The 72,089-nt window shown below is 27.5% G+C and overlaps 1 protein-coding gene across 9 annotated transcripts; it reads left to right on the forward strand.

Annotated features, from left to right (window-relative positions):
- The first annotated feature begins 4,550 nt into the window (after positions 1-4,550).
- LOC147802117 (dual specificity testis-specific protein kinase 2-like) lies at positions 4,551-59,596 on the forward strand. Of its 9 annotated transcripts, XM_087154028.1 has the most exons (9): positions 4,554-5,072; positions 5,954-6,064; positions 19,409-19,524; positions 27,697-27,789; positions 44,117-44,266; positions 48,471-48,553; positions 52,721-52,830; positions 56,202-56,251; positions 56,480-59,596. In XM_087154028.1, exons 3-7 carry the CDS (start codon positions 19,498-19,500, stop codon positions 52,734-52,736), a joined length of 369 nt encoding a protein of 122 aa, XP_087010154.1. In that variant the 5' UTR covers positions 4,554-5,072; positions 5,954-6,064; positions 19,409-19,497; the 3' UTR covers positions 52,737-52,830; positions 56,202-56,251; positions 56,480-59,596. The 9 variants fall into 9 exon arrangements, 8 of the variants coding, with proteins under 8 accessions (XP_087010153.1, XP_087010150.1, XP_087010154.1 ...); XM_087154027.1 differs by having other exon boundaries at positions 4,551-4,693; positions 56,202-59,596; XM_087154024.1 differs by having other exon boundaries at positions 4,552-4,671; positions 56,202-59,596.
- The last annotated feature ends 12,493 nt before the right edge of the window (positions 59,597-72,089 follow it).

Below are 72,089 nucleotides of genomic sequence, written 5' to 3' on the forward strand. Positions count from 1 at the left end.
TACAGTATATGAGTAACAATTTCTTAATTTCTTATTCAGCATTCGTAATATTTCATTAGCTTATATTATGTTATTAAAATATCAGTATTAAGTAAAAAAAAAATTATTTGCGTTGCAATGTAGCTTCTTATGTTTCCCTGGTCTTTTTTTTTAAACGGAACCATATTATCACATAGTGTGGGCCCCCCAGTTTGCCTATAACTATTTCTTTTGGTATTGTAGTATGGTATATTGTAATATGATATCTGGACGAGTTTAAAAATTATAGGTTAATATTAAGGAGAGAAACTAAGGGAGCAAAATGGGATTGATTCAATGATTAAAAAGATTTCTTTAAATTTATTTGTTTTAAAATAATAAAATTATGGATATTTTTTTAAAACAGCTTTTTTTAATAGTTTAATTTTTGCAAATATATTTTAAAAATGTGAATATTTCTTAAATGCTCGAATCTTATTTACCAATAAGTATTTTGATATTTGCTGAAGTATTTTTGTTGTAAAGAGATTTCAAAGAACTTCCTGTTGTTTTTGAGTCTTTCTTCAAATATAAAACAGAGCGATGCAGTTCTCTTTCATTACAGTGGCTAAGAGATTAAAAAGCAAAAGTTGAATAAATAGGTTATATGTTTAAAAAAAAAACTTATTTAACGTAAAAGTAGTAATGGAATAGGTACATTATAAACGTTCCTAAAAGAACGTATAATTTATGGTTGAGTTTTAGATTAGCTGCAGAAATATGCATTTTTAAAAAAAAGCAATCTTAAAGAACGATTAAGACTTATTGGATTTCGAAGTAAAGTTCATTTAAAAGTATGCGATGCGTAGCGAACGAAATAAAAAAGCTAATACCCTGAATAATTTTAGATTCAATGATAAGATTTTCACGTACTAGAACTCAATCTTAATAGTACTTAGTAGCTTAACATTAAGCGTAACTATTTGATTAGTGTAAACGATATAGATTTACAATTTATTTTTTGACACAGTAAGTAAGTAACGAATGCAAATCTTGAAAATTCAATTGAGGTTTTCCACAAGACCCTATTTGAAGAAATTTCTCATAAACCATTTATTAGACTTTTATTTCATTATTATGTGATCTAACACTCTGCAATGTAGGGATGGAATTTTAATGTCTCTATTTTGTATTTTTTTTTTTTATAAGATTCAAAAGTTCACTTTTTAAGAAGAAACAACAATCCCATATTCTTTTTTTCCCCTTCATTTTTTGTAATTTTTGATCTGAAAAGTATATTCAAAAGACTATCCTTTCTTAATCAATTTTCAGACAGTTTTAAAATTTTTTTTCATACTTCAAAACCTTTTGATAGAATATATTAATCAACTGTTTTTTTTTTCTTACGTTTTTATCTAAGTAAGTTTGAAAAAGTTCTTTTCAATTTATTTATGAGGCAACTAAAAATTTTAAACTTGCATAGATACTATGTAGCAGACGACGAAAGAAAATTAATTATTCTTGTAAAAGATTAACGAATAAAATCTACAGTTCTAAAAAATATTAAATATATTATCTTAACTTTCCACGCTCGTGTTATGAATAAAGTGTTGGAATTTTTTTGGATTACTGTTTGTTTTATGTATGTGGACGAAATATTGATGAAATTATTAAAATCGGTATTTCTAAATGGACATTTTCTAGAAACATTTTTTTCTCGCAGTGGAATCGTAACGACACAGTTCAAGATCACTTCGGTCAGTAAGTGGATTTGTGACCACTCTGATCAGCCTGCGTAGACACCAAGGGTGTGCGTTATCGGGCTAACGAAGCAGCGGTGGCAGACCCTCTGCAAGGGTGTAACTCAAAGCCACTCTTGAGCAAAAATCTGCACGTTATTATTATTTTTTTAATTTTTCCCATTTAAAATCAATTTGGCACCTTCGAGATTTTAGTTGGCATGACAGATGAAGATACGGAAATATCCCCTATAAGATTAAAAACATTTGTCAAATAGAGAGACAGATAACACAATACAGAGAAGATGGAGCATGGTGGCTCAGGGGATTCCGCACCCGGTTTGCACCAACTACGGTGCTGATGTAAAATATCCTGAGTGGTAGACGGATCATGGGTTAGAGTCCCCTTGTCGTCAGGCTAACCATGGGAGGTTTTCGGGGTTTTCCTCTCTAAGGCAAATGCAGGTTAGTAAAAATAAAAAATCCTCCACGAAGACAAATATCTCTCAATACTAGTCATAGGAGTTCCCTTGTCTTCTGAACTTGATTAAAAATTTGAAAACTACTGAGTTAGTTACATTACATTACAGCACATTGGTAGTCAAGAACGCAAAAAAATTGGAGTAACTGCTCTACGACTGTTTTAAAATACAATAAAATACAGAGAAGGTCCTCTGTGGTAGACGAATCACGGGATAGAGTCCCCTTGTCGTCAGGCTAACCATGGGAGGTTTTCGTGGTTATCCTCTCTAAGGCAAATGCGGGTTAGTTCCATTAAAAAGTCCTCCACGAAAACAAATATCTCTCAATACTAGTCATAGGAGTTCCCTTGTCTTCTGAACTTGATTAAAAATTAGAAAACTACTGAGTTAATTACATTACATTACAGCACACATTGGTAGTCAAGAACCCAAAAAAATTGGGGTAACTGCTCTACGACTGTTTTAAAATACAATAAAATACAGAGAAGGTCCTCTGTGGTAGACGAATCATGGGATAGAGTCCCCTTGTCGTCAGGCTAACCATGGGAGGTTTTCGTGGTTTTCCTCTTTAAGGCAAATGCGGGTTAGTTCCATTAAAAAGTCCTCCACGAAGACAAATATCTCTCAATACTAGTCATAGGAGTTCCCTTGTCTTCTGAACTTGATTAAAAATTAGAAAACTACTGAGTTAGTTACATTACATTACAGCACATTGGTTGTCAAGAACCCAAAAAAATTGGGGTAACTGCTCTACGACTGTTTTAAAATACAATAAAATACAGAGAAGGTCCTCTGTGGTAGACGAATCATGGGTTAGAGTCCCCTTGCCGTCAGGCTGACCATGGGAGGTTTTCGCGGTTTTCCTCTCCATTCAACTCTAATGCTGGTTAGTTTCTTAAAAAGAGTCCGCCTCGGAGACAAAATTTCTCCCAATATTAGATCCATGAGTTCCCTTGTCTTCTAGATTGGGTAAAAAATTACATAGCTAAGGAGTTGAACGTTCATACACGTAAACAAGCCAAAAAATTTTATTGGCTGTTCAACAACGGCTATAATATAGAGAAGGGTGGCTGAGAGGATAGAGCACTTGCCTCCCAAGAAGGTGACACGGGTTCGACCCCAATGATAGCTGGTCCATCCGAATTCCGCACCTGGCTCGCACCGACAATAAATATCCTCAGTGGTAGACAGGTCACGGGCTAAACTATTCGCTTGCAGTCAGGCTAACCGTGGAAGGTGCTCTTCTCCATACAAAGCAAATACCGGCTATTTGCTTCAAAAAGTCCTTCACGATGGCAAATTTCTCCCCAATAATTGATTCAGGAGTTCCCTTGTCTTTCGGATTGGGTTCAAAATTACAAGGCTACGGTATTGAACATTAGTGGTCGTAAACCCTAAAATGGGGTCCGCTGTTCAACGACGGTTATAAAATAAATTACAGCGAAGGACATAGCGAAGAAAAAAACCAGGGTGAAAGCGGGAGTCGAAGCCGCAACTTCCTCTCCTAGAATCAAATGATTTATTCTAATTTCTGATCTTTTTTTAAGTTGTTTACCTAATAGTCTGCTGAGCACCGTTATCTTACCTTTTATAAAATTTGCATTCCAGAATAAAAATAAAAAATCTAAGTCATGTAGTGATCGGTTTCCAGCAGATCACCGATGTCAAGCTTCACTGGCTGCTGCCAGTGTGCGGGTGGAGGACCACTTGGTTCTGTCTGCGTAGGGTCCGAGGGTGTGCGATATTAGTCCTCGTTAAACTGTTCTGCCGTAAAGTGCTCGACTACACGTACAGGTCGTCAGGCTACCGAAGCTGGGGTGCCATCCCGTCTGCAGAGGATCAAAATTGTGATGGCATGTCTTCGGATCATCCTCAGGGATGCTTCCCAGACCGTCACCAATAGCCCATTGTGCAGCTCTACTGCGTAAATGAACTACAACAACAACAATATATCAAAATCATTAGTTCATTTATGCAGTAGAGCTGCACAATGGGCTATTGGTGACGGTCTGGGAAGCACCCCTGAGGATGATCCGAAGATATGCCATCCCCATTTTGATTCTCTGCAGAGGGGAAGGCACCCTCGCTTCGGTAGCCCAACGACCTGCACGTGAAGTCGAGCACTTCACGGTAGCACAGTTTAACGAGGACCAATACCGCACACCCTCGGTTTCTGCGCAAACTGATCCAAGTGGTCACCCACCCGCACACTGACCACTGCCAGTGATGCTTGACTTCGGTGATCTGCTGGGAACCGTGTCTTAACCATCAGTCCACTGCGTGACTGATTCCACAACCAAAAAAAAAATTTAAAAACGTCATAGAAAACAAGCAAGCTAAAAGCGTGAAAATATTTTCGCACAATCTTTCGGAATTGATTTTAAGTCAACAATTTTTTTATTTGCAGCATTTGAATTTGCTTTTAGCATTGATTGATTATAATAACCAAAACAGTATTTTTAAATTAAAAAATTTGACAAAAATAAGAAAAGGTTTTTGAAACTTAGCTAAATTGTAATAGCCCTGCTGATATTGACTTGTCTGAAAGTTCTTGTGCTTGTTTCTTGTGATTGCATTGTTGATCATGAATTTTTAATGCGCTAATGAATTTAATTTATGTGAATATTCGTGAAATTATGTAAAGATGTCAATTCAGCCTAGCATAATTAGTTTTTAAGAAAAGGAGCTTTTTTATATATTATTATTTCGGTCGTTTCAAGTAGCAGTTTAAATTATACAGGGGTATATTCGTAATCTAATCTGTGACGCCAACTAAATTCGCCAAGACCCAGGTTATCCAGGAAACACATCGAGAAATAAAATTATCTGCAGGGATGGGGCATATATGGATATCATCAAATCAAAATAGTATTTTGAGTTTTGCTTTATTTAGGTTGATAGTCCAATTGTTATTTTTGAGCTAGTTTTAGTTTAAATTTATTATAACTGCTCTCTATTATTTTGAAGTTTTATTTGGAGGGAAATTACCGAATTGTGTAGGATATTATAAATGGTGTAAGTTTGGTGTGCTAAATATTTCTTATGTTGTTCTGTAACGATGTAAACAAGAAATTTACTCAATCCCGAAAGATAACAAAACTGAAATAATTCATTTGCTAGTCTAAGACAGTGCTAAACATTCAAGGAACCAGTTCATTTGTTTATTTTCTTTCTAGATAAATTTGTGTGTATTCTGTAATACTTAGCTTTGTTAATCTGAAATGTTCTGATGTTTTTAATCATTATTACTTCTCAGAATTCCAATTGCTATTTTTAATTGAAATATTATCTTTATTTCATTGTTCTGTAACTTTTATATCAAGATACTAAGTAATTGTTCATTCTAGACCTTAAAAAGGGCAGGGCACTAGAAACTGGAAAGAGCCACTAAAAAAGGGCGCCCATCATAAAAAAAAGCATTATTTTCAAATATTTGCTTTACGTTTAGGACACTCAAACTATACAAAGTTTTTAATTTTATCACTAAATAAATTTTTTAGCAGTAATTAGTTTAAATTAAAAAAATTATTCCTTAATTTAATTGGTACATTCTATAAGTTGATTTTAATGTTCTATAAGTTGGTTCATTCTATAAATTGGTTCATTCTATAAGTTGATTATAAAATTTTTAAGTGCATAAAAAAATAGCTATATTATTCGAGAGTTGGTATTAAATTTACATTTTTGTAAAATCTTCAGATTGTTTTTCTTTTCATGTTGATAACTATGCTTATTCATGCACTCAATTTAAAATATTTTTTCTTTCTTATCTAGAAGATGAAAATGTTGGACATCTCTTTTTGGAAGCTGAAGATTGCAAACATGAAAGAATTAATGGTGGTATCATTGGTAGTCAAAAACAAGAAGCTATCAGCTGATCTAATGGTTAGTTAATAATTATAACAATAAACTTAATTTTTTCATTCAGTTTCTATACTTTGATTATATTACAGAAATGATTGTGCTCTGGAAAAAGTACAAATTTTTCACTAGTATTTGAAAGTTTGACAAATAATTTTATAACAAACATTAAAGTTATATTGCATAGTTCATTATTTCTTTTGACTAAAGTAAAATTTTGAAATTTCTCAAATATGGCTGATCTCTGATAAATAATTATTCTTATTATTTTAATAAACACGGATTCAATACTGATGAAAGCTAAATATAATTTTGAATGTTTTTCTTAAAAAAAAAAGAAAAAATAGGCAAATTTGTTTTAATGAAATAATTTAATGAATAAATTAAAAATGAAATTTTATAGTTTTTATTGTATCACTTATACAAACAACAAATTTCATAAATTTGAATTTTATTCTCATGATATTGAGGATCTTTTTCATTTAATACAGTTTATCCTATCACATTGAGAAAAAAAAATTTCTTCAAAATGCACCAATTTTAATTTAAATGATTTACTTTACTACATTACACTCCTTTTTACATTACTTTTTTGAAGTAACATTGATTTTATGCTTTATTTATCATTTTAATGCAGCATTATATCATATACTAAAGTATTTATAGACTTTGGAAGTACAGTACAGAACCCGTTATCCGGAAATCAAAAAACCGGAAAACCAAAAAACCGGAACGAAATTCGATAAATTTTCCCGCAATTTTTAAAAAAATTTTTTTTATTTCCTCATAAGATTTTAGGATTTTTCTTTCTTTTTTGAAAGATGTTTACCTTACCATCATTTCAGAAATAATCATTAGTGCATTACCTCATCGTTTTTTCTTATTTTTAAGATTATTTCCAAATATTTTTTTCTTTTTAGTTGGGTTTAACACTAAAAAAACGGCTTTTTGTAGCGATTCAGAAAACCGGAAAAATCAGTTATCCGGAATAGCGATAGTCCCAATCGTTCCGGATAATCGGTTCTCTACTGTATTTATTCTGAAACTAATTTATAAGTTTTAAGTTTATTAGTAAAAATTATATTATTCCTAGAACAATAATAATGACAAATCTTGTTTTCATGCCTTAAAAGGAACAAAAAGTTCTAATTGCCTTGATTTTGGTGTAATTACCCATTGCAAGAGAAAATACCTGTGTAAAATACCATACCCACTGGGTATTTACCCGACCCGCATTTATAATTGCCATCTCAATAAATCGAACCTCATCTTCACTTTAAAAGTTTTTGTTGAAGATTTTTCTTTCAAAGTTTTTACTACAAAATCCAAAGATTTACCCCTTGTTATAAATTTAAGAAAAAATCATTAGTTACAAATTTTATGTATAAAAAACTATAAATGAGTTAATTTGAAAGAAATAATGTACTTTTTTTTTACTGAAACAAGACAAAAAAATGTTTGGTGTTTTCTTACATTATTGAATTTATTTGAGACATTATTGGCTTTCGTATAAAACTTTTTAGGTCCATATTTTTAAGTACTAGTTCCCTAAACACTCATTATTTTAGTTCAAATTTACTTACTGCCTTGTTATTAAGGTTGGTAAATTTAAGCAAGGAAGAATTAAAAACATTATTACAATCAAAAGAATCACTAAAGAGGAAACTTGGACTGAAAACATTAAAACACATTCGATTGCTGGAGCTAGAGAAAAAAAGATTTAACATTATGAAAAAAACAATTCGATTTTTATTTCTGCAAGCAATCATACAGATCTTTTTGTACATCTTAAGCACAATTTAAGAGTGTTTTTTTTCTCCTTTTTCCTTAAATATTAAGTTGAAATTCCTAATGTGTACTTTTTAGCGTTATGTTTGGCAAGTGTTACAAAATGGCAAATTCAGAAAAAATTTTATACCACTTTTAATTGTGTAAGAATACTATTTTTAAATCCTTATTTTCATATAAAAAATGTTTTGTCATGGAAAAATTTCTTCATAAGAAACATTATTTTTATAAGGATAGGCTAAGTAAGAACCAAATTGGAGTGAAGGTTTAGAAAAATACGTAAAGGTGTACAAACTAGAGTGCATTGTGAATGTGCAAAAATAGTGTCTTAGGATGCAAGGCACATTATTTTTTAAAAGTTAAACCCTGTTCTAAATTTATAAATTCCAGAAATGTTTCAAACAAATTTCAAAGGAAAACATCAGGCAAGACTTTTAGCACTTTTAGCTTACATTGTAGCATTTATGATCAGTATAAGAAAAAATGTACCCTAAGCATTAACATCTTAGTTTTATTCATTATTTCTCATAATAGAAAAAGTAATCAACTATACAGTAAGCAACTATACTGACATTTGCATGATTTCAAAATTTTGTGCAATTTTTTTTATTTTAATAGAAGGAAATACATAAGATGACTATACTCTTATGTATTATTCGGCGTAAAATAACATAATTTTCAGATATTTCTCGGTGAAGTTATTATTATTATTTTTTTAAAAAGTGAAAAATTTGTGCCAGATTCTTGCTCTTTTTCTGATTTTCTGAAGTCATTTTTTAAATTTTACTTCATTTTTTTTCCTTCTTGGGGAGATTGCTTAGAAAAAACCACTCACAAGAATTTACAGTAGGTAGTTAAAAGCAATTACATAGGAAAATATTTACATAATTAAAAAATAACTAAGCCAATAATTCTCTTTCTTGTGCATTTTAAAATTTATAATAACTACTGAGTTGATTAATTGATAAAGAATGAGTTCATGTGCCTACAATATGAATTTTAACATGTGGGTAATTTATTAATTTATTTTTTTAACATAATAGACCTGCTAAATGTAACAAAGGTTCTGGTTTTCAGTTTTGCTACTTTAATTAATTCATTTACTATTTATCTTCATTACTACTTACTTTTACCTACCTTACATTACCTTTTATATTTTTAACATTTTATAACGTAAACACTTTTTGAATGGTTATCGTTTGTTAAAGGTTTAAAACCATCCTATCATTAGTTTTACTTAGTGTTAAATTCTTCTAGTCTATTTCTTATTACAGGAATACGAAAAGTGTTATGAGCATTGTTGTAAGTAGGGTGTCAGCACTGTGAAATGCATATTTATCAACAAGCTTAATTTAATAGAATATTAGAATATAAAGTCATATCTGTAAAATAGGCTACAGCAGATAAGATACTGTAAAATTTATGTTTCAAAATTAGTTGCTTATAAGTTATATTTTCTTACATTATTTAGATTTTATATTTTTTTCAAAAACATAAATATTTAATATGCATAAAATGAATCTTTATTAACTAGTTTAAGTGATTAAGTAATTTCAGGCCAGATCTGTGTACTGTAAAATTTATGTTTCAAAATTAGTTGCTTATAAGTTATATTTTCTTACATTATTTAGATTTTATATTTTTTTCAAAAACATAAATATTTAATATGCATAAAATGAATATTTAATAGCTAGCTTAAATAATTTCAGGCCAGATCTGTGTACTGTAAAATTTATATTTCAAAATTAGTTGCTTATAAGTTATATTTTTCTACATTATTTAGATATTATATTTTTTTCTATAACACAGCAATTAAAATGTACTGTTAGTTACTAAATTTGCTGCATATATAACAGTCTTAACTTTTTTTTATGTGTATTTTTTCAATCCTTTTTTTTCTCATTCATTTATTTTTTCTGTTTCTTCTTTTTAACTATCCCATGCTTTTGGATTTTATAACTTGGCAAATACCCTGGGTATTTACCCAGGTGAATACTTAAAATTCATAAATGCCTGGGTATTTATGAATTTTATTGAAAATTCTATTATCATGTTCTTTTGGGTGTTAAAAAATAATATATATATTTAAGGTACAATTAAGTTCTACTAAGTTGTTACTAATTAACTTCTAACAATTAAGTTGTTCGAAGTTAATTAGTTCTTAACTAAGAAGAAAAATTCCTTCATAAATTATTGGAATCATTGTATTTTAGTTTTTATTTGAGAGTGACATTTTGATTCATAATTCCCAATGTTTCATATCTTAGAAATATATTTTTAAAATATAAAATATTTTTTAGATTTTAAGTATTTTAATTTAGAAAATCATGCAAAAATTTCACTGCATATGAATACTATGCAATCTAACTCTGATCTATATTAAGTTGTAAAAAAAAAGTATAACTAAAAAAACTGTTTTTTAATAAACAGCTTGAAAGCGTTTTTCTATAACTTAAACAGAAAATTCAAGAATTCAATGAATTAGGAAATAAGCATTTAATGATGCATTTTTTTAAAATATAAAATATTTTTCAGATTTTAAGTATTTTATTTTAGAAAATCATGCAAAAATTTCACTGCATATGAATACTATGCAATCTAACTCTGATCTATATTAGGTTGTAAAAAAAAAAGTATAACTAAAAAAACTGTTTTTTAATAAACAGCTTGAAAGCGTTTTTCTATAACTTGAACAGAAAATTCAAGAATTCAATGAATTAGAAAATAAGCATTTAATGATGCATTTTTTTAAAATAAAATATTTATTTAAAAAGTAGCGTTAAAATTGCTCAAAAAAAGGTCATTAATATACCCCTTTCGGAAAAAGAGATACTTATACAAATTTTACCGTATGAAAATAATTCTAACAAAGTGAATATTTGTAATAGTAATGAAAATTAAATCTATGAACACAGATAAATTTACCATTGTCTAAATTGTCTTGTATTTTAAAGATTTGTTTTGCTCATACTTGACAAAATATAAAAATTAAATTGTTTACTTTAATATTTTTTGAAAAAATTATTTTTATTTTTAATTTCATTAAAATATCAAGGAATTTTTTAAAAAATCATCTTTATTTTTTATAATAATATGTAGAAAAAAATATTTGTGCAAAATATCAATTGATTTTAAAATTACATTAAAAAAAGCATTTATTTTAAATAAAATAGTTATATAGTTATTTTTTTACAAAAAATTTTCGATGGAAATTTCCTGTTTTAGTTTAGTCATTTAATATAAATATTGTATTTATGGAATTAATAGAAATGAACACAGTTAAGAAAGTTTAAACTCATCCCCTATGCATATAAATTTCTTCTATTTTATCCAGTTAATACCATTTTCTTAAAAAAAATGATTTTTTCTTGAAAAGCGCTCAGCCTTCACATAAATCACTTAACATAAAGTCTACTTTGTGATACTGCGCAATACCTTTTTACATTGCTTTTTATTGTGACAATTCAGCTCCTCTGCTAGGTATTTATAGTTTTTTGAAATATTTTTCCTGGAATTAATATAGTTTAGTGTTCATTTTTTGAAATTAAAAATGTTATGTTATTGCCAGAACTATAAGCAAGGCAAATGATGATTAGATATTTTAAAAATGACAAAAAGTTATAAAAGCCTTGATTTAGGGTACTACCCCAAGGCAGAGGTAAATACCCATTTATAAATACCATACTTACTGGGTATTTATCTGACCACATCTATACCCATGAAGTGTTTGGCTAAATTTGAATTGAAAAAACTCTTAATAAATATAAAATAATAACTATGAAATATGTATACTTTTAATTGCTGCAATTTTTGTAGTCTTTATCAAATTTTCTTATTTTTCTTCATTCTCAGTGACAGTATATATTATTTAAAAACCCATTTTAAGTTTGAATTTTTTTTTTTGCTTATAAAAATAAATAATTATAATAAAGTTTGCATAAAACACTGAAAAGTTAAAAAATTTTATACCTTATTATTTTGAACTTTTTTTAAAAAATTTTTCATGCAACAAATTTGTCCTAAAAAATTTTAAGCAGAGGAACTTTTTAGAGGAAAGCCTCAGAAAAAAAGTTTAGCTTTTAGGTACATTCAATCACCTAATTATTCTTTAGTTAGATGAGAACAATCACAAATTTATCTTAAAAATAATAAAAATAGAAATCAAGGTTTATGTGTCATATAAACTAAAAAAGTAAAAAAATGTTATTAGTTTTACGCATGCTATTTTCTCTTTGCTTAATCAGATGAAAGTATACTGAAAAATAAAAATCTGCAATGCCTTTTTTGGTAGAATATAGATTTTAACAATACTTGATTATTCTAAAATTCTCAGTAATTCCCATTAAACTTTGTTCAGCAGTTTAAGCTTCTGAAAATGTGTTGAAGAACCTAATTTTTTTTATTGATTTTCTGAAAAATGTATTTTCTCCTACAGAATTTAAAAGAATAAATTTTATTTGGGTAACGAAATAGCAGGGTCTTATAATAATTCTTGTTAACGGCATTGAAACAGATTAGTTGCTTAAAATATTTGTGCAAATATTTTAAAAGCAAAATACACAAATACAAAATTGAAAAAGTCATTATAATGATGAATTATATAGCTATTATAGAATTATAAAGTTTCTAAAAAGATTCAAAATTTAGATTTTTTGTCATCTATATTTTTATATATTTCTTTTTATTCTTCTCAACAAAATCTTCTGAAATTAAATCAATTTCTTATTTAATAACAAATCCTTTTAATTATTTACTTTGACTTATATAGTGACTTATTCATATGGATTTTGTTTATTAATATGAATTTGAAACAATTAGATTTTTTAAAAAGAAAGCTCTTCTGACTCGTGTCTATATAAATAAGAAATATATTGTATCACAGAGTTCTCCCTATGAATAAAAAAGGGTTGGGCACTTCCTCTCTGAAAAAAGCTTTTTGAGTTTTGAAAGGGCACTCACATCAAAAATTAAAATTGGCAATATTATGTAATAAGTGAATTTTATCCAATTAAATTACCTCATACTATCATAAATTGTCTCATACTGTCTTATAAGTATATTATCTAAAAGTAATTCTCTCTCATTATCAAAATCTGAGAAGAGATTGTTGTTATAAAAATAATTAAAGGCATGCTAACAGACAATCTCTGTGCATATTTTTTTTTTCAATTCAAAGGTAAACTAACAAAAAATGATTATTTGATAAACAGCTTGAGAGCGTTTTTTAATAATTTTAACTATAAATTTTAAGGAAATAAACTTTAAAATGTGCATTTTTTGAAAAAAAATATTTAGAAATTAGTTTTAAAATTTAAAATTACTTAAAAAATTTATTAATATGCTCCTCCCCGACCTCTCCCTAAAAAGATACTTATATTATAGCATATTGACCAGTTGAGAATAGTCCAAACAAAGTAAATGTTTGTAAAAGTAAACTGGATTTAACCTATAAGCACATAATTTTACCAATGTGTAATTGTTATTTAAACAATGAATTAATTTTTTTCAAAATGGAATCTGAATAAAAAGTTTATATTTTTAAAAGAGAGTGTCTTATTTTTATTAAAAGTGTAAAGAGGGTACATTTATTGGGATCAAAGGGTTAGCTGGAAGGGTTGCCCTTCACAAAAGAGTTAAAGAGAACACTGGTATTAAAATATACTGTTAATGAATTTCTTCTAACAAAATGACTAAATGTTGCATTTTTAGAATGTTTTTCAATGCCCTTGAAAAATTATAATTATTGGAGATAAGATTTTGTTTTTTTTCGATCAATAATATAAAAAATGTTGCTTAGTTTAGTGTGTCTTAAAGAGAATTTTCAAGCTCTTCAACACTTATGTATCTTTGAATTATTAGTTACATTATATCATTAGTATTGTTAAAAGTTTCATATTGTTGTATTAATTTTAAAAAAAAATTTAAATTGCCTTTTTTTCAAACTTATGAAGTTTTTAATAGTGTTCTATAAGCTGAACCTTGATTATTTGCATTCTATTTATCCTTTTACTGTTATTTCCAAATAATGTAATATAAACAATTGATAACTGTTTTGAAGTTTATAGCTTCTTGGTAAAGCTCAACATTATTTAATAATTTTGACATATTTTTATTGAATCCATTTTGATGTTCATATTTGATCCTATTACTGTTACATTATTTGGGAAAATTAGTTTATGCTTTTCCCTACCATTATCAGATTATTACTTTAAATTAGAAGTCATTCAAATATTATATAAGCATATTTTTGGCAATTTCAAACACCTCCCTTATCAGCAAAATTACCTTTTTTTCCATGTGTCAGGATATTGCATCACCCTCTGGTTTTTACTTTCTTTACAGTACTAATTTAATTTAAGGATGAAATTCTAATTAAAGATATTAACTTTCTTTTAAACAAGTATTATATACAACTAATAAAAGCTAATATAAAAATTATAAAAACACTCCCCTTTCTTTCGCCGTTTTTTTTTTACTATAAAAATAGTTCAAGGTCAGTTAAATGGGAGTCTGATTTAAATTTGGAGAAAGACCCTTATCCTTATCTACCCCTCTCCTGTGATTGGATATCAAAATAAAAGTAGGGTGTGGGAAAACCAACAGGGAAAAGGAGATCTTCAACGAAACCATGTCTAATATTACTCTTGTTTTAACCATGCACTATTTTTAATATGTGTGGTTTTTGCAACTTTTTATTTAATTTGCTTGCGTGTGAAAATTGAAGTTTTATTCCTATTTGAAAATCTGGTAATTTCTGATGTATTTAATTTATTAGTCATAAGTATGAAATGGTAAAAAAATTTGCACCAATGTAATTTTCAAAAAGCTCCAATGAGTAAATTCTTGAAGGTGAAAAGGGAATACATAATTTTTCCCTCTGACTTTTTCTTGTTGGATTATCTTTCACTTTGATATTTAGAAAGCCAGAATTTTTAGCAGACAATTTTCGTTTCTGTACATGGCTTTAGTTACCGTTCGGTATGCAGTATTTTTTTCAAAGTTTAAATATAATCATTGTGTTTACTTCATTTAACTTTTTTATCATTTATGAATTTGGATTTAATATAAAGATTGGATATTAAGCAATTCTTCCTTTTCTTTGGGAATTAAGGTGGGAAATAAGTAGAATTAAAAATAACTTTAATTTTAAAGAATTTTTATTGATGTTTTTGTCATGATTAGCATTTTCTCGGTTTCTGTAAACATATAAAATATTGATAATGAAACTGCAAAATACATCTAATTGAATTGATTCATGCAGTTAAGTTGGGAGTTATTGCTTTGAGTTTAATTCACTTATAATTGAGACTGTTCCTTCATAAATTTTTTATCGTCATAATTTCTTAAATTCATAGTTGATTGCTCAATTTGTATATAGTTTAAAATTACTCCAATTTTCTTAAGTATTTTTAATTGACAAAAAATTGCATCATATTATAACTTCCGAATTGTTATTTTTTTATGTATATATATTTTGCTTTAATTGTAAGTACTATTTTACATTTGATTGATAATTCATATTCACTTATTTTCAAGATAGGGTAAAAGTATAAAGCAAACAAAAGCAAATTTTACAACTATGGCACACGAAAATGCCTAATGTAAAACGTTTTATAGATTGTGCATGTTTTACAAGGAAATGCCCCAAAGGCAAAATATTACTCTTTAAACTTTCAGTTCATTTACCTTTAAATTAAGAAAAACTTTGTAGCTCATCTGCAGTTGTGGTGTAGCATTTAGACTTTCCCTTTTCTGTTGAATTGTTCGGGTTTTAATAGAATATTTATTATCTTTAACTTTCTTTTCTAAAATGAACTATTTAACATGTTTAATCAATTTTTAAATTATTTTAAAAACAAAAAATATCAGTACCTGTTTAATTTTATCTTATTAAAATACACAGTCCAGTCACATTAATGTGACCACCTGTCAAAAGCCAGAATAACCACCTTTGGCTGAGCGGACCGCTACGAAACGTGCAGGAAGAAAGTCAATTAGGTTTCTGAAAGTGTTCACTGGGATGTTGAGCCATGCCGACTCCAGTGCCGTGACCAGCTGCGCTAGATTACGCGATTGAGGATCTATGGCCCGAACAACCCGATCGAGGTGGTCCCACAGATTCTGGATTGGGTTCAAATCCGGTGAGTTTGCTGGCCAGGGGAGTACGGTAAATTCATCCTGGTGCTCTTCGAACCACGCACATGCACTGCGAGCTGTATGACACCTCGCATTGTCCTGGTGGTAGATGCCATCATTCTGAGGAAAAATCATTTGCATGTAGGGGTGGACATGGTCCGCAAGGACAGATATGTACTTATACTGATCCATCGTGCCTTCTACAATGATGAGTGCATCCAGTGAATGCCAGGAAAACATTCCCCAAACCATAACGCTCCCTCTTCCAGCCTGCAGCCTTCCGGCAATTGTTGCTAGGTGTTTGCTTTCAGACGTTTTACGCCGTATACGCCAACGTCCATCTGTCCCATGGAGCATAAAATGTGATTCATCGGAAAAAGCCAAATGTTGTCACTCTGTGGACGTCTAGTTGCGGTACTGGCGTGCAAATTCCAGCCTTTGTCACCGATGAACAGCAGACAGCATAGGTGCATTAACCAGGCGTCTGCTGCGGAGACCCATGCGCAGCAACGTTCGCTGAACAGTTGTTGAGGATACACTTTTGGTAGCCCCTTGGTTCATCTGGACGGTCAGTTGCTCAACAGTTGCACGTCTATTCGTCTGAACGCATTTCCGCAGCCTTCGTTTGCCTCTGCCATCTTTGGCCCGTGGTGCACCACATGTGCCCCGCCGTTTGTTTCGTATAGTGCCATTTTGCCATGCACGGTATACTTTTATCACGGCGGCACGCGAACAGTTCACAAAATCAGTCGTTTCCGAAATGCTTCCACCCTTGGCCTGAAAGCCAATAATCATGCCCTTTTGGACGTCGGATAAATCGCTACATTTCTGCATTGCGTCAACGACTGAAATGCTTTTCGATGCCCTAGGACATCCAATATATACACTACACTGTAATGTGCTGCCACCTGCACTCTGTGAGTGGTTATTTCACGTTGACGTCGAAAGTAGGTGGTGGTCACATTAATGTGACTGGACTGTGTATATGGATTAATTAAAAAATGCATAATTTAAGTTAAAAAAATTTTGTTATTTTTTTTAAATTACAAAATTAAGTTAAAAAATTTTGTAATTTAAAATTCACATTAAAATGTTATAATTAGTTAAAAAATAATGGAAATATTTTGATTTAAAAAAAAACAAAAAGAAAAATGTATTAATTTTTGTCTTAAAAATTAAATTTTTAAAAAGAATTAATTTTGATTTTAAAAAAATTATAATCTATAAATTGAATAAAACTTATTAAATAGTTATTAACCTTTTCAGATAAAGAAATTTGAACTCCTGACCTCACTGGTAGAAGGTAAACAGCCTAACTATTACACCACGAAAAAAAAAATTAACTAAACTTAGTTTTCATATAAACTAAAATATGCGTTTGAAAATAATGAAGTTGTATTTCTTGAAACTGAAATGAAATCAATTATAATAGTTAAATAAAAATAAAGAAAATTTAAAAAAACTTGTTTTAAGGAAAAGTTTTCAGCACTTTTTCAAAATTGCCTCAAAGCAATACATACCATCTCCCTTCCCACAAATCGTGATGTCATTTTCGACCAATAGCGTGTCCTGGCTATTCTGAAATTTAATTGCACGTTTAATTTGCACCCTATCTTAACCACATGCTCCTTAATTTAGAGCTTAATTTTGTTTTAATAGGAATTTTTGAGATGTGTTCCACCCTTGTTAGATACAAACTTGTTTGCATGCAATCGCTTGTGAGAACTAAACAATAATATTTGCTTACTTTTTCTGGGTTACACTAAAAATCCCAATTGAAATTGCAAGCATTCTCTTTAAATAGAATTAAATTAATTTTGTTCGGTATATTATGAACTGATAACATATCTATAAGACTGCTTTAAAACTCTACTACGCTTTTTAGTTTGTCTCAGAAAGATATTTTTGAGCAATTATATAGTTTTTTTGCAAATTCAAGAATGGTATTTATTATAAGGATATTTTTTTTGTTGTATAATTTAAATATTTTTAGATTTTGTCAGTTTTATTTTCTAAGTATTTCTTTTGTGCATGTGGATAAGCAATTCAATACTGCTATTTGCATTACTTTGTTGTTTTTGTTTTCTTTTATTACTTTGAAATATTTCTTGTAGTTTGTGTTACTAAAAACTTTTAATTTTATTTCAAAAATTCATTTATTCCTTGGATGCTGTTGAAAATTTTTATTTTATACTGTAAGTAAACTTATTTATTTAATCTTGTACATTTCCACAATAATTTGTTTATAATAAATATTTCTATCAAGTGGAATATTTTTTCTAACTTTTATCTAAAATTTAACAAGAGTTAACTTAGAAGTTGGAATTGCTAACGTGTGTTATGAAGACTTTTATTTATCTTTCAGGTTTTGAAGAGGTTATTAATTTGTTATTTCTTAAATTAAAAGTTCATGTATTTTTCTTAATATGGTCACATACATTTTCCTTAATATTGTCATATATTTTTCTTAATATGGTTATTAAAAAATTATATAGTATTTTGATGAATATAGAACCATAGTTTTTGATACATATAATTTTCTCAATATTCTTAAAATAAGATCCTTAATACGTTGACCTCTAATAATGTTTTTAGATTTGCTATTTCTTTTTCTTCTCACTAAGAATGTCCTTTTTATATTGACACTTTAATATTTGAAGATATATATATTTACCAGTAAGATGTAAAGTTTGACATTTTTCAAAAGTTTCTTATTTTCTATGTTTGCAGTAAATTTTAGTTGAATGTTAAATAACTGGTAGATTCTTAAGCTGTTATTCAAGGAAACAATTAAAATATTTTTTAAAATTTCTCTTAAATACTTTTTAGAAAGGGGTTTACTAACAGAGAGCTTGATGACATTTTTTAATTCTGTTACGTTTGAATATTTTAAATAGTGTGAATATCATGTGTATGTTTCAGTAAAATATTTCACTAAGTTTGTAAACTTGCAGTGACTCATGCTAGTAAATGATATTAAGTAAAATATGGAACTAAAAAAAAAAAGAAAAAATACATGTTACAAATTAAAAATTGTATGCAAGTTTCAATTAGAGTGCACAATTGTGTACAGTTACATTAAAACATCTTTAATGCAAAGTACCATGCAGAAAACATTACAAAAACAAACGTTGCAAAAGTGTGAAATATTTAAATCAGCCTATGAGAAAGGGCTTAAAAAGTACTTAAGAAAAATCAGTGTGACAAATTTTTTACTGCTCTTTTTATTTTTTTAAATTCAGTTATATGTGTTTTCAAATTTTTTTTATACCTATTTGTAATGTTTTTTTATGTAATTTTTCTGTAATGTGCTTTTAACCAAATATAATACTTCATCATAGTTTTGATGCCTGTGTATTATTTTCATGGTTTTTAATTTGTTTTGATTTTTTGAATCTCTCTTATACTTATCAATCTTTATATCATAATATTAATTACTTGTAGGACCCATCTTCACTATGCTGCTTCTTGCAGTAATTCACCTTTAATGAAATTTTTTGCTGGAAAAAGATGATCAACTTGCCTGGGAGAGGATGAAGAATACTCTGAATGCCTCTACAGTAAGTTCTAAATAATATAAAGCTTGTAAATTTCTTTACCACATATGCAGATAACCCAAGTGTTGTGCAGATTTAGTTTGGATAGTTTATTAATTTTTATTTTGGAAAATAAGGGCTCTTAAAAGTACTTTATTTTGGTACAAGGTTCTTAAAAATATTCTATTTTTCAGCATCACTATAGTTGATGGGAACAATTTTTTCAGTTCAAATTTTTTAAAACAAAAAGTTGATCTTTTATCACCTAGAATTAGACTATCGTAGAGCATTTAAGAGAGACAGGAAAGGGTGTGTCTGAGAGGGCTACAGGCAAGAGGGGAGGCATATTTCATTCATATACTGGTTCTTTCATTAATATATTCTGCATTTTGTCCAGAATCTATCCCAAACTTTTTGTTATAAATGTCGATTAGAATAAAATTCTAACTTAGATTTTGATAATCATTTTATTTAGTTAACATTGCGACTTAAAATGTTTCTTCTTCTTCTTTTAAAATTTCTATTCAACTTTTGGTTACTTTAAAATTAGTTCTTTGTTTTTCATGAGATTGTTTAGTAATATTATGTTAAGTTAATTCCTAATGACAGTTTTGGCTGGAAATAATTTTGTGTAATCCTCATTATAAAAGTCGAGGTACCATAAACGTTACCTGATAAGGTGATATTGTAGGATAAGAGAATGCCATTAATAATAAAAGAATACTGTTTTGTTCTAACTGTTAATTTACAATAAAAATAAAATATCAAATCATAATAATAGTAGAGAGTAATATTAAGAATGATAGAGGATAATAAAAAATATTACAAGTAAATGTCTATAAATGATTAAAAATTAAATAATATATCAGTATTTATTAATTAAGTAACCATATCAATTTTCTGCCTAAGGAATGTGTTGATACCCTTAAAAATGGTTTTAGAACCTTTCATTTATAAGTTTCACTGAAAACTAATAAAAAACATTGGTTTGAAAATTATAAATCTTTTGAACATAATTGTGTTTTTGTTCTATAAAAATTTTCATAAAAATATTCATTTCAATAAATTTAAAAAAAAAAGTTAAGCAAAATGAAAAAAAGTGAATGATTTAAGGTGCTTAAATACCAACATTGTCTGTTTTTACTTGAAATAAGACTTAATTTGCCACGATCTATTAAGAAAACTACTATCATGCATAATATTAATTCTTTTAATATATACCCTTATAATTGAAACATTTTATATCTGTAAAAGAAAGAATATTTTGGGTGTAAATGAGTATTTAGCGAGATTGGCCCGCAACTAAATATGTGATGCATGTCTAGCTTAGTTGCCAACTGTTCCAATTAAATCGTGTTTGTTCTGATTTTTTAGCTTTACTCTGAAACTACGGGTTTAGGCCAAAATGTTCTAATTTTTTGTCATTCTAGTACCTTTTCACTCTTTATACCTTATTTTCTTTCAACCCAGGGCAGGTCTAAAAACGAGAAGCAGGGCATGTGATTTTTCCGGGGATATCACAGAATTCTGTTAGACCATTGGTTAGTAGACTTCGCGAATCAAAACTTTATAATCCGACGAGATTTTGAAACTATTGCTAAATCACATTGGCGAGACATTTATGATTCTTCTGCTAATTTGATTTCACTGATTTTCGCCATTTTGAATATTAGGAACTCCATCGGAATCTGCTAATATCACGATTCTTATTCGCACGATTTTAATATCAGTCATCAATTTTGGTACTTAGCTGATTTAAAAGTTATGCATCATGATTCCTATTTACGCGATTTAAAAATTCAATATTGTAATTTGTATTTTCGCGTTTTTAAAATCCAATATCAGGATTCATATTCACTGGATTTTAAAATTTCACTGGAATAAAAATAGTATTATAATTCATGTAAGAAGTAAGATTTTTCTTGAATTAATTACTATAAATATGTGATATTCTTTATTAGTAAGAAATTTAATTAAAACTGTTTGCTCAAAAAAATTTTTCCAGCATGAAACATTTATAAATTTATATTTTTATATCAATAGTTTAGTTTTTGATATTTTGTTTTCACTTTGTGTCATAATTTCCCACGATTAACTTTGTGTTCTTCTTTTTGTTTTTAACAAGTAGGCAGCTATTTTCTAGAAACGACAATATAAAAACTTGTTGTAATAATTTTTTCTCAACTTTCTCTATTTTTTTAAATATATGAAGAAAAAATATTGCAATTCTTGATTTCCCCATTTAATTTTATAATTCAATTTCAAGGAATTTATTAAAGATGGAATACTGATTAGTTTCATAGATATCGTTAACCCTTAACAGTCTGAAAATGTTTTTGTTTTTTTTTAAATCCGATCTGGGTCTGCAAAAATTGCCCAGTCCCACTTTGACGAGCCCTGTTAGTTAATACAATTCTATCAGTACTTACATTATAATAAAATTGCCTTTTATTGTTTTTTTAATTGATTATTTTTCTTTTTCAAGAAAGGTAAATAATTGGCACTGTCACTGGTGGTATATATGCATATTCAATGATAAACAATCCTATTATTTTTAAGGTCCTTTATTTTTGCTTTCTTAAAAGAGTGGGAATCCTGTATTAAGTACACTTGAATATTTTTTTTTTTTTTTTTTTGAAATTCATTCAATTACTTTTATAAAATTGTACTACATTATTACATACAAAAACTTTATATATTAAATTCCATGTAGTATAGCCCTTGTTGCTGAACTTTATTCAGCCCATCATTTGCTCTTTTTAATAACATATACAAGAGTAACTGTAATCTGGTACAAAACAATTTTTTAATTGATTATATAAAATTCATCATTCAATTTACTTCTGCAAATGTTTTCATGTTTTGCAATATAATGTGGGTTCACTCTTTGCATCTTTTTCCACCCATGTACCCTATATGTCATTCTCAATCAATTAGGAATTCATATCATAATTAACTAAATGTTGATAATTTTTACATTAAAATCGTTGATTGAAGTATACAAATCAATGACTAACAATGAAGAACTTTTAAAACAAAAATTTAGTTAAAGTTTTAAATTGCCATTGCATGAGAAAATGTAAATACTGCTTTCTCACTTAAATGCTTTTAAAACACAAAAAAAAAATAATTGACTTTTTTTTCTTATCAATAAATAATTTATTAAAAAAACATAGAAAATATTTTAAATGATATTTTTTTGAGAAGTTATTGAAAATTTTTAAGAAAATAAATAATATTGCTAGGAAAATATGTAAATGACAGTTCATTTCAATTTCTGAAAATTTGTCGTATATTTTGTGCCTACAACCAGTAAACATTTTCATCCAAGCAATCCATAAATGATAATCTTATCTCTATCATTTTCTTCTACACTATCCACAACAACTAAACACACAGTAAAATATACTTTTGCTTTATTGTCTAAACAATTTATTATAAAAAAAATAAGAATGTTTTTGAATCTGTATTACTAAATACTTGATTACAAATTGCTATCTTAAATAATCGCAATCACTGATCACATATTTTTTCTTAAAAATGAAAAAAATATTTTTGAATTTATTACAATATATTCTTGAATACCAATTCCTATTATTATTATTATTTCTTCAATAAAATGTGTACTTTTGATGAAAGTAAAGCATAATGTTTATAAATTAAAATCATTTTCCAAGTGAGTACCTAAATTAAAGAGCACTTTACACTACATTAATTTATACATTTTATAAGGTATTAATCATTAACTTTTGTAGAGAAGAAAAGCAAACTCTTTCTTTTTGAAGTAACAAACTTTTTCTGTTCTACCTTATTTTATGACTCATTTTAGTTAATTTTTACGTGAAAGATTTTAACTAAATTTCCTTATGTGCCCAAAATAAAAAGGATAACCCTAAATAGCTTTTGATTTAATATTATCAGATCTTCACCTTTTAGGACTCAATCCTAATGGTTCAAGGGAGTGACCTCAATTATGCTGATTAATTAATGCAGGCAATATTTTAAATCACACACATGAATGTATTTTCTTTGTATAAACATACTTTGTTGATAGTTTCGAATTTCAATCCCCCAGAATATAGGATCTAACGGTATTGTGGAAAATATATTCTGGATAGCCTTGTCAAGAGACACGTCCAAAGTTTGAACCCCTTACTGTTAATTTTACCTTTTGCCTATTTCACCATCAGTCTGAGAACTTTTTAAGCAAATTGAAAAGTTTTTGCTTATAATTATTAAAAAAATTTTTTTTAAGGATTCTATCCAAAATACAACTTTTAGTATATATTACTTTTTTTTATTTAATAGTAATAGTCAAAAAACTATTGGACTGTAAGGTATGTAAGTTTTTAAATCATTTTAAAGAATGCAGTCTTATATTTCGAAATGCAAAATTTTAGCAAAATTGTTCGATTAATTTTTGAGAAAGATATATTTTTAAAATTTAATTTCTCTAGAAATTATTCGACTAATTTTGCAAAAATTTTTTATTTCTCCAGGCAAAAATACAGTCTTTAAAAAAATTTTGAAATTATATACTGCACAATTCAAATTTTTTTACTACAAAATAAAATAATAAAAAATAGTAAGTACTCACTAAAAATATTTTTTGCATGGAAATATCTTTGGCTAAACTAAGTTAATAATTATAAGTAAAATTCGTTAATTCGTTTAAACATTTTTCGAGATATGGCAAAATACGTTAAAAGTAAAATTAACGCTAAAGGGTTCAAACTATTGAAACCATATTTCCGAAACTGCTGCTACTCCTGTTTTTTCAGTGTCAGAAATTCAAATCCTTCAAAAAGTTTATTCAGAGAAAGTTTGATTTTGTAATTTTAAATGTCGTCTGTACTAATTAATTAGCAATATTTGATATCATCCCCTCAAACAGGTGCGGATTAAGCATATGTGGGGCCCTAGGCCATTCAAATTTTTGCGAACTATGTAAAAAATGAAAATAACATAAGCGGCAGCAACTAACTTTCAACCACTCTCTTACTTTCTCCTCTTTGATAATTTAAAATTATGTAAATTTATTTACCATGAAATTAGAAATAGTTATCGACACGTAATTAAATAAATAAATAAAGGCTATTAAATTCTTTATTTTTTTTTTTACATGGGATTCATTTGGATAAAGTAAATTTAAATTTATGTTCAAAAAATTTTCTATTATTTTTAAAAAATCCGTGAGCTTGTGCCAAATATGTATTTGTGCAAAATAGACTTTTTCAAGCTCTTACCTAACTAAACTATGAGGACCATATTTTTGGAATTTTGTGCTACTCCCATATTTTGATTGTCAAAAATCCAAATAAAAAAAATCTCAAAAAAAGAGAGCGAATACTTAGTATAGTATTGTGTTTAATTTATATTTTTCTTACTTCACAAATGATTTAGCCTCTTTACGTTTGTTAGAAATTCTAATAAGAAATAAAACTTTTTACAGGGGCTAGAATAACCTGACTTGCCATGCTGAACAGTTTCCCTTTCTCCGCCAAACTGTCTCAACGTCAAAAGGATGGTAAACGTCCAGTGTCTTCTAGAATATGAGATTTAGAACCCTCACAAGACTCCGCCTTCCCTGCCCTGCCCCCAGAACTGGTGACTTTTCGAATTTTATTTATTTTCTTTTTTAAAACTCCCAATAGCTGAAGTAATTTTTTTTTCAATTCATCAAGCTGAATCAAAAAATAGATTTGATTTCTTAAATTACTTACATTTTAATTTTTTAGATAAATTAAACATAAACAACTTTTAATAAAACTAGATCTACTTTCGCTCTAAACACTTCATATATTTATCTAGCTATTTTTATATTTCTAAGCATCAGAATTTTTTTCCTTATCATATACATTTAATTGTTTTATAAAGAATCTGGCAATGCTTGATTGGCACCTCTGGTACTGATTAAAAACCCGTAAGTTTAATATATGTTGTCTGCAGTGTGAATTTCGTCAAGAAATTAAACTTTTTTTTTTCCATTTATAAATAGCATGTTTTTAAAAATGATTTCTCGTCTAAATTCATTTATTTTTCATTTGGCAAAATTGGTACTCTGTCTTTAGATTTCATTTAAGTTTTGATTTGAATTAAAAAATAATAGCTGCTATAATTTGTTTAGTAATTAGTTTGTAGTCATTAAATCGTATTAAACTTTTTTTAATAATATTAAGAATTTTAATTGCATTATTGTTAAGTAATATTGAATATTATTTGTACATTTTAGAGTTCATATCCTTAAACGTGATAAGAATTCAAAATAAAAAATCTTATTGAAGTAAAATTTATAATATTTAATATATATCTTTTAAACAAAATCTGATTTTTATGTACCCTGATAAAATTCTCCGATGTTTCGTTCAGGGCTGCTACAATCCTAAACACAAAATTACCTGGTATAGTTTTTTGCATAGCAAATTAATTAGTTGTTTGCTAAAACTACTTTGGCAGAGAGACCTAAACTAAAAATTTTGTTAATAAAAAATAAAGTTCTTTATATAGCATTTATATATCATAAGTCGGGTTGATTTTGGTTAATTAGTTTAAAATGGTTTGCATTAATTAAATAATATTAATCATTTTATTGTAACTGGTATTAAAAATTTTAGTGTAGTTTTATTGTTAAATGGTATTTAGTATTTATACATCTTATTAGAATTTTAATCATTAAACACAAAAAGAATTTAAAAAAAATTCTGATTGGAATAAAATATTACTCTGTTGAATCTGTATCTCTTAAACAAAACATGATTTTAGCACTGATAAAATGCTGCACTGTGTAAGTTAATTATTTTTTTTTTTGTTGCTGTTGTTGCTAAAATTACTAATGCAGAAAAATCTTAAATACTAATTTTGTTAATTTGTATAACAGAACAGAAAATCTTAACAGATAGTTTATGTTTTCTCAGAATTACAAAGAAGCTTCAAAAACCCTTTTTTTTTTCAAAATAGATTAAAATAAATGTAAAATTTGCCTCATTTATTTAAATTTTTTCTGAAACTCGAAAAAAATGTTTTTGTTCATTATATATTTGATTACTTGATTATTTATTTCATTATTTATTTGATTACTTGATTATTTATTTCATTATTTATTTGATTATTTATTTCGTTATTTATTTGATTTACTGATTAAACAAAATATTTTTAGTCATAAAAATTTAATTTTTGAATGATCAAAATGTAAAAATAAAAATTTGAAATGTAAAATGTCAAAGTGAAGTGTACATTGATGTAAACTTCCATGCAATTGTAAAATTAGACTGAATATTTTTGTTCAAATTTGTAAAATATGGTTTTTAAGTAACTTTTAAATTTTCTCTTTTATAACATATTTTATTTTCATTATTTCAAAAAAGGTGCCAATAAGTTTAAAATTATACATTTTTGCCTATTTTGATATAACCTTTTGCTGTGTATATTTTCAATTAGCCAGTATTAGGCTTAAACAAATATAACATATCTTCATGGTACTAGTGTAGACAAATGGTGGTATGGGTAATGTGGACAATGATTCTGTTCAACTTCTCAACAAGCCTATGCCAAGACATTCTTCCCTTAGTCAAGGTTCTCCAATTTATTATCTTTAAAACTTGTAGGTCCTTTTCAAGGCAGTCTAAAAATCTTAGGTTTGGCCATCCTCTTTTTCTTGTACCTGTTGGCCTGGCACTCAAAACTTTTTTGGTTGTCCTGCCATCCTCCATTCTTATAATGTGGCCTGCCCATTTAATCCTTTGAATTTTTATAAATTTAATGACATCAGGTTCTTTATATGCTTTGTAAAGTTCTGTGTTTGATCTTCTAAACCAGGTATTGTTTTTACTTATTCCACCAAAAATGCTTCGCAGTATTTTTCTCTCAAATCTAGCTATCATATTTTCATCTCCAAGGGTCATTGTCCAGGTCTCACACGCGTATGTAAGCACTGATTGTATAAGACATTTATAGAGTAACACTTATGTTTTTCTTTTTATTAGGATTTACATAAGATATTTTCTTAGACCATAAAAACACTTATTGGCCATCATGATTCTCGTGTGTATTTCTTGTGTAGTGTCGTTTTTGTTATTAATCTTAGACCCCAAATAGGTGAAACTATAGCCCTCAGCTTTACTCTCCTATAAAATATTTCACCTTAAAAAGTTCATTAATAATGTTTGAGTTGTAAACTAAAAATGTTTATGTTTTCAGAACAATTTGGACACTCCTCTGAGAACATTGATACTTCTTCTGGCGTTCCCTTTTTATGATCATGATTCTGAAATGGTGTATGTTGCTGGAAAGGTCAAATATTTTCTTTTTCTTTCTTTTAATGTCTCAAACAAAATAATGCTTTTTAATGAATAATATGCTATTTTTATAACTATTAAGAGTTTGAAACATCTCAGGGTTCTTAGTTGCCCTGATATTCTTGATATTTCTGATCATATATAGTCCTGATTTTTATCTTTTTTGTCATGATGTTCCTGATTTTTGTGTGTTCAGAACATTTCATGTATATAATTACTGAACTGTCCATAAGAGAGTTTGGGAATGGTTAAATTAATTATTTTGGGAATGGTTAAATTAATTTTGAAAAAAATTGAATTTTCAATCCAAAATCTTTTAAAATGCACACAATTCGATGGTTCAAATTTATGACCCACTAACTTATATACACTATTAAATCATACAACCTTACCTGCAGGATACTTTGTTACAAATTATTTAGGAATGCAGTCACTTTAAGAAAAGATTATCAATAAATCTTACGTAGTATAAATTTTTTATGGTGAAGAATTCACGGTTCATACACTTATTTATGAAATTACAATAACAAACTTTAAAGCGTTGATTTTTGTAGTTTTAAAAGCTATATTGATTTATCTCTTTCATCTAATTTAAAAAATAATTAATGCCTATCATGTCGTAACATTTTTAAATGGGAAATTGAGGTATTATCCACTAAACTACTTTTGTACAAAAGTGTTAATACATTCACTGTTCAAGATAATTGTATCAAGAGATTTGTATCAAGAAACCCTACTTTAAACTTATTTGATTAATACGTTGACTGCCGCATCACCCATATTCAGGTAACAACATAGTTTCTGATCAGACCATGTCACTCGTATTGGGATGATGCTTATTTAACTCCTTGTGAAGGATATTCGTATGTATTTGAAAAGATATTTCACAGGACGTAACAAAACTATTGAATTTTTATAAAAGTAGTACAAAAGTGATTTATTAAGAAAATTATTGTGAACCTCATGAAAGCGTTCTTGTTCACTTCGATTTGACTCGCTAAGAAATAAGTTTTCCATTTTCTTTTCGAAAGTTTAACTAGTTAGAGTAAAGATTTTAAGTTATACTCCTCGTTGATCCGAACTGATCATGTGAAGTGGCGAGATAAGAAGCAACTGACACAAATAAACAGACATGATACCATGGAAACAATCGGAGTGATATATTATTCTTGAAATCTCCAGAGACTCACATTATTAAAATATTATTGAAAGTACTTAGCAGAATACGCTTCGTACCACGGTACTCGCGGCGTGAAGGCGATTTCACTGTAAATGCGTGTGGCAGTCTACGTTTTAAGGAAGTCTTGAACTGTATTACAAAATTTAATTAAACATTGATATGAGGAAATGTTAACTGATTGATACTGATTATTTCAATGTAAGAGCACTGTAAAATTTTATATGTATTGATCTCTAACTATTATGAATTCTTCAGTACTCCATTAATAGAATTATAGTGGATACTGTTAAACTATCTGACTAAACAAACTTTTGAAACTAAAAATAGTATATTTTGTAATTCTTTTGCGAAAAAATTCACTTTTAATATACTTAAGTAAAGCAAAATTTGTCTTTTTTTTTCTTTTTAAAAATATGGTATATCAATACTTTGCAAAAGAAATGTTCTAAATTGTTTTCTTTGACTGTCACAAAAACAGGACAACTGTTAGTTCACGATTTTGATTATTCTTATCCTGCACTCTTTATGCTAGTTATGAAAATGGTTCAAAATGTCAATACGGAGAAGAGTCACAGTTAATGGAAATATAAAGCATTTGTAATCTAATTTTTTAATATTTGAAAAATTAGTATAAGATTGCATTATCTAAGTATGCTGAACTTCGCAAATTTTAAGAACTATTCTTTGATTTTTTATAATTTTCTTGTAGGTAGAAAAATCTGGCCAAATTAAAGGCTTTTTAAAAAAAGTTTAAGATTCTTTTTTTTTTCTTTTTGAATATTTAAACTTTTTTTTGTAAAACATTGACATTTCTTTAGAGCAAGATAATCTCTCTCTCTTTATAAATATGTCTACACACAGTGCGCAAAATAAAAAACGAACCACACTGAATAATTTTTGATTTGATGATCAGATCTTCACATTCTAGGGGTTAATCTTAATGGTTAAAAAAGTGATCTCAATTATGCCAATTAATTTGTGCAAATGATGTTTAAAATTATTAAATTAGACTAGACTTTTTTTACTGCTGTTACTAGACTTTTTTTACTGCTGTTACATTCTGATACCTTGTGTTTTTATTGATTACAAAGTAATATAAATAAAATGAATTTTTATAATCAGAGTTAATTAAAGTTGGATAAAAAAATTTCTTTTTATATATTTAAGAAAATACTATTATTTTAAGGAAAATTATGTAGGGCTAGTTTTTTTTCTTTTTTTAATAATGTTATGCTAAAATATTTTTGGAATTGATACTGATTTATTAAAGGAAATTCATTTAGCTTATTACCTAAAATTTATTTGATTACATTGTTTAAATTTTATTATTTTCAGATTTTTATTTAATGTAAAGAATTGATCATAAACTTAAACTTCTGAGAGTATAAATAACTAAATTCAAAAATTCTGTATTTATCTCTACAAGTAAATTTTATTAGTAATTATGGTATGAATGAATGCATAACACACAAGGGAAAATAGCTTCTGAATGGCATTTAAAAGTTAATGATTTTTTTAAGTAATATATATATACAGGATTATTCATAATTCGCTCCGCCTGTAAACGCCATTTTTCTTTACTACAACTGGCTTCAGTGGTGCATGTTACTGCCATCTACCGGCAACTGCTTAAATTAAAACTTGGATACTTTCGGAGTAATTTCATATGTTCTCTTTTGCCATATTCGTCTCCGTTTTTTTACTATAACACTTCGAAACCCCCAGAGGGAATTATAAATAACCCTGTATATTACTAACATATATTTGTTAATAAAACTTTTTTCGAAATAATTGAATGCTGGACATTTTTAACTCCTTATAAATATATAATTTTTGTACTCTTAAAATCACTAATTGTCACAATAGCAGATTTATATTAATATGTTAGCTTGTTAAAGCTTTTAACTGTATTCATAATTCCATATTTTTAAAAAAAATGGTTTCTGATATGGAATTTACTCAAAAGTTTGGAAAATATCTGCTATAAAGAATGATATTATACAATTGAAATGTTTTACATCTTTATCAAAATAATTGAAAATATGCATCCCATTCTACCTATACATAATAAAAACTGAATTAATAGTTTTAGTGATTCAAATAATTTAAGTACAATATAAATGATTTCTGCATGAGATATGCCCATATTTTTAAAGTGACTTAAGTATCTGATATTTCAGATATCTTTTATGTATTTTTGCATAAATATCATTTTTGAATATAATAGAAATCTTCAACAATGCAGATTCTTTTATGTTTTTTTAAAATTATTATATTTTTTTATAATATATATTATGTGTATATTTGATAAATTAGTAAACCCAAACCAATTTAAATAATTACCATTTTATAAGAATTTAGTTTTAAAACTGATGCTGTTCATCTTTGGCAATTTGAATATTGTTTTATTATTTAGTTTGTCAAATAAGCTTGCTATAAGCAAATCAGTAATCACAATATTGTAATTTTCTGTGTATGAAGCTTATATTTAACATTCCAATAAAATATAGAAATTTCCTGAATTTTAATATTTACATTGAAAAATGTATAGATGTCAAATTCAAAGTTTTTTTTAAAAAAAAGTTTCTGTGGGTGAAAATATTTCTTTAAATAATATAAATCAAATATTTATTTACAAGTATGAGATATAAATTATTATTTTTTTTTTTGTAAAAATTATCAAGGGAAAAAATGTGCTTAGAACTTACTATAATGTAATTTGATTATAGGAGAAAATGTTATATACTGTTTTATTTTTCACTTTTCAAACACTGATATTGAATATCAGTGTTCCATATTAAAAAAATACTTTGTTTCTGATATGGAATTTACTTAAAAGTTTGCAAAGCAAAAGGATTAATCTTTTACGATTCTCCATTTCAAGCAACAGATATATGAAAGTATTTTGATTTGATATAAGTCTAGAAAAGTTAGTCGTTGTAAGAGTGAGAAATTTTAAAATGTACTGTGAATCCCCGGATTTCTCATTTCTCATGAGATCATTCTTTAATAGATATGGGAAAATAATGAATGCGAGTCACCATAAAAGACTCTAAATAATGACTTAATTAAATAAATTTACTATAAATATAAAAAATTTAAATTTAAAAATTATATGCTTTAAAATTATTTACAATGCAAAAAAATTATAAATACATTTATTTATTTAAAATGTTTGACCGTAACAAATTGCTGTCAATTTTCCGTAAGTTTTTTGCATCATTGTTTCGAAGGGTTTGAGGTCTTCCAGGATTACAACAGTCCTTAAAAGTCCTTAAAAACTGCTTATTTTTTGTTTTTAAAAGTAAGGGCCCTTAAAAGTACTTAATTTTGGTGCAAGGTTTTTAAAAGTCCTTTATTTTTTTCAGCATCACTATAGTTGATAGGAACAATTTTTCAGTTCAATTTTTTCAAAATGTTGTTCTTTAGATCGTCACTTAGAATTAGACCTTGCATCCAGGATAAAACATTTATGAGACCAATATTAATGTGTTTGGGGGGGGGGGCTACAAGCAAAGGAAAAGAAAGCATGTCCTTACATTAATATATTAATTCTTTCATTAATATGTTCTGCTCTTTGCCTAGAATAATACTCTATGAGGAGAGTGACACTTTCTAAAAGAAAAGAATAGTGTAGAGAAGGGGGATAGTGCACATGGATGAGGTAGGACTTTTTTTTGGGGGGGGGGCAGTTTTAAGGTGCCTAAATAGAAGACCAGTTTTAAGGTGCCTAAATAGAAGACCCACACTTTGAAATTGACAGAATTTAAGAAATTCAGTTATATTGTTACCGTATATGCTTATAGGAATTAAGTAAAATGCTATGAACAGAAGCATCAGAAAGTATTTTTGAACTAGAATCCATAACAAAAACTATTTCCTAAAATCTTGAAGAATTAAATAAATTTGTATAATTTTTCAATTTGTAATAACTGTAAATTTATAGAAAGCAGTAACATTTTTTTAAAATTCATGATTGTACTGAAAATTAAACCAATTTGTAATAAACAGGGTTTAAAGAAATCCAACCCACCTAGGTTTTTCATCAAAATCCTGGTTAATTAGCTTTTTAATGAAAACCTAAAGTTTTTTCAAAAATACTTTTAAGTATTTTTTTCTTGAGTACCAAATAAAAAAGCATGATTTACATCTAACAAGAAAGTTAAATATTTGGTTACTACTTATAATTTGTTTTGTTGCAACCTAATTTTTTTTTTTTTTTTTTTTTTTTTTTTTTTTTTTTTAAGTTTTAGATTTTTATGCTATTATTTTTATTTCTTAAGAATAAGCAGATTGTTACGTAAAAATTTAGATCTCCTCATTTAAAAGATTCTTAGATTTTAATAATCATTTTATTCAGCTAACATTCCAACTTAATATACTGTTTTTAATTTTTATTCAATTTTTGTTTGCTGGACAGGTTTTGCTGGAAATAATTTTGCGTAAAATTCATCATAAAAGTAAATATAACACATTTGCTGTATACTAATAATTTCAAAATTGTTAATAATAACCTTTTCAATATGTTTTTCATAAAATGTTCCAATATTTTTTACCTGATAAAGTGATACTGCAAGATTTTTTTATAAAAAAAGAATACCCCTTTCAGTTTTAAACTGAATAAAATATCAAATCATAATAATAATAATAGAGGATAATATTAAGAATGATAGAGGGTGATAAAGAAATATTACTAGTAAAAATCTATACATGATGTAAAAATAATTCATCACTATTTTTTAATTAAGGAACCTTATCACTTTTCTGGCCATAGGAATGTGTTTAAACTTTTGAAAAATCATTTTTGACTTTTTTATTTATATGCTTCACCTATAACTAATAGAAAACATATTGGTTGGAAAATTATACATTTTCTCAAACATAATTGTATTTATAATAGAAATATTAAATTAACTTTGGATGATGAATGATTTAGAATTAATTCTTCTTTCAGTTGCCTGAGACTTGTAAGAAATTAACTTGTCTTGTCAAAGAACTGCAAAATAAATTGCAAATAAAAGATGAATGAATCAAGGAACTGAACGAAAAACATTGCCTTCTACAGAGTAATTTCTGCAATGACAATTGAATTTTCATATGTATATTGTATATAAGTTGATTTGACATTTTTTGTGTATATTTAGTTTTAATATTTTTTTTTATCCAAGTGATATTTACTCTATTAGCATTTTTATTCTCTTGAGTTTTATTTTTTTAGAAAGAGAAATCTGAGTAATGTCTTTTTGCTTTTCTTTCGATTTCTCATTTTTATAAAGAAGCTCTATTCTTGTATCTTTTTTAGAATCCTCAAGCGTATAAAAATGCTTTTGATCCTTTTTGTAGTAAACTTTTCTTCTGCTTTAAAAAGATTGAAAATTAAGCTGTTATTAATTAATAAGCAACTTTGTAAATTGCCAGCTATGAGCATGTAGTCTATTGTTACAGAAAGTAGAACTCTGAAAATTGTTAGATGATTGAATCTAAAATACTGAATTTCTTACTCAGGAATTTCAAATCTATTTTTAATGTTTTCACAGATTAGTAACATTAAAGTTAATGTGTTAAAGTTAATCGATTACAAAATAAGTAATTAATGCTTGTTTTATTAATCAAAGCTCATTATCTAAACATTTATAATATGAAAAAACACAAACTTTATATTTTAAAAACATTAAAGGCCTAAAGAAATGCTTAAAACTAATCATAATATCATCATTGCCAATAAATTGTTTTAAAATGTAATTTTAAATTAGTTTTGTAGCAAAATAATAATTCTGCATTTCTAACAAATATTAGAGCACAAAGTTATGAAATAAATATATGAATAACTGTATAGTTATGTAGAGATATTTTATAATTATGTATTTAATGTTACTGACTTTTTTTTTTTTTTGAAGAAAACATGCCTGTAGCAAAACAAAACGTAGTGCACTCAAAAGTAAATAATAAAATTAATGACTTGCTCAGAATCTTTCTTTTCTTAGCTAGTTTAATAATAGAAAAGTGTATGTTTATTATAATAAAAATATTTAAACAATATAAAAATATTAATTCTAAAAGGTTAACAATCCACTTTTAAGATAATCTGAATCCAACAAAAGAGAAAGTTTAAGAAATTAAATGCATAGTTAATGCAAAAGGGGGGGGGAGAATATGCCACTAATTGTTTATTCAACTAGTCATTGACTGATAATAGTTTACTTATTTTTAACCACCTAACTAATTTGGTTATATTTTGACTTAGTTTTGTCTATGATATTTGTACAATCTATTTTCTCATATTTTAATGAATTTCTCTAAATTTAGCTGTAGCATTATTTTCCTTGACCACCATGTTTTATATATATATAAAAAAGATATTATATATATGATATAATTATATATATATATTAATGTTTTATACATTTGTAACTGTTTTATACAGCATTTTTCTTCCTCTGTGCATTTAATTTTGGTTTTAATATATTACATTATATTATTCGATACATGTTAATAATTATGGAAATTATGTTATTTCCTTCTTTTTTTTTATGAGAATGGACCAAACTATTTATCTTTCCCCCTTTACTATGTGTTCAAATACTTTTCTAAACAAATCCATGCTGTTTCGTTTTTTGTAATCATTTTTTTAACTATCAGCTCTTATCTGCATTATTTTCATAACTTGGCATGTAAATTCCATTCCTCTTTAAAATATTTGTTTTCTTTTCTTGATCCTAAATATCGTTCTTTTTGATGTATTGTATATAAAAAAAAGTATCTGAGCTTTTTATTTAATTAAACTGTAAAATTAAATTTCATGTTTCAAATGCATAATTGTTTAAAAAAATTTCCCCTCATGTTAACATCATTTGTAAACATTAAAATGTCAACATATGCAAATTTAAAGAGAAATAAATTAGAACAAAACAATTTTTTTATTTTGTTGCAAAAATATTATTATATAAGTATGTATATATTTTTTTTGTTTGTGAAGAAGAACATTGTAAGTAAAACTATGAAAGTTTTATTTTAAATATATATATATAATTTTTATCATAATAAGAGAGCTATCTAAAGCGTAATACTGATTTAAAAAAATTTAAGATTGAAAAATTATCTTAAAAGTTTCTGAGTTATTTCCGTTCGCTTTGTAATATTTGATTTTTTTAATTTTATTTAATTTTCAGAATTGATAATTGTTTTTTTTTTTTTTTTTTTGCTCTTTTATTCGATTGCATTATTTTCTGATTTAATGTATAGGGATTTAAAACTTCCTACATGACTTTTGCTTCTTTTTGAGTGCATGCTGAAGTGCCTGTAAAAGTGGTTCAAATAAGGGTGCATTTTTCTGAATGAAATTTTTTTTAATTTCTCAAAGGAAAATTGAGAAGTTTTGTATTGCTTTTACTTTTTTGTGTGGCTGACTGATTCTCTGATTCTTTTTCAGAATGTGTATAAAGTTTTAGAAAATATAATTTGTAATCTCATTTAAACTATATTTATACTTGCACTGTAATTTCATTCAAACTGTGATGAGTTAGATACAAATCTTGTCTATAAGATTAAAGACTGAATTTAGAATTACATCAGTATTAAAAAAATCTGCGCCCACTCCTGATTTATAATTATACATCTACTAAATGCACCTAATCATTGAACTCACCTTTTGAAAAAAAAATTTCTAGTTGTATTCCATTGAAATGTGCTACATTTTTTTATTAGTCCCAATAGAACTTGAAACTTCCACAAAATGTCATTGTGTAATTGTTATAAATATTTTATAAAATCTTTGCTTGTATGGTTGATTCATTAACATTGTTGATAATTTGGAAATGAATAATGCACTGTTCTGATAAAAAAGAAACATTTTTTTTTCTACCCTTGCAGAAAGTTGCATTTCAATGACTTTTTATTGGTTGATAAAAAGCTGCTGTGTTAATTCTATGGGAGCACTATTTCCTTTCACATGTGTAATCCTTTAGAATTTTGTACCTCACATTAAGAACCAGATTTTGATGAGATTAGAACTCTTCAATCTCTTTTTTTTTTAAATATTTGTGTCAATATATTTCTCATTCTTTAATATTTATTATTTTTATTTTAGCTCTTGTTTTAATATGTAAGTACATTCTGAGTTTTTTTCTAACCTTTTGCTTTCTATTGGAATAAGAGGCTAGCATGCTAAGTGCTATATCTAGATTATATCTACAATTAAATGTAGTTTTAAAAAGAAAAAAAAGTTTTTGATTGAAATTTTTTTTGAAAAAAATATTTAAATAAAATAAATAATTATTAGTTAATAAAGAAAGAACTATTTAATAAAAAAATAATTATTAAGTTTTTTTTTTATTTATTTACTTTTTTAACAATAAGGGTATTTTGTGTAAACTTTAAAGCATCATTAGGTTTTTTTTCTTCATGTTATCCAAAGTTGAGTTCATGGTTGTGATTTAAAAAGCCTAGAATGGTAACTACACACAAAAATTATGTGTGCCAACTATCATAAATGTATAAAAGTAAAATACTTGGTGTCTCTTTTAAATATAAATTTAATATATTTGTTTCCCTTTTTCTATATTAATAAAATTAAGTTTTATTTCCGATAGTTTTATTTGAATAGTAACCACCTAACTACTTATCTTTTGTGATAAATATGTGCATAAAGAATGTTTTTTTTTTAAGAAACACCTGTGCTTATAATGTGGAAAATTTGTTCCTGAATTCACTGTTCTGCATCTGAGAACCTTTTATCAGAAACAATGTAAATTATTATTTTATGTTTTATAGAAATTAAAAAAAGCTATAATTTTAAGGGATTTTTAATTTTTTCTGGGTTTGAGAGAAACTATAAATCTAGAACAATTTACTGCTGAAGATAATTATTAAATACAATAAAGTTTGAAATGTGTGAATTAAAATTCATTTCTCTAAAAAAATATTCTGCTAAAGCAGAAAGTAAAGAAATAAAAATAAGGAATATTTTTGAGTTTCATCAGTTTTATCTTCTTTTTTTTTTTTTCCTTTTAAGAAAATAGAACATTAAAAATGAAATTGTATAAAAGAATTACTGGATAAACTTAAAGTCTGGAGTTACAGACATTTTAAATCTAAAATGAAATAAAATAAATTGTTATTTAAAGCGATGTTCTAAAAATGAAAATGGAGAGTTAACTTTTTTTTCCGAAAACCAACGACCTCTAAATTCGACCTCTTCTCTCACCGAACTTTGGGACCCTATTTTCCATATTGCGGCAATCTCCTCTATTTTGGGAGTCAAGAATCCGTAGAAAATACGTTATTGTATCTGATATTTTGTAACTTAAAGTATCCTCTGCATTAACTAATTAACAGATTACCTCAACCCTTGAAGTTGTTGTCATTGGATTAATCGAGATGCTTTTGCTTATTTATATTTTTGCGCACTGTTCATTACTTTAGTTCTACTATAATCTTTCACAAGATGTTCAAAAATAGCAGTGAAAACACATGAAATGCGATAAAATTAACATGCAAGTGCACAGCAACTGCATGAATTTGCACATGAAAAAAAGCTTTTTCCTCTTTTCCGCTAAAGCGTTTTGTTTAATATACTTCTTTAAAGAAAGAAAGGAGTACGATCTGAGAGAGGTCGTCAACTCAGTCAGTGGTACTATTATATATTTATCTATTAGAACAGATAGATAAATAATTTATGTAATATGTATTGTTGTTGTTCTTGTCGTCGGGTATAAAGACAGATGCGGTGCCATCTATGGTCAAGAATTAGACTTCTGCCACACCTGTTTATAGGGCGGACCCATTCATACAGCTATTCATTTATCCACAGGTCGTAATTTTGGCCTGAACCGGAGAAATCTCCATTTCAGTACCACCAGTAGTACACATTTTTAAGAGAACATGGAGGACTTTGTGATCCGACAGATTCAACGTGCACCAGTCACCATTCTTGCGCGGGGAGTATGTAGATATAATATTTTTTTTATTATTCCTTTTTGTAATTTAAGCGATTGTTGTTGCTGTCGGCCATTAAGGCAGAGGGAGTGCGTTTCGTTATTTTTTTCTAGTGGTGCCATCTATGGCTAAAAATTCGACTTCTTCTACACCCATACGTCACACCCGTTTATAAGGCGCACTCATTCATACATTCACAGATCGTAATTTTGACCTGAACCAGAAAACGATCAATCTCCAAACCCCCAGAGGTATTGATTTGTTATGGGAACATGGAGGACTCTATGACCTGACAGATTTAACGTGCACCAGTCACTACATGGAGAGTCTTCGGCCTTCTGGATTCGCCTTATGTAATATGTATCTACTATTACTATGGAAAGCTACCTAATCGATGCTGGACGGTAATTTTAAAGTTGACAGTTAGGTCCGACTGGGAGAGTCTTCTAACGTTTGAACTTTAAATTTGGTGAAAATAATCGAAATTCTCCTAACACTGTTTTGAAAGCTGGGATAACCTGGTTGGTAGAGCACAAGGTCCATGTCCAAGAGGTCCATGTCCATGAACAAGAAATTTGACAATTTTGCCTTTGCGAGTACTGAATATCTTTTAAAATAATAGTGCTTATTTAAAACAAACAACATTATTTAAACATTTTACTTAAGATATTGGTTTAAAGAAAATTATATCAATGAATTTTATGAAGAGCACTGTTTGGATAAAATGCAGTATAAAATGGCTCTATATTGAAATGCAAATAAATATAAAAATTTACTGTGTGTAATCCCCCAGAGTTATTTTCTCTTGCTTAATAAAAAAATATATTAAACAGTACGTATCCAAGGTTTTTTTGGGTCACTCTGTATTTTCTATTTGGTATATTTTGTATAAAAACTATTAACACTTAAAAAAAAATTTATTCATTGAAAGCAATATATTCTCCAAGCTAAACATATTATTTTCTCCACATCTATTTAATATGATGTATTAAAAATAACATTTTAAATAATATTGACACTTTTCCTGTACCTATCTATACTTTATGAGAAAAAAATAACACGCTGACCTGGAAATTTTAAGATTTTTACAGGAAAACCTGGAAAAATCAGGAAAATTTGAAATCTGATTTGAATGGCCACCCTGTATAAAGAGAATATCCTTCCTGAATTTCCACTGCTTGTATCAGTGCCTTTTTTTTTAAATACTTCTGTTATCATAAATTTTCGTTTTGTATTCTCTATCTTTCTTCTTACAAATATCTTTTTTTTTTCCTTCCTTGGGACATTCTAGTTCTATATTGATTACTCCCTCAATAAACTTTTAACTATAAACTAAACATGCTATGAAATAAAAATGACTCAGCTTTATAAAAAAAGTGTTCTCTAACAGTGGAGGAGCTGGTTTAAACTAGTTGAATTAGGATACATTAGCATGTGTTTACTTTCCTAGATTTCCTTTTTAATGGTCAACCAATCAGCTTTGATTACATTTTGTGTAATCGAGGGGATATTTAGTTTTTTCTCTATGTTACATCCCCTCTGTTATATGAGAAACTTCAACATTTTTAAATTTCTTTTTAAAAATCTAACATAATAAGATTGTACTAATATAGTTAATTGTAAAAACCAGTTATTAAATTAACAAGTTTTTTTGTGCAATGAATAAAATAAACTTAAAAGAGTAATTGTAACAGAGGGGACAAATATATATTTAAGAAAATTTTTGACTTAAAAAATAAGAAGAAAAAATTCTTTGATGGAAAGCAATACATAATTAGACTCAAGAACATTTTATTTTACAATAGAAATCAGGCAATATGTAAAATCGGAATATTTTTAATAACTTATTCTTCTTTAAAATTGAAAATTTTTTGGCAAAATAAGTCAAAATCATGAATGCTCTATATTTATGATAAATTTTACTATAATCTTGTATAACTCCTAAAAATAACTTCTGAATTCATAAATTACAACAAATTTCCTTTAAAATGATACTAAATACGAGATATTGCTTTAAACTTTCAAAATTCAATGCTGGTTTCAGATGGCATGGAATTCAACTTTTACATAAATTTAATGGAAAGTGATAATGTAAAAGATTAATCCCACTCTTATCCTCATTTAGTCTATTTTGTTTTTTTAGGTTATTATTTATTTTTAATCTATTTTAGAAAAAAATATAGTTTACTTGCATATCCCTTTAATTATTTCTTAGTAAACAATGTTTTTAATAATAATAATAATAAAAAACACTTCAAAAAATCATACCCTAAATAATGTTTTTATTAATTATATCGTATAAAAATATTTTATATTTAGATTAATAATTACTTTTAAAAAATCAGTTTATTTAAATCTAATTTTTTTTCTTTTTAAATTACTTGTTCTAAATCTTTTTTTTTATTTATTTAGACTTATAACATATATACAGGGTCATAGCTTTTTTAAAAAGTGCTTTTTTCATTGGGTGTTTTTTAAAAAGTGCATAATTTTCCCTTTTTTCAAAATGAGATTTTTACTTTACCCTATTGATTTTCTCTACAAATTATGCAAAAAGACACAGTTCACATTGCTCTATTCAGTGTTTTCACAATTAATTCAATCCCTATCTATTTTGGCGTATTATCAGTTCGTAGAGTATGAAAACGCCATTCGTTTTACAGGATTCAAAATTTCATGATTTTTGATAATTGTCAAAAACAATGCCAAAATATTTATTTTTATTATTTTTTTTTTTTTACATGACAGTTAAAACAAGATAAAAACCGTCAATTGTCAAAAACTTTCCAACCCTGCCTAGTTATGATATTTTTTAAAAAGTGCTTACAAATATTTTTTGAATGCTTAAAATGTGCTTATTTTTTGTTGCACCCTGTTATATAGTTTTGGGTAGTAATTCTTATTTGTGTCAGTGTATTGTTAATAGCAAAATATACGATTAACCACATAAAAGAAATTAGCCTTTTATAACACAGTTGACAGGATGTGGGATAAATGCAGATTGAGTATAGGTTTCTTCTATGTTAATATTAAGCTTTCAATAAGATTTCCAAACACGAAAACTGCCAGTTTTTTTAGAAATATGCTTTTGAATCTTGGTGCAATCCTTTTTTTTTTACTTTATTGGCTTTATAAGAGATAGAACCCCCAGTGGCAGAATCGTTGTGACACGACGACATTGTCACAGAGAGTTCTTGCAGAATTCGGTTATATTTTGGGCAGTTACTGATATTGATTTTTACGTGTTTTTTAAATATCCCTATATATTTCAAACAATATGGAAAATTCGAATTGTGCATTTGAGTATTAGCTTTTTAAAGCAATAATTCTATCGAATTTTTGTCAGTTATTGCTGTGGATTTCTCCACAGTTTTTAAATCCAATATTTTTGATACAATATTATTTAAAACGACCTAATCTCAAAACGAAACATGCAATTGATTAGTCCGATTTGCATCACGCAAATCGGACTAATCGATCGCGTCCCGTGACTTCGCCGTTGATCTTTTTTCCAACAATTACTACAATAGATTTCATGATTTTTAATTATTTTTTTTATTGTGACGATCACTTACAAAATACAAAGAAGGGAGTAATTTTTACGTCTCCCCCCCCCCCTCCAACAAAATGCGAGAATATCACCCATAATATTCAAATAAAAAAAATTATTATATGTTCAATAAAAAAAAATTACGCATATTTTTTTCTTATTTGTTCCTTTTGTAAACTCAGCGCTTTTGTTATTTTAAATTAGTAAGATATATGTTTGTTAATTATTAAAAGTATCTTGCAGAAAGACATTAGCGGTGGAGAGTTTTGTCACAGGGAAAATGATCTTATCTTGCATATTTTTATTGATGTACGCTTTTTATTTATTATAGATACATACATTCAGCTATTGCATAACATATATTACTTTTTATATCAGTGTACTTTAAGTATTTTCACAAATGTGTACATTTCTTACATATATAAATTTGTGTACAACAGTCATATTAAAATAATGTTAATCTTGTTTTGGCGAAAACTTAGATTTGAGGTGATTTTTTGTAATCAAAATTTTGACAAAATAAATCAAGAAAAATGTTGATACAATATTAAATGTGTTTTAAAGTGAAACTTGAGAAATGTTGATGAAAAGTTTTTTTTTTTTATGGATTTTCCTTTTTCTGGATTTCCCTTTTTTTTTTATAGATTTCCTTTGTTGAAATATACTTTTTTTCGATTTGCAATTTATTATGAAAATATGATATTTAATGAAGGAATTTTTTACAATGTGTGCAAGAATTTTGATAATGTTGTAACTGTTGACTTTTGTGTTCTTATTAGCATTAAATTAGTTTTTGATTGTTGTATATATACACCGAAGAGCCATTACACTATGACCACCCTGCTAATAACGTGTAGGGCCACCTTTAGCCCTCAAAACTCCTAGCACCCGCCGTGACATTGATTCCACAAGATGCTGATAGGTAGTCTGAGGTATCTAGTACCAAGCGCTCACCAACTGGTCCTGCAATTCCCTCACATTACAAGGGGGTAGCGTGGCACCACGAAATTGGTTTTCCAAGTAGTACCACAAATGCTCTTTTATTGGATTAAGGCCAGGTGAATTTGGGGGCCAAGACATAACTTAAAAGTCACTGGAATGTTCTTCGAACAAATCCATGACGATTCGACGCTTATGACATGGGGCATTATCCTGTTGGTAAAAACCATCCCCCGCAGGAAAAACTGTTGCCATGAATGAGTAAACCTGGTCTGCATCTATGTTCAAGTAACTTACTGTTTGTCTACAATAGATACTCTGCCAGAAATTCGTCTGCAGCTGTGGTGGTGACTATGGTAACGAGGTATGATAGTTTCAAGTGGGGATGAGGGGTCCCTCTTTAGGACTAGTTTCGGAGAAAGAAAAGGAGACCTGTTCGTCGAAGCCACCCTCCCTAAAATGCCCTCTTCTTGTTTCCATATCACCAGACTGCCGCAGACTTAGTGGCGGTCAGGGATTGTTCTATGAGGATTATGGGTCCTAATGTGCCCCATGGAAACATTGTTCCTGGGCGAGAAACCATGAAAATCTAGGCGAGCCCAATGTTATAAATGGAGGGTGGTCATAATGTAATGGCTCTTCGGTGTATAATATATATATATATATAATTGATTATGTAACCAAAATTTCTGATGATTCATATTGTAAATTTTTTTCTAGTGCATTAATGTTGGAAGCTTGGAACAGCTTTTTCAGAACAAGCATGTTGAATTGTCATGGGAGACAAGAATTAAACTGCCATTAGATATAGCTCCTGGCATATGTTACTTGCATTCATGTGGTGTTTTTCACAGAGATCTTACTTCAAAGGTATGAAACATCTGTTATGATTTGACCTCATCTTTCTTTTCATTCTGTGTTTATTGTTGTGTTGCTGGCATCAGATTTATTTGATTAGTATTTTTATTTTACTTACTTGTATTTTAGTGTGTACACTGGTAAGAAATTACCAGCTTTTAAAACTATTTTTACATCTCATAATATAGTGATAATTATGAAGAACTGAATATGTATTGTAAGGATAAGAACTGATATTTATTTTTATTTTTTTTGTAACAAAATCACAGTCATATTTGATTAAAATATAAAATGTTTTTATCGTTTTCTTTAAAAATTGTAATGTTCTTTCAAAAAATGAAAGAAAAAACATCATTTCTAGAGGGAATAATCTTTTAAACTTCTGTGATTTCACAATTTTCGTTATTATTTATTATTTTTATTTTATCAATTTAAAATTTTAGTTGAAGGCAAGCCAGTCATTGGCGAATTTTTTTATTCCGAAATGAAAACAGAAAAATCAGGAGTATTTTTTTCATTTTTGATGAACAAGTAAAGTATCTTTAGAATGTAATTCTGCAGAAAAAAAGAAAGGAAAAAAATTCGCTTTTGTATTTTTTTCAGCTATTTCATTGCTTCAACTCTTTCTTTACTCTGTTTTTCAAATTTAAAATCTATAAATATGAAGATGCAGAGTATAACAGTTTTGGTTATACCTATCATTTCAGAATGTTTTTATAACGCTTTTTTGAATTTATTGTTGTGTTTTTGTCGGAGAAAATAGTAACTTCATTAAGTCATGAAAAATTCTTGGAATTAGTCTTTAATAGACAGGGACAGTGATGACGTATTTTATGACGTCAAACCCCGCCTCCTTCCAAACGCGTTCCAAACAATTTTTCGAACGAACCATTTCAATGGCATTTCCTATGTGAATTTAAGACGGCAAGATCTTTAGTTTATTATTGAAATAAATAAATTTATAAGCGCTTCTAAGGGACTTATTCCTAATTTAAGTAGTTTTCTTTATACGGAGTATCAGTAGATTCTACGAGTTAAGCGCATTAAATGCTATAAAAAAAAGTTTTAATATGGTCAAGTTATCTTTAATTTTGATGTATAAAAATCTAAGCGTCAATATTTTTAACTCTTGTTTCATGTTTAAAATAATGTCTTATTTTATTTAGAATTTGTTACATATTCTTGACCTACATCTAATTTTTTTCTTTAGTTATGGATAGGCATGCACTGCTTTAAAACGTTTTGTAATTAATTTTTAATCTATAATTAGATTGTATTTATCAATACTAATATGTCTGTTTATTTAATTATGTCTTCTGTTTATTTAATTATGTCTGATGATAAAATGTGTAGTTATTGTAAACTTTGTTTGCTTAAGATTTTCTGATTATTGATGCTAATTCTCATAAGCTTTAGTTTTTAACTACTAAATAGGAATAAATTATGTAACTAACTTATTTAATTTTAAATCTGCACAGAGTTTTAGTTTAAACTCAGATTTATTTTGACTTGAGATTTTATCTTGTTTATATTTGTCAACATCATCATTAATTAGTTTTTAACTATAGTTTTATGCATTAATTATTTGAGAAAATTAAGTTATCTATTATCTAATAATAATATTAGATTATTTCTTAACGTTAGTAGTGTAGTGCTATATTAATGTGTAGTGTTATCATAGTACAGTGTAGTGGTATGTTAAAAGGGCCAATATTATGTTTAGTTTCCAGAATTTTAATATATAGAATAGCTAAATTATTTTAGAATTTTAAATTTCTAATTTTCATTTTAAAATGTGAGAGGAACAATTTTTTTTAGGTGTTATATATGAATTTATCTTAAAATCTCAGATTCCTATTTTATTCGATAAGAAAGTGCAACATGAATTTTTTAGAATTCTTTAAAACATACTTATCCCATACATAAACTTTTATTTAACATTCATATTTATTAATCTATGTATTCACATAGATGTTTAAATTTTACTTATTTAATAATATTAATTTCGCATGCATTTCAAATAAATATAATTCAAATTTTTAAGAAATTTTTTAATTTAGAAACTTAATTCTTTAATGTATGTATGCATATTTAGTTATACAGCTTTTATTTTGGCAAATGTTACTGTTATCACTTTTTATAGAATAAAATTTGTACTTGACAGTCTAAATCAAAATTTTTTAAATTACCTTCTAGTAATATTCTATTTGTTGCAGTGAACGTAACATTCAAGTCATCCATATTTATTTCATAATTTGGTTGTAAATATGTTTTAACAACTCTTTTGTTTATATAATTTTTTTTTTTTTTTTACTTCCTATCATTTTAGTAAATTTACCAATTAATTTGAGCTATTTTAAAAACGTGTATCTAAAATGCTTTATAATTTTCACTAATTTATCTGACTTTATTCATGCTTCTTACATAACTTTTTAATTTGTTTTAAAATTCTCATAATTATTTACAATTAATAAGTTGTCTCAATATTATAAAAAAAATTGATTTAATATAATATACATATTTTAAGAAAAATTAAACATAAATTAGAAATAACTTTTTCCAAATAATAAAATTCACAAATTTCCGATTTCCAGATTATAAATACAATTTATATGGTAAATATTAAATACAAATTCTCTCAATCATATATACAAAAAGTTTTCATAATCATTTGCAATTAATAAGCTATTCCAATTAATATCATAAAAAGAGATTAACGTAATATTAATATATGCAACACTTTTTATTGCCATGTCAGTGGTTAAATTCGACTCTATATTAATATATTCAAAGATTTAGTTGACCCACTTTTAACTACATGAGAAACGCCATATTGTTTGCTCCGTTCAAAACTTTGTTTGGAACGAGGAGAGCTAGTGACGTCGTTGATGACGTAGGACTAACCCTGTCTATTTGAAAATCTAAAATGCAGCAGATACCCTGTAAATCATAATCAGTTATTTTTTTAACTGTTATAAATTTAAGCAAAATAAAAAATCTAAATTTATCTAAAATAGTTTTTTAATTTAAGTTTGAGCCATGCTTTAAGGCACAATGTTTTTCTTCCCCCCTTTTCTTTTTTGCTCCTTAAGGTTTTTTTTTAATTAATTAATTAAACCGAAAATACTTAAACAATATTTTTTTAGTTGATTTGAATTTTTAATACTTGTAAATCTTAATTGAACTACTATGACATTTAACTCTTTGACACACAATTTTTATTAAACATATTTTTTATTACTTAGTATTAATTTAGGTCAAAATGAGTGAAAAATATTATATTTAGTGCTTTAATAATTTATGGTTATGATATACAGCTGAGTCTTTTCATGTGTTAAAGATTAAATCTTCCAAACTCTGCTCACTTCCAAACAATAATTTTTAAATTTGCACATAATTGCAGTTATTTATATTTAAGAGGAAGTTATTTATCATTGAAATTTCTTTAATTTACAAAATCAATTATTGATCAATTTTAATGTGATTAAAAAGAAATTCAAACTACTTTTTTTGGATTTTATATTTTAGTGTAAATATAATTATGATATAAATTATGATATATAATTATAATCTTCTAACAATTTGTTTTGGTAACTATTACTGATTTTCATAATTGAATAAAACCAAAATATATGTGTTTACAATTAGAGGGTTTGTAATTAGAATATATATATGAAAGGGACACTGACATACCATCTGAATCAAAAAGTTTAAGATGAATTGAGCTTAACCTGTGTCTGACACAAGTTTAGTTTAGTTAAAAGGTTTTAGGCTAAGGCTAAATTTTTCTTTCACTAAATTTCTCTTTTTCTGAAAGTTAAAGAATTAGACTGAAATCCTCTTTGTTCTTCTGTTAATAAGTATAGAAAAAGGTAGTGACATATAAACATTTAAAACGAATTAAATCTTTTCATATGATCCTATAGTCTCTAATATAGCTTTTTATGTTTCTCTCATTGTAAATTATGCTTTAATTTGACACATCGTTATGCACGCAACTTTAATTCTTTCAAATTAAAGTTTTTTTGCTTTAAACATTTGAAATCTTTTATCTTCATAAGTTACTATAATGTTCTAATTTGCTGCACACTTTCAATATATGAGACATAAAAATTTTTCATAATTTTAATATACATTGTGTTTGTAAAGAAAATTTTAAAGTTTTAACTTTTATTATTATTGTATATGATTTGTAAATAGTGACTTTGTTCTACAGAATGTCCTCATCAAAATGAATGAAGATGAGATGAACGCAGTTGTTGTTGATTTTGGCTTAGCAGAGAAAATACCAGATTCATGGTAAACAGTAACTGAGCACGAGTCTGTATATCTTTTTTGAATGTTTATAGAACATTATTTTAAAATATTTTCTGTATTAATCTGTTAACTGGGTGAGAAACAAAATAGCCAAACTAACTTCAGCAATTGATTATTCTTTTGCAAAAGTTGAATTCTTGTCTCCACCTTTTATACAATTGCTAGCTTGGTTAGTCCATCTTAATTTAAACAGCTTCCTAAAACTTTCAAAAGACTAACTGTTTAAAATTTATTTTTAATTAGCTTAAGATAAATCAGATTAGTTGTAACTCTCTTTCTTAATGCTAAAAAACTTGTAACCATTTTGATGAAGTTACCCAGCTAATGGATAAATATCAATTTTTCAATTCAAAACTCCAGTTTGAATTTCTGGTTTCTTATATATGATGTTATCACTCCTTGATTGGTAGATTCCAGTGATCAGTACCAACAGATGGCGATAATTTTTTTATTTTTATTGTTACAGTAAAGCGCATTTTTTCTGTATCACAACTATCTGTAATTTAATTGCAGTCCCAGTTTATTCTTAATATATGCTATGTTAAAATAATTTGTTTATATTACTGAAAAACACAAAATATTGGTTATATGTTTTGGTTATAGGTATTATATGTTAGTTTTTTTTGTTGTTTTTTTTCTGTGCTTTGTCTTTTTCTTCTTTTTTTTTCTATGTAATCTCTAAATATTTGCCTTGGATTGCAGAAACTCTTAAGGCAACCTAAACTCTAAAATACAATTTTTCCCCCTTCAATTTTTTTCTTCTTAATTGTCTATGTGTATGGAAAGAAATGTACAGTGGGTTTTTTAAAAAATAATACATACATATAGTCTTGCATATTAATCAGTCCTTTTCATTTTTTGCTTATGGGGCGTTGAAGAACATGTCCAATGTCGATTGCTTTTCTCTCTTTTTCTGGTAATAATTAATAGCATTGTCATTGTAAAGATCCCCAACCCTACTGACATCAGCTTGGTTTGGGTGCCATTCTAAGACCATTGCTCTGACATCCTCCTACTTTTTCAAAATATCTTTAATAGCAGATGTTGGCATTGGTCCTCTTTCATCTTCCTCTTGTTCAGACAGAGACGCATTTCGCTGTGTTTCTTGGTGTTCTTCATTCAAAATTTCTTGGAGTTCTTCTGTCGTTAGTTCATCTTCTTTAAAATTTCTCCTTTCAATGATCGTATTTCGTATGCGAAATGATAAAAAATGTTTAATATAAAATTTTTTTCAGGCCAAGAAGTGTTCGTTAGAATTCGTTTTGTTCATTATCCGAATATGTGTTTGTTGTCCGAACACAAAAAATCTTTCTTGAAAGTGTTCGTTATCCGAACACAAATATCTTTCATGAAAGTGTTCGTTAACCGATCTGTTCGTTAACCAATCACCCACTGTATATATTTGTGTACTCAAATTGTTAAGTAATGGTATGATTGTTTTAAACTTATTTCTATTTTTTTCTACATTGATAACATTAAATGTCATCTTAACAATGGCTATTGCATTGTCAAAATTAGTGTTCTTATGAAATATTAAATTTAAATTGTTTGATTTTGTGTTATACATAATTTACTTTGGTCCCCTGAAAAAAAATGCTTTGTTGTAATATTAAAATTTAAAAAGATGAAGGAAGCATAGTCATTTTAGAAGGCCTCTTTTATCCTGTAGTGTTCTTGGTGATCATGAATGCTACATTTATCTTAGTGGTAGTAAACTAAAGCAGAAATTTTAAAACAAATAGAATTTTTGTTAAATGTTAATCCAAACTTATGAGCATTTGTGTATCAGACTTTTCATACATCAATTTAAATCATTTGCACGTAGTGGTAAAAAAAATTTTTTAAATTTAGTTAGTTAAAATATTAATACTTTACATTTGCTACCATTAAAAATATTTTCTGTAACTATGAAAATTCTGTAGTTGTTAAAGTGTTTGCACATTTGTGACACAAACGTTTATGTTGTGCAATAACTGTTGCAGCATCACTGCAAAATGTCTATGAAGGAAAAAAGATCTGATTTTTCTCTTTTTTTAAATTTAGAATTTTTTTGTAGAATTTGTTTAATTACATTCAAAATTAGCATGTCTCAAAAATATATAGCAGTTTTAAAATCCCTTGAATGATTCAATATAAGCTTAATATGTATATATGTTTTTTTAATAAAAGTGTAAATATCTTAAATTATACATGCTAGTATTTAAACTTCTTTTGTCCTTATTTTGAGACTTTTTCTGTTGAATTATAAATTTAAATGCTTTTTATAATGAAGCTTAATTGTTTTTTCTAAAATATTATGATGTTATCTGTTCATTTAGATATTATTAAGATAATAAGGTATTAAGACATTAAATACACAAGTTGGTGACCTTTGTGCTAAAATACAAACTAAAGGCAAACAACATTAAAGAGCACAAAAAATTTATAAAATGCAGACAGCTGTTTCGGATGCTGTTCGAGCAACCTTCATCAGTGCAACAGAAAGAAATGAGAGAAAACAGAGTAAATATAGAGGAAGGTGACATCACAAGAGGGTTTAGAGCAACGACCAATAGGAGGGAAGGGTGAATGGATGACGACGAATAGGAAGCAAGGAACAAAAAGGTGGTTAGTTAGGTTTAATCATAGATTTCCAAACAGGAGTAAGATAAGGAACGCTTCATTGACCAACAGTTTGGAATTTTTGAAAATATGATAAGACTCGTAAAAATCTAAATCAAAAATCAAAGAACAATTTTGAATGACTTTAGAAGAAGAAAAATTAAAATTATGATTAGAGTCCCAACAATGTTGGGCAATAGATGAGCGTTTAAATTCTTGTTTTTTGACATGAGCTTCATGCTCCTTGACATGGCACTTTAAGGCACGCTTAGTTTGGCCAATATATGAAAGGCCACATTGGCAATTAATTTGGTATATACCCCAGCTATTTTAACTGTCAATGGACTGTTTGAGATTAGAAAATTTTATCTTATTAATGGGACTGAAAATAATATTAAAATCAAACTTCTTTAGGGTATTAGCAACTTGCCGACTTATTTTAGGAAAATAGGGTAAAATGACTAAATTGTTAGAAAATTCTTTGAAAGGTTGGAGAATATATCAATAATGTTAGGAGTAGCACGCTATAATTAGCAGTACAAAACTAAAATTAGTCACTACTTTTTCTTTGTGTTGCTTTTTGAATGAAGCAGTGTAGTGAGCCAGAATTGTGATGACATTGTTGCAAAACGTTACTGAGTTCTTGCAGAAGTTTTTTTCCTTTGGGGGAAAAAAAAACTTGTGACTTTTCTATTCTCATTGGAGAATAATGAAAGATAAAAAATGATGAAGTAAAAATTTTGTTTTTCTTTTCTGTGGAAATGTTCCTTCCAATTTTTCCTGCAGTTATTGCTACTGATTTCCACATAGTTTTTAAAATCGTCGCAACTAAATCTCGAAATGAAAAATGCCTTTAGTAACCCCTTTTTGAAGAGTCTGATTCGCATGATTTCGTTGTTTATCTTTTTTATTGGCAGTTACTACAGCAGATTTTATGATTTTATTTTTTTAATGTGATGATGAATTATAAAATGCGAAAAAGGAAATATTAGTGTGTTATCTTTCTACAAAAGGCGAGAATATCGCCCTTAATATTAGAATTAAAAAAATCACATATTCAATTAACAAAATTATTTTATTTGATCCAATTTTTATTTATTTATTTAATTAATTTAATTTTTTTGAAGTTATAGTTATAATTCTTTTTGAAGTTTGTATATTTGTTATTGTTAAATATCTTGCAGAAAGATATTAGTATTAAACAGGCATGTCGCGGAAATCCCAGCTAAAAGAATTCTGCCACAGGGAATAGTACTAACATAACTTATGTTATTTAAAATGTGTACCCTAATTTGGTTCATTTTGACTACTTGCTAATTTAATCTTAATACTTAATTATGCTTGGTTTTACTTGAATGATTTTACAAGAATTATCTCTCTTTTTTTTCCAAGTACTATAACAATGTGTCAGATTTTCTTTATCTTTAAAAAAAGGGTCAAAAGTGCTTGATACTAAAAATACCTATTTATTCTTTAATATCTGAAACTAATGCTTTTTTTTAAATAACTTAATTTTAATTAAAATAAATTATTCTGAAATATTTTCAGTATAATGAAGATGTAGGATGCAAAACGAATGGATTTCCGAGTTATTCAACAAAAATTCCACCACCTTTTTATAGCCATAGGATTGTTTCCGAGTCTTTTCTTTCGAAAAGGTAAATTTGCATTCCTAATCTAGGCATAGAAAACTTGTTCTAAGAACTCTGCCTTATACCGATTTTTTACTATGCATTTTTATTTACATTTGTATCATTCAATTTGCAACCTGAATTTAAACAACAGTAATTATAAGAACTAGTTAGATTCTTGATAAATACGAGAACTAAATTATTTTCTTTTTACCCTTAGACTTTTTTGTTTTTAAGTTCTAAGTTTTTAATTCAGTGATAAATTTTTTCTCCTAATATTGCAGAATTAGAACATGTTTTGTATACTACATAATTAATGTGAAATACACATTACCTGCTGCAAATATTTTTAGTAATTCATGTAAATATTTATAAAATCAGATCAATTAACTAGAAGTGCAGTTAAGAATATTATTTGTTTTAGTGTTTTAAATATTATTTTTTTTAATTTTAAATTTTTTTTCAACTTGTCTTAACTGATACTGATTCATTTTACTTTTTATTAAAGATTACTTCGCTACTTTATTTTATCTAACTGTAAAATTTATTTAATACATTCAATAAATTATTCATTAAATCGGAGTGAAGTTATATTTTTTAAATATGTGTTTTTACTATGTTGATTAGAAGTTAATATATGTAACTTTTATCCGTTATAAAAACTTTCAATGTATCTTTATTAATTATTTCTTGATATAATTCAGTTCAAAAAATTTTTTTTGTTTTTTAAGGAAAGAGAATAATCCAATATTTTTCTTCTAAAATATATTTTTCTTTTATTGTTTAAATCTGTATGTCTTAAAAGTTTGTTTTTATTTTGTTCATGAAGTTAGTTGTGTTATGATAAAAAAAAATATTTGAAATTCTTTTCACAGTATTTTTATTAATTTTTCATTGTAATAATATTTTTAAACATGCTCATATTTTTTTCATTGTATTTTAAATTTTAGAAAAATCTATATTTAAAATCATCAGTCCCCAAAAAGTGTGATTTGTCTGCAACTATACAATTCATGGCCCAGATGAGTATGGGTCTCAGTACCTTAAGGCATTTTAGTAATCTTTCTTTTTTTAATTTTTGTAATAAACAGCAAAACTGGTTTGATTACAGGAGGAATGTGAAAGGAGTTGAAAAATGATTGTTTAAAAGAAACCTGCAAATTTCAACCTCGAATTAGACCTGTTATGGTGTTTATTACTAGCACCTTCCTTTGTGTAGTTTCTCAGATTTGATAGCATTTTTTACTCTTCTAAATATCAATGTTTTAATTTCATTAATACATGTTTTAATTTCACTTGAAGCTCTGAATGAACATGTAAAATAGTTTTTTTTTTTTTTTTAAAATACCTCCATAATACTTAAAAAATTCATTCAACTAATTTTAAGATATAAACTTTGTAGCTGCAGGAAACAGCTAGTTTGGCTAGTTCGAACAGCTAGGCAGTTTTGGGTATAAATAAAATCAATCATCAACCTTTAAACAAAAGTTTTAATGTGTGTTTAACAATTTTCAGCTAAATTATATTCTTTAGTTAAACTACCAACCTTTACGTAATTGAATTATATTTTATGGAGTATTAGACAGTCAAAAACAGAAGCTTTCAGAATCAAAAGCCATAAAAGAATGGAACAAAATAGCTTTTCATATTAACTTTTGAATTATTCATATGTAGAGGTGTTAAAAATAATTTTAAGTCAAATTTACATAAACAAAGAATCATACAATAAAACATAAAGTTTTCTACTACTATAAGACGTTATAGAGCATTGGCTTGAATTTTTATGAATTTTAATGTGGACCACTTACATATCTGCATGATGCTCGATGTTTTATTTATTTTTTAAAAAAAAAACGATTTCCTCATTTTGCAAATGCAATATTTAAATGACATAATCCTATTTAACTGACATAATTGAATCATGAGAACTGAATGAACTCTATTTTTTATGTTAGTCAGCAATATTTAAATAGTAATATAGTTCTTTTATAAAAAAAATTAAATTAGTTACTTTTTTTTGCTCGTGTAAGAAAGTTTCTGATGCCTGTGCGACTAGTATAATCAATGATATAACACTAACATTTGCAAACCAGATCTTTTTAGTTAATATATTAATGAATGAAATAGTTATAATATCAGAAGGTAATGATGTCAATATACTTTATCTTCCATTCTGCTTTAGTCATTGTAATTGTTCTTCCACCTTGGCATCAACTGTTTATATATATACATATATAAATATGTTACTGTGAATTACCAAAATCGGTGTCTGCTGACTTTCACCGGTGAATATTGACACTCACATAGTCTCTTTGGTAAATGTCCCAAATACATACTACATTTAATTAAGTACCACTGTCTGTTATACATTTGTCGGGTACTCCAAACACTGATGTTTCTACTAATCGTTCCTTAGCAGACATTATAATATCGAATAAATATAATAATATCAAAGAATAAATTAATATCAAATTGGATATAAAAAAATATTTCGAACATTCACCAAAGCAACTATGATATCCACCGATGAAAGCTGACATTCTCTCAATTTCAGTCATTCACTGTATTTTTGCTTTTCTTCTTGCTTTTGTCCCTCTCTTCTTGCAAATATTCTGCCGACTTACGGGATTTTCTTCAATATTTTCCAATGATTTTATGATCATTCATTTCTATTTATTCTTTTGCATAAAAAAATGTATTTAACAAGAGTCCTGCTACAGGAACATGTCACACCCCCATACTTAACTATCATTTAAATATTAAATAACTTTTTTGTGTCAGTAATTCACTGTATCTTAATAAACTATTTTAGAATACAAAATTTCATAACTTAGTCATGCATAAATTAAATTTTTCTCTTAAGGTAGAAGTATAACTTTTTGTTGCGGATGTGACTATAAGAGTGAAATTTAATAAACTTACCTTTCGTAACGAAAATTAATAAACACTTTTCTGAAAGCAAACACTCAATAATAGCTATAAGATTATTTACATAAGTTCAGAGATTTGCTGAATAATTTCCTCAGCTGTACAAGACCATGAAACATAAAGATTTTTGACTTAGTCTTTTTCACACAGATATAGTGTCTCTTTATAAATTAAAATAAACAAGTTGATCGCAAAAATTTCTTTAAAATATGGAATAGTATGCACTTTATAGTTAATATGCTATATTTCAACCATATTTTAGGAAATTTAAATTTACATGCTCTATCTTGTGGATAGAGCAACTTATAACATTTTTTAATGTTATGTTTTTTTGTAATGTGTAAAGATTTAAAGCATATTAACTGTACAAATATAAAGATACTGTACATATATTACATATATAAAAATTAAAGTACTATGTATGTCTATCTTTCAATCTCAAGTGTTTTCTGATAGTTATTTTGTTTCAGAAATATGATAGTGAGAGCTCATCACCCTGAAAGATCAGTATTCGCAGAAGGTAGTAAGTTATTAAAATGATTCATAATTATGATTCTTTTTTTACTGACCTTTTTATTTATTTTTATTTAAAAGTTTACTTTCTTAAGAACTTGTTTTATTTTCTTTCTTAAACAAAATTTTATTTTTTAATTTGCATCATTAGCAGTTATTATTTTTCCTGCGCATTTGCTTGACAAATTGCATTAAAAATTATTCCAAACCCAAAGTTATTTTTTTTATCTTGCAGAATATAAAGATACGTGTCATTTACAAGTCTGGTAATACTTCATATTTACCATGTAAACTTAATTGAACCAACTGTTGTTATAAATCTTAACAGAAAATAAAAATTATTTTAGTTGTTATCACATAAATATTATTCATTTTTTGTTATCTGTTATATTCATTAGCAGCATTATATTCATTCATTATTCATTAGCACATTATTAGCAGTTTTTACTTCAATGAACTTTTTTTAAAGATAAAAAAGAGATTTTTAAATTGTAAAAATTTGTAACTGTTTAACTATATAACATTTAAAAGTTCTGTCAATCCACTAACTACTTTCTGTTAAAGGTTATTTTTATACATACAATTTTTTTTAAAAATCTTTTAATGAGATACTCCAGCTGAATTACTTTCTTTAAATGATATTATTATTTGTCATAACCAATAAATAGTTGCTTACCTTTTACTGATTTTAAGCAACATTTTTTTTAATTAAATATATTTCAGTTTATTTTTGATACCTTTTAAATCTTTAATATTCTTTAATAATTTAATTATATTTTTTGGTATATTTTGCATGACAAAACTTTTTTTTTCTATTTTTGTATTAAATAAACTGACAATTGATTATATTGCTATCCATATCAACATCATTACTCAATATACTTGAACACTTTAGTACAAAAATAGCCCCTCCAGTCATAGTTTTTAACTATATATTATTTAGAGAACCTTTTCCCTGTAAAGAAAAACTATCATATCCTACTAAAACTGGATTATAATGGATGAGACTTATAATGGTCTTTTAGATTGCTTCTCGAGCTTAACTTGCTAAAATAGTTTGCTTCTTCCTCTACGGAAACTCCCCCTCTGATGACTTTGGCATACATTGCAAAATTTTTCTTAATCTTCATTGCTGCTAAATTAGGTTGAATTCTAAATAAAGTTTGTGTTCGAAAGTAAGACTTCATAACTGCAAAATATTATACATCTTTTGCCTGTAAATTAAGCTAAACTAAATTACAAAGTATATATAATAATAATTCTAAATTGAAAAATTCTGTTAAAGAAATAATCAGTCGAAGGCATGAGAATCGAAAGGAATGGAATCTAAATTCGAAGAGAACTAACAAATAAATTTACTCTTTAATCTGGTAAGAAAAAGTTAGAATTATCAAATTCAACCTGATGTGAAATTAAATTTTAAGTAACGTGTATGTTTACAAATTCGAAGGGTAGAGATTAAAATTGAATCTCTAATTTAGCAAACAAATTATAAGAGCGAGACAGTAAACGTATGTGCGATAGTAGAAGACAGAGAATGTAACAAAGAATTAAATATATTGGTTTATGTAGAGATTAAGATCCAACAACTAATTAAAATATTCCTTTTTATAATGAGCATAGAATATTTGGTGTTTTGTTCATACCCTAAAACACGGAAATGTTGCATATTTTTTTAGCATTTCAAGTTTATATAAATATTTTTATAATTTAATAATAGCTCAAAAACCATGGAAAATTTTTAAAAAATTTAATGTAGTATGTGACAGCAAAATTTTATAACTTGAGACTGAGATTAATTTTTACATTACATTGAAAAATTTTAAAAACCGTCAGTATAAACTATTTCATTGTCTTAAAAGTGTTTCAAAGTTTAAAGTGCAATCATTTCCAGACACGAGAGTATGTGACTGCAAAAGTAAAAATAAAAGGGGGGGGGAATCTCAATTTTCCTACGAATAGTTTTTGCTAAACGCCACGCATAGAGTAAATTTATAACTTTAAAATAAACTAACTAAGAAAGTAATTATCACAGCAATTAAATTTTGGTATCAGTATGTTCTCAAAACGTTCCTGTAAAAATTTAATATTGATCATGAAATAAATTTTTAGTTATGACAATCAGAAGCCAGGTCTGTGATATTTTCTAAAACAGCTATGACTTTTTTTTTTAACTTAAGGAAAAAAAGCTATACTAAAGCAATTGTTCTGTGTTAATTATTTTGCCTTATTTTAATAATAGGTTATTTTACTTTTCAAAATTAAGTTACTATATCAAAAAATTTCTGTCAACAGAAAATTTTGTTCAAGAATTTGTTTGTACTGCTGTGTATGTATAGCGTAAATATAGTGTGTAAATATAGAAGTCTCAAAAATTTGTTATTTTTCCTGTTGTAATTCAAGCATTAAATTTAAAACGTAAAGCATATTGTAACTTAACCTGTTCATAAAACTTAAACTTGATCTTTCAGCAATTTTATAATAAAGGAAATTTTGTTAGACAATTGAAGGACTAAGAGCATTTATACTTTTTTTTAGTAGCGGTAATTTTACAACCTTAAACTGTTGCTAAGTATTGTTTCCAGACATATATTTAAAAACACTAATTGCCCATAGGCTAAAGTCTCGAAAGTAGTTCTAAACTAATTTTCATTCTGACATTTGAGAGGCAATCTTGGATGAGAAACATAAATTTAAAAAGTTCCTCAAAATTTTAACTGTCCATTAATTGTTAGTTATCAAAGCAGTGAGGAACTGTTTTATTTTCACAAATTCAGAATTAGCCTGAGAATATCCGAAGAGAAGCATACTTTGACATCGCTTAGAAATGAATGAACTAATCAGAAGAAAAGCAACTGTCTGTTTATTACGATAGCCTTCGTTCTTACTTGTTTATTATGCGTTTAACTCTACAATTTTATTAAAAGCACTTCCAAATTTTTATACAATTATACTTACTTCAAGATCTTAAAATCTCTTTTTTTCCCTTCTTAATCATGATGACCATATCACATAATTTGTTAATTCAATCTGAAAAGGTAAAAAGCCCCTTCAGGGCCTAAAAGCTTTCAGCAATCTCAGACTATGACAACTATAGTTTTTTGATGAAGGGACATGATAATTTATCTTTAATAATTTTCGAGTTTTTTTTTAAATAATTTTTGTAAAAATATTTTAAATTTGAATTCTGTAGAAAATTTAAGTCTTTCCTCTTCTCTGTAAAAATAAGAACTTGCATAAACCTTTTAAAAAATTGCTTGCTACCCTACAGAAAATAATCTGATTTTCTTTAAAAATATGGAGATATTTTTCTCTTATATATTAATATGATATACACTTATTTTCTTTTTTATTTCAGATATCACTTTCATTTTTTAGTTAGAAAAATAACTATTTCATACAAATGAATATTGGAAATTTAGTTTGACATAAAAATAATAAAATTCCATTTGTATAAGATTCAAATAAATTTTAACTGATTTGTTCGTTTGTTTTTTTCTTTTGGTGTTACACTTTATCTTAAATCCTCTTCTACTAAAGGCTTAAAACTTTATACAAGAACAGTGTATTTTACACCCTCTGAACATACTGTTTTTTAAATAATTTATTTTAAAAAAGGTAATATTCAAAAAAGGTAATTTTTTAAATTGAAATGCCAACAATATGCTATGTGCGCCAGCAATATAAATGTGTATAACAATATTCTTCGGAAAAAAAAACTTCATTTTACTTATGTTAATTTGCAGTAAGTATTCTTGTTTTAGAATAATGACTATTAGCACTTTCTTTTCTGTTAGTCTAGAAGAAATCAAAAATGTTGAAAGATTTTTAAATCTTTATGTTTCAGACCTTTTTAAATAATTTCGCAACAAAGGGATAAAGTTTTAGTGCTTTTAATATTTATTTAATGGTATTTTCTTTCAACTTTATTTTATAATATCTATGATATAAGATAAATAAGCCATTAATAACTACCAACTTTTGAAACAATACTTATCATTGCCCCTTTGTAAGTGAAAAAAAATTTCTAGTACCAATGGCAAGACAAAAAGTACAAATATCTAAAAAAATAAAAATACAAAAATATAAATATGTACATGCAAGGACAAAACATGACCCAAGTCATTGCTTTAAAAGTTCTCATGCTTCCCCAATACCTTGAGAATTCAGTGTGTTCTTCCTGCCCCCCCCCCATGTAAGTGGTCCCATGCCCATTTCTTCTCCTGTATAACAAAGTTAACAAAATAGCGTAGTGGAAAAGCCGTATGATGCACAAAAACAATACTTAATTTTAATAATTAATCTTTTTATGACTAAAATTTTATCTACTTCATAAAAAAAAAAGAAAGAAAAATTGTTAAAAAAAATATTGTTAATATTTTAAAAAATAATAATACTTTTATTTCATTTGGTGTGATTTATACAGAAATATTCCCTTTAAATATGTATGAGCTAATATTATACAAATTAAAATAGGGAAGGCAATTCACACTTATTTTAAGACAAAGGTTATATTTTGTATTTTATAATTAAGGACGAATTCTTATAGGTACGTCGGTGAAGTATTAAAATGTGATTGCCTGCACAATTCTCGTTTTGAAACAAAAATCAAATATTGATCAACACAGCGGTATAATTAAATATTTTCAATATATAAATGGCTTTTTAAAGAGCCCTTTTATTATTATTTTTTTCAAAAGTTTAAAGGGAAATCGAGAAAATTAGTTTCAATGCAAACATTGTTGTAAGCAACTGTGAGAAGACAATGTCAGAAGAAAAAAAAAAAATTCAAGGATTTCATTGTACTGAAGCGTTCTGAAATAGATTGTGGAATAAAATCTATTGTTATTAAATTTTGACCAAATAATTTTTTTGAGAAATTAATAAAATAGAAGTTACTAAAACATTCCTTATTGTTTTGTTAAAAGAAAAAACTGCCCCTTAAGTATCGGAACAAACTTGAACGATAAATGAATGCACCCCACGGACTATACATTTTTTTTCTTTTAGCACTTTCGAAACAATTTCAAAATTGGGCGTTGTATAGCCTCATGACCTTTCAATTTTAATAGCTAATTTGTTCAAAACTAGCCAAACCTAACTAAACTCAAATCTCATAAATTCTCGCTTACAATAATAGTAAACGAATCATTCTTATCTTACATTTACCTCCAATAATATTCCTTCTTGTATGTACTTAAAACAGGTTTACCGATACAAAAGTATTATAAGCATAGGCGCAATTGTAACTGTAAAACTTAGAACTAATAATTTTCTTACATAGGTTTAATGCATAAAACTTTGGAACTTAAATGAGAGGCCAATAGAACACCTTAGAACAATATCCTAGTTGCCCCAATGCAAGTTATTATATATTGATATTTATAAAATTTGTTGATTCACTTTTCTAGAAGGGTAAAACTTTATATGCATTTTTTTATGTGAAACTAAATTTAATCAATTTTAAGACAAGAAAACATGCATATAGTTTAGTGTAAAATTCCTCTTTTAATTATTTTTCTTTAAAAGTAAAAATTTCTGACAAAAATTAAAACAGTGAATACATATGCTTAGTCACTATGTTACCCAAACTCTTACCACTAAAACTGTGAAAGAGAGAGATTTCAATTATGTACTTTAGCTGCCACTCCCCTCTAAATTACCTATAATTTTGAAATGCAGTGAAACATGTTACTTATATATATGCGACGAAATTCAAAATAATAGATTGATATTTATGAAAAATACTGGCAATTGTATATGGCCATGAATGAGGTTTGTTCACTCACATTCTAAACTTGTGCAATGCATGGAATTATTAAAAAACTAGCGTATGTCTAATAATTAGGTCTAATTATTATAATACACTAATGTAATACCTGATGTAAGAAATATTCTAATTTATACAATAAATCGTCTAATTTATCATATTAAAAAAATCATCTAAGTGATCTGGTTATCAAAGTGATCTTGTGATTACTAGTTAGTTATGTAATTTCCCTTTCGAATATATATTAATTTTACACTTGTAAAAATTCTTAAAACATATTCAACGAAAACCTAGTTAGCAAGATAACGCGGGTAAATATATTCAACCACTCAAATTCTCATTCGCATCTTCTAGTTCAATCATACGAATTGCTCGCAAGTCATTTATACTGCAATCGATTGCCCGAGAAATACGTGTGAATATTAAGAAACTACATGTAAAATGAACTTCTAAAGCATGATCGAATTTGCGGGCGACATTGTAATTACTATATGTAATTACTTGCCCCGAGTATCAAGGAATCACATCGTACCGAGCACAGTTCAAGGAAGTGCAATAGCATATGTGACATGCAGTGAGCATGCTCGTTTAGACTTAAATGTAGAGAATCCTTTAGCATGAAATATATATTAATTATAAAATGAAAGAATTTATAAGAATATATTATTTAATAATACTTTAAAGAAATTATTCTATACGATAAAATATCAGCATTGACTTCCTTAAAAACATACAAACACTGAATCTAACTTCTTTTTTTTTTTAATAATTTGTTTTTATTTTCCATAAACATATGAAGAAAAATGATTATTAAACATCTTTTTAAAAAATTATTTTGTCCATCTTTCCCTAGATTATTACCATAAGTATGGCTAAAATCGATACTGATACAAATTAGATATAAGAAGGGTGGGAAAAATTCGTTTTGGTCTACTTTGAAGTACGCCAGTGATTCCCAAAGTGTGGTACGCGTACCCCCAGGGGTACGGGAACAGTTTTGCGGGGGTACGCTTTCTTATGCGAAATATCATGCAACAAACGAAAATTTTATTTAAAAATAAAGTTAGCCATGAAAATTTACGGTAACCTATTTTTCGATTGGCTATTTTTTGCAGAGTTAACAGTTTATAATTAGTGATATCAATAGCCAGTTGTGATTTTTAACTTTTGTGCAATTTTTTTATAGTAAAAAATACATTCATTTTTTTATTAGTGGTACACACACTATTAGTGGTATCTATTTTAGCACAGGTGTCACTAATATCGATAGTGACGCAAATTTGAAATGAGAAGTGTGGGGAAAAATCGTTTTGGCCTACTTTGAAGTACGCTATAGTCTATTTCAGTTCTAGGCATTGTTCTCCTTTGTTTTCAAATCAATATTAAATACTGCATTTGAGGGGGTCATTTAGTGAGCACTATAATTATTTTTTATAATTTTTTGGTTATCAAGAGAACTTTGGTATTAATTTCAAGTCATTGGATAGGTGTCAAAATTTCTAAAAATATATACACATACTCTATATATAATCTGGTGAACATTTTAAAATTTTTTTATAATTTTTTGGTTCAAATGGCTACTGTGATACTTATACCAAGTATAACACTTCTTAAAAAAATATTTTATTTTGTCCTTGTCATCTATATACAATAGTTAGCACAGGTGTCGCCAAAATCAATGATGTAAAATCCGATTTCAGGCTGGTTAAAAAATTCTGCCTAGTCTATATTTTATGTATTTTATTGTCTACTTCGACTATCGGCATTTCTTTCCATTTCTTTCTAATTATTATTAAAATCTGGTTTTGAGGGAATCATTTGGTGGAAACTTATATTATATTTTGTAATTTTTGGGATCAAATGAGAACTTTGATATTAGTACCATGTCAAAGGAAAGGTGTCGAAATTTCGAAAAACTTATATATATGCTAAGAATAATGTATAAAATATTTTTAAGAAAATTTTAAATTGTCCCTGTCTCTACATTTTTAATGCTGTTGTCGCTAAAATTGGAGATGCTTTAAATTATTCTGAATAGCTGGCATAAGAAATTTTGTATAGCCCATGTTTAAAAGACCCTACTGTCTTTTACGGTTTCAGGCATTGTTTTCTTTTATTTACTTATTATTATTACATGCTGAATTTTAGGGGGTCACTTGGTGGACAATTTACAAATTTTTTATTATATGTCTGACAGAGAGAACTTTGATATTAATATCTAGTGAAAAGACTAGGTGTCAAAATTTCCGAAACATAAAAAAAATGTTAAAAAATATTTATAAGCTCTTTTCAAAAAATAGTTTTTCTGTCTTTTTCACTAAATATAGTTTACACAGGTTTCGCTATAATCACTATTAAAGCAAATATGGTAGGAAACTAGTTTTAAAAAAATTTCAGCAGCATTTTTAATGTAACCTATTCATGATTTCGATTTTAGGCAATGCTTTCTTCTGTACACATGTTATTTTATTATTTTAATTTTATCCGTCGTTGTACAGCCAATTTTGGTTTTAACTCTGGTAAGGTTCAACTCCTTAGCCCTGTAATTTTGATCACAATCCAGAAGACAAGGGAGCTTCTGGTGATATTGATTTGTTTAGGGAACATGGAGGACTTTGCGACTCGACAGATTCAACGTGCATCAGTCACCATTTACTACACGGGGAGTCTTTGGCTGGTGGGGATCGAACCCACGAACTCTTGAAAATAGGCCTAGTGCCCTACCAACCAGGCTATCCCGGCCGTATACATGTTATTATTATATTTAATATAATGATCAAGAACACGCAATAAATAAATGTGATTAAAGTCCTTGGAATTATTGTGTCTAACCAAACAAACAGCCGAAACTTTTCGCAATGTCGCATTCTGCCAGGATAGACTGATTTACAGGATGGTGATACTCGCCATTAGTTCTTTTTATTGAATACTTTAAAATTAATGTTGCCCTCAAACAATTTATTTTATTCAATATAGGTATTGTATTTTTCTTTTTCAGAATTCTCCACTTCAAAAGTAAACAGTAAATAGAAAACATTAAAGATTTTGATTCCAACTTTCATTTAAATAAATTATGTCTAGCAGGTCAAATTACGTTTTCTTTTGAAAGAGCTTTGATTTAAAAATGCACACTCTAATCAATGTATTTTGACTAGAGATATGCTCATGTGTCTACGTTTTGCTATTTTAACTTGAAATTTAGTTCTTTTTTCTTTTTTAAAAAAAATCTCAGAATTCAGACTATCTAAATTACGATTTTGTTTAAAGAAATTTTAACTACGAAAATTTCTAATGCAAAAAAATAGTGTTTCTTTTATCACTTATTACTTTTTGAATCCAAATCAATCAGAAATCAAGTGAGATTTTGTTCACCTTCCATTTATTTTACGCCAAATTAAATTTAATATTATTATATTATTAATTAAAAACGCGTACAATCTAAAATAGTTAATTTAATATATAATGCTCCACCATCACCTTCCTTATCTTTTTAAGAATGAAAGAAATCAAGTAAAGCAGAAAATCAGTAATCCAATAAGGGAAAAATAAATAAATAAATAAAAAACTTTATCAAAGTATGACAAATCATTATTGAGAAAAGTGAGATTATCATTTTTAAAGATTCTGCAGTTGATGTTGAGAATTGATTTTTTAATTTACTCCGGCAATGGGATAGCAGATTTTAAAAATTTGTTTACGTCGATTTCGTAATTTTCTTGATAAAAATGCTCAGTTGTACTTTGCTGTTAGCATTTATTTTCGATTCATTTTTTGAATGTCGCTGTGAATGATGATGAATCCAGTTTTAGAAAATATGGGCCAGAAATAAAGAGTAAAAAATAATGTTTAAGAAATCTTGTTAAAAACGGATTAAAAATTGTATCTAACGTAAGAAGTTCAAAATAAAATTTGAACTAATTTACTATTTAAAAATCGTAATAAAATCAAGTTAATGAATGAAAAAGTAATGGTTGCTTTGTTAAAAAAATGTACACAAAAGCTGGAAATTTACAAACAATCATATCCAATCTAACGAAGGTAATTACTTACAATCTTAATTTTACTGATAGTCTTATAAATAAAATAATTAGTAGAACATATTAAACGTCTTTAAAAAATTTGTTATTTTGTCCATGTCATGCTAGATTTTTAGCATAGGCTTCGCTATAATCGCTAATGATGCAAGTAAGACATGAGTCGGGTTAAGAAAAAAAATTTTTTTGGCCATATACTTAATGTGAACCATTGTCTACTTCGGATATAGGCATTGATTAATGATTTTTTACAATTTTTCGGTTCACTAGAGAGCTTTGATATTAATATCAATTCATTGGATGGGTGTCAAAGTTTCTAAAAACAGTTACATACACTAAAAACATTTATTAAACTTATTTAAAAAATTTGTTATTTTGTCCATGTCATCGTAGATTTTTAGTATAGGCGTCGCTATAATCGATAATGATGCAAACATGACATGAGTCGGGTTTACAACATTCTTTTTGGCATTCACTTAATGGGAACCATTGTCTATTTTGGATATAGGCATTGTGACCCTCTGCAGTCTAATTATTTTTATGTACTGCATTTGAGGGGGTCGTATAGCGGACAATTTAATGATTTTTTATAATTTTTCGGTTCTCTAGAGAACTTTGATATTAATATCAAGTCATTGGATGTCTGTCAAAGTTTCTAAAAGCATATACATATGCTAAAAAATATTTATTAAACACCTTTGAAAATTATTATTTTTCCCGGGTCTCTATCGTTATAGGAATTGGTATTTAATTTTAAACCATAGTCTCTTCTACAGAACGGCAACAAGAATATGATGTCATTAGGCAATTAGCTTTTGACATTGTGATTAACTGTTGAATATCAGCCTTGGTTGCAAGAAATTGGAAAGTTATCGCGTTTATTGAGAATTAAAATATTTAATAATTCAAATAATTTGGTGCATGAATGTTTGTGTTTGTGCATAATCTCCTATTTGGTGTGTTGTCACAATTGGATTCATTGATAGATAGTGTTTACATTTATTTTGTTTACAACCACTAGAAAAGAGGAGAGTTCTGCTTAAAGCCCCGCAGTGGACTGATCGTCACGGTTCCCAGCAGATCACCGATATCAAGCATCACTGACTGCGGGAGGGTGACCACTTGAATTATTCTGCATAGGGACCGAGGATGTGCGGTATTGGTCCTCGTTAAACTGTTTTAGCATAAAGTGCTCGATTTCGCGAACAGGTCGTCGGGCTACCGAAGCGAGGGTGCCGTTCCCTCTGCAATGGATCAAAATTGTGATGGCATGTCTTCGGATCATCCTCAGGGATGTTTCCTAGACTGTCGCCAATAGCCTCATTGTGCAGTTCAAATGCGACGTAAATGAACTACAACTTCTGCTTAAAAAATGAAATTATACGAAAGTGTTTTCGAATTTTTAGATATCTGAAAATGATACAATAAATATTTATTTTCTTTGCTATGTTAATTATTTGTTTTTAAATAAAATTATATCATTTTGATATTGTTTTTGTTGTTGTAGTTCATTTACGTCGCCCTAGAGCTGCCCAATGGGCGACGGTCTGGGAAGCATCCCTGTGGATGATCCGAAGACATGTCATCACAATTTTGATCCTTTGCAGAGAGGATGGCACCCCCACTTCGGTAGCCCGACGACCTACACGCGAAGTCGAGCACTTTTTGGTTGAACAGTTTAACGAGGACCCATACCGCAGACCCTCGGTCCCTGCGCAGTCTGATCCAAGTGGTCACCCACCCGCACACTGACTCTTGACTTCGGTGATCTGCTGGGAACGGTGTCACTCCACTGCGAGACTCATTTTTGATATTAAGAGAACAGGAGCTCAAAAATATTTTTAAATTTTTCTCTTATAAAACCTTATCTGCATTATTTATAAAATTATCTTACGTTCTGTTGTTAGAAAAAGAAAATTCGGATTTTAATTAATAGTTATGCCAAGTAAAGCTAATCATCCTATGCATATTTCCTAACCTTTGTTATTTAATTATTGAGCATTGTAATTGTAACATAGAAGAAAATTCTTCAGTGAAGCTTGATGTTTACGTGTTTATATACGTATTATGTTTATTCGACATTAAATGTGTTTCTACTTATAGCATTTTATAAAAGAATCTGTAACGTGCGCTATCTCTAAAAATTTTATATGCTTATCAATTATTATTTATTTATTTGGAAATAATGAAAAGTAATAATAAATTTTTGTAAATCTAAGAACATAATGATAAACAATAACATTAAAATGATAAAAATTAACGTTACAGAAAATGTGTTTTCGAATACTCATTTTTATGAGGTTTTATAGAGTATTAAAACTGCTACTACTGTTAAAACTGTTACTGCGCGTAACTATTAAAACTGCTGAGTTTTAATAGTTATGTCAAATGTGCGTCAAGTGGCAAGTATAAGTTTTCTTTAATTTGCCACTGTTTTGTTAGAAAACTGTTTTTAACAGTCAAATAATAAATATATATTTGAAACATAAAAGTGTAGAATTCTTTATTTTTTGATTTATAAAATATTTATTAAAAAGATCCCTTAAAATTCAAATTATATTAATATAATAAGTAGAAGGAAATGTTAGCAGAGGAAATATTCTATAATGAGTCATTCCACGTCAAATCAATCACTTTTGGACCGATCCTACTCGGATTGTAAGGAAATTTGGTTGAACAAACACAATTTTTAGATTTTTAAGTTGAAAATCGTCCAAGTTATAGACATTTGAAAAAAGAAAATTTTCATTTAAAAAAAACCACAGACTTGCATACTTACAAAAGACTGTAACTTTTTTCTAATTAAATCAGAAAAAAAAAATTCAAACATCATTGCAAAGCTAATAAATGGACATTTCACTTGATACCTCATATGACATTCTGAAGCTAGGTCAACTATCAAAGTTACCTGATTTAACATAATAAAATATGTGGTCTCAAAAAATAAATTTTTTTTTTAATTGAAGCATTCTTTTACAAATTTGCAGCATTGAAATAAAAATTTAAAAAAATAAAATATTAATTATTGCAAACCAAAATTTTTATTAATCGAAAGCGGTCTGCTGTACAACTTTTCCCCCTCAATACATTTAACACAATATACATGGAAAAGTGAGTAAAAAGCTTAAAATTCGTAAACGAATATATAAATCAACGACCATTCATATCAAAAATAATATTTATCCCATACTTTTGGCTCCTAAAATGCATCCGAAATAAAAATTTTATTTTTAGCAAGTGTATTATATTTTTCTTATTAAAAAATGGTTTACATTTAGATACGCAAAAAATATGTGAATTAGTTACAAGATAAGAATAACATTTGTTTCATAGAAAATATTTTATAAGACTTCTCCTAAAAAAGTTGAAGAAGATAAAAGGAAAAAAATAACTAATGTATGGTAGGCTAGCTTTGTGTTTGTTTAAGTACTAAATAAAAAATAATTACAGCTTACAATAAAAAATAATTCAATAAGTGTGAGAGAGAGCATTTAGTTTAGAATAATTGATTAAAAAAAAGGACTTAGATAGAATAACATAAAAAGATCAGTTGTCAATTATGTTAGAGGCTATGTGTCCCTTTCGCTCGCACTCACTTGCTTCTTTCCTATATTTTAAAAACATGAATGTAATTATAAATGGATGTAGAATTTACTGAGTACTTATAGTTTGTCTATGGTAAGAACTCCCCCCACCTCATGGTCTGAGGCCGCCTGTTGCTATGGATACAAGAATAGCTCCTTTCAGGGAGGGTAGCTTCTCTTCACTCTAGGGCTAACACAGTAGATTGAAGAAAAAGGTTCCCTTTCTCTCTCTAACACTTAGCTAAAATCTATCCTAAGCAATGACCCCACACCCCTTGAAATAGTTATACCTCGTAACCTTAGTCACAGCCAAGGTTCCTGACGAATGGATGGGGGAGTTCTTACTTTATACAAACTATACGTTAACTAGTTTTCCTGGTGTATTTTTTAAATATTTACTTAAAAAACATACTTTATGACAAAAGAATGATAAAATATATTGTATTTTTAACTTCAAAATTCCATTTTTTAGAACAAAAAAGTTTAACCAGTTTTCAGTTTCATTTCATTAGTGGAGCAGAGATAGATCAATATTTTAACAATCTTTCTAGAACTGTTGCAGTGAAGGAAATAAAATAAAACATTATTTATTAGTTAATATCCAACATATCAATATTCATTTAAAATTTATTATCTAGTGAACAAAACTTCTCTTTACAAGTAAGTCTTTGTTACCGCATTTGCTGAAATTTATGAATAAAAATATCCGACTATTCCACGTAAGGCAATATTTTTGATTTCTGAATCATTTGCGTGTATAACTCTTCACTTAGAACTATTGAGTTTTGTGATTTTTATAGCATTATCTATAGATGAAAAATGAATGTCTGTTTGTCTATCCCTTATGGACTAAACCGTCTGACAGAGAGGGATGAAATTTGGCATAATAATACTTCGCCGCACGATATTCACTTTCGACATTAAAACATTCTATTACAAACCGTTCGAAAAACGGAATGGAATTTTCTTGCGTTGTCCCCACTTAATTGCATATTGGATAATCGAATAACCCGCTTAATGAAGTTTTTGATGACTAAATGAAGTTTTTGTTTTTCAGTTAAGATAAGGATACAAAAGGAACTCACTTCAATAGGGTATTCCTATTAATTAGTTGGTCTAAACAGGTGTTAAGTGATAAAGTTGAAAAATTAATCTAATCTTGCTGCGAGTTATACATTGAAGTAGGCGAAGGGGGTTTTACCACACTTTGACCTACTTCACTCACTCATTATTTAGAATGTAAAAAAGACACAGAGTGATTTGTTTTGTTGTCAAGACTTGTGGTCCCCTCCTGGCTCGCTATTAGCTTTGATAAGAAAAAGTTTCAAAAACATAACACAATGTGTCTTTCTCTTAAGTAAGAATAATTATTGCTTAATCCAGTGAATAACTCTGAGTTGGTTGTAAGCTAAGCGAGAAAAGAATGGATTTGGATTAATTGGAGAAAAAAAAAAGCAATGAATCTGAGAAACAATATACTTATAAAAAAATCCAAAATAGCGCTTTAATTTAGAATTTCTCAAGACGAGGATTAGAAAAAAACAATCTGAATGTATTTGAAAGGAATACGCAAGTCATGAAAGTTATAATAGAAACTGAAAGGGAAAATCTGACTTTGATAAATTGACGAATTAAACGGGTATAAAAATAGTCTTTAATTATAGATTTTCTTGGAAGGGATCAAATAATATTTTAGTACTTATATTATAAAACTCAGAGGCGCGACAGCCCATAGAGGGCCAAAGCCTGCTGTGCCCATCTGAGTTTTCTTGGGCTCTGGGGTTCAGAAGCAGATGTTCCGGTCCAGTGGCGTACGCAGAATTTTTTCAAGGGGGGCGGGGTTCATAATTTTCAGAAATTACTAAAAGAAATTCGAGTATGTAATAAAGCACTATTACTTCCCTAATTTAGACAGCTAGACAATTTTGACTTTTTATTTCGACAACATTGTTTAGTTAAATTTTGTTTTTATTTTTTAAGTTTAAGAATATAATTTTTTTTATAATAAGAGGTAAAATATTTTATTTTTTATTAAAAAGTAGGAATAAATCAAGCCAGAAAAAACTACTCATACTGTAACAGCTACCTAAATAATAACCATATAAATGTGAATATTCCATAGAAAACCAATGAATTTAAGTAAAAAATGACTTACCAACAAATAGGGAATTAAACCAGTATACAAACACGCTAAAAATTTATTGATATATACTGTAATATCCAAACGACGGGGTTTTTTTGCAAGTTCGTTTAAAATGTCTTCGACAGCTGGGGTAAATTTTCTATGAATGCTCAAGAGCGCCAATCCATTAATTCTATTATTTCCCGTTGAGTTGCGTAAATAAGTCTTCAAACGGCGCAAAGTCGAAAAGGATCTTTCGTTTGCACTCGTTGAAACAGGTAGAACGACCAATATTTCTAGGAGTTTGAAAATGTTTGGTGTTATATCTTTATTGC

The sequence above is a fragment of the Parasteatoda tepidariorum genome, chromosome 10, assembly GCF_982258835.1.
Source record: "Parasteatoda tepidariorum strain Cologne lab strain chromosome 10, Ptep-v5.0, whole genome shotgun sequence".
Taxonomy (NCBI): Eukaryota; Metazoa; Arthropoda; class Arachnida; order Araneae; family Theridiidae; genus Parasteatoda; species Parasteatoda tepidariorum.

What these genes read in the sequence shown, in the direction of transcription:
- LOC147802117 (XM_087154027.1), top strand. Translation starts at nt 19,498, where the DNA reads ATGAAGAATACTCTGAATGCCTCTACA. An exon ending in ATACTCTGAATGCCTCTACA is followed by an intron (nt 19,525 to 27,696) that starts GTAAGTTCTAAA and finishes TTATGTTTTCAG; the next exon opens with AACAATTTGGACACTCCTCT. An exon ending in ACAGAGATCTTACTTCAAAG is followed by an intron (nt 44,267 to 48,470) that starts GTATGAAACATC and finishes TTTGTTCTACAG; the next exon opens with AATGTCCTCATCAAAATGAA.